Source organism: Vulpes lagopus, chromosome 1 (assembly GCF_018345385.1).
Source record: "Vulpes lagopus strain Blue_001 chromosome 1, ASM1834538v1, whole genome shotgun sequence".
Taxonomy (NCBI): Eukaryota; Metazoa; Chordata; class Mammalia; order Carnivora; family Canidae; genus Vulpes; species Vulpes lagopus.
The window spans coordinates 134,067,348-134,139,436 of record NC_054824.1 but is presented as its reverse complement, the minus strand read 5'-3'; the positions used below and the strand labels follow the sequence as shown (position 1 = coordinate 134,139,436).

At 36.1% G+C, this 72,089-nt stretch overlaps 1 protein-coding gene across 1 annotated transcript; it reads right to left on the bottom strand.

Annotated features, from left to right (window-relative positions):
• Positions 1-59,223: 59,223 nt before the first annotated feature.
• Positions 59,224-60,385, bottom strand: LOC121490096 (non-histone chromosomal protein HMG-17). Its single transcript, XM_041753750.1, has one exon. The coding sequence runs from the start codon at positions 60,293-60,295 to the stop codon at positions 60,023-60,025; it is 273 nt and encodes a 90-aa protein (XP_041609684.1). The 5' UTR covers positions 60,296-60,385; the 3' UTR covers positions 59,224-60,022.
• Positions 60,386-72,089: the final 11,704 nt, after the last annotated feature.

Sequence of the window (72,089 nt, the reverse complement as noted above, 5' to 3'; positions counted from 1 at the left end):
TAATTGACAGTCAGTGGGAGATTGGCCAGACTGGGCAGAGAACTATGTGCTAATGCAGGCTGTGTTCCTAACCACCATACAGTGCTAAAACCTTTGTTCTGAGGTGACACATTTTCATTAATTCTGTATTTACCAGGGTCCAACCTATAATACTAGATTGTAGACATTAGGTTGTGTAAGACTCCTTGTCACCATCTCTTGGCATACTTCTGCAGTATTGCACAGTTCTCTGTGCCTACTGATGGATGCATACTAGCCAACCTAGGACCTAGAAATATGATCCTTCCAGGGATTTGGAAGAGGTACACTAGCTGGGTGTCACACTAGGAAATAGCTACTGAAGTCTTTGGTACTTTCACATTTTCTTCTCTCAATTGTAGTATCTCTCTATTAGAGTTTTCCACCTCCAGAGATCTTAAGCTGCCATGCTTTCTAATATAATAGACTATATAGACAACGTATCTGACAACTTTTCCTGAAAACTAACAGTTTCTCGCTGAAAAGAAACTGATGATAATCAACTTTTAAGAGCAGAGAGCAAAGGGACTCCCGAGTAACTCAGTCAGTTGAGCATCCAGCTCTTGGTTTCAGCTCAGGTTTCTATCTCAGGGTCCTGAGATGGAGTTCTGCATCAGGCTCTGCACTCAATAGGGAGCTGCTCAAGATTCTTTCTCTCCCTCTTCCTCTGCCCCTTCCCCTGCTCACACACACTCTCTCTCCCTCCCTCCCTCTCTCTCTCTCTCTCTGATAGATAGATAGATAGATAGATAGATGATAGATAGATAGATAGATAGATAGATAGATAGATAGATGATAGATAGATAGATAGATCTTTCAGAAAAGAAGAAAGAGGAGGGATCAAAAGAATCCATTTATCTTGTAGTGGATGCTGTGGTACTGTGGTACATGGCTCAGATACTCTCATTTCCTTTAGGGAGTAAAGCACTCCTCCTTTCTGGTCATGGGAATGTTGGTAACTGACAGCTCTCAGATTAACTCCTCAGGGGGGACTGCCTTGACCTGAAGAGGGTCACCTTGACCAAGGTCCTATTCCTTCCCCAAAGCATTCCATATCCAATGACCTGTCCATGGGAATGTATATAGCCCTGGTTCCCTTGTTCACATATGGGAGAATTCTGAAAAACTATTCCAGGTCAAGAGCTCTCATAGAATTATCTTAATGCCTTTCTTGCATATGCATCAAAGTTAAATTTACCCTTTACCCAATTCTTCATGTTTTAATCTCTCATAACAGTGGTCCCTCAAAGACTAGAATTAAAATGCCTTCAAGTATGGCTCTGCCTTTCTTTCCTGGCAGACTTGATTCATCACATATATTTCAGAACTTGCTCCCCACATTGTTTTTATACAAAAACAAGGGACTGTATCCTGCATAATACTATATTTTACCAGGACAGCCTCTCTACAACAAAGAAGGTATGGCTGTAAACACACGATCATGGGTGGGATCTGCTGGTTCTATCATATTCCATACCACCTAAAAGATGCTACACCAATAGAGCAAGTTGCGACAGAGGCACTAGTTTAACGATGATATCTTGTGAGGAACAAGTGCCATCTTCCAGGGCATATCAAGGATCCCAACAGGTAATATCATGTGCCTGAGATCCAAAAATAGGAGGGGCCCACTTACTATCAGTTTCAATGACTCACTTGGGAACTGTGTGAGAGCCCAGATTTGGGGCTCTGCAAGATAACAGATTATCAGAAAGAGAGAAAATGAATGAATACCATTGAACTTTAAGCTATAGCTTCCTCCTCATCCCTTCAACTTCATTGTTCTAAAAGACCAGCAGAAAGGTAAGGCCAGGGTTCTGGACTGTGACTATCAGGAAGATAGAATATTGTTATACTATGTAAACAGAGAAGAATGTATTGGATCCCCAGATCATTCTCTTGGACACTTCTTAGTGTCACTTGGTTCAAACTTGATGAGTATTAGTTGCAATCTTAAGACTACGGTACTAGGAACTCGAATTAATCCTACTAAACTTTTTCTTATAATTTCACAACTATCTCCTGAGAGCACTTCCCAATAAATTTGATGCATGCCAATCTTTGCCCCAGCATTTGTTTCTAGAAGATACCAACCTCTACATAGCTATATATCTACCTATCCAAGGAGACTTTAATTAAAACAAAACAAAACAAATAGAAAGAAATACCTTTGCCCTCCAAATAGAAGTTGCAATGCAGGAGTTTCCAGGTGTCTTTTCTGTCCCAGAAGGAAAAATATTTGGGGAAGAGGATACTTTCAGGAGGACATTAAATCATACTTATGCTTTACCATTCTAAGTGTAATGCAAGGACTAGCAGCATCAGCATTACCTGAGAGTTTGTTAGAAATGGAAACTTTCTAACCATATCCCAGACCTACTGAATCTCTATATGCATTTTACAAAATCTTCATATGGCTTATGTGCATATTAACATTAAGACTTTCTCTAGAAAAAAAAAAAAAAAAAGACTTTCTCTAGAACAGTGTTCTCAATTTTTTTAACTGTACAGTTCTAGCACTTAAAAAAATGAGCATAGCATGAGCATGCTATTTATATTACATATAGTAATAAAACTTAACATTTATTGTTTATTATATATTTACCACTTATTGTATGTGATAATATATAATATAAAAGTGATATATCTATCATTTATAATGACATCATATATGATGACACTAATATGTCATAAACATTTTTAAAAATTGCAAATGTACCTAAAAAGAATAAAGCAAAAATAGCAAGGGTAGTTTTCAGAGTTTACTCTCTCACTTCCTCAGGAGATCATCACTTTAACTCCACCTTGGATGTGCATATTCTGTGTTGGAGATTGCTGCTCTATATGTGGACACACCTCAATCCTGTGCATTAGTTAAGAACTTAAGAGAGATATTAATGGAAATCTTAGGATAAGGAAAAGTCAGGAATTGCTTTCTCCGTGAACTGGGAATGGAACAAAAATTAAATTGGTAACAGCCAATTTTGGTAACCCAAATGCCACCATTTTCAGTAGCCCTGCAGATTCAGGGGATAGGGAGAACTTCTTCTTTATCCTTCATTTTGTTTGATTCCAGTCCAAGATGTTCACCAAATTTGTCCATTTTTCACATGGAATGCTTGCTATTTGCAGGTATCTCATTGAATTTTCAGCAGCTGCTTAGCAGGTCATTTCATTTGTCAGATAGATGAAGGTAATGAGAATTTATCAGCCCCCAGTTCAGATTCACAGCTGATCTGTCACCATGCATTTCTATAAATACTGCTCTTATTTACTCAGGATGCATTTCAAATTAGCAGGAGATTATACACACACATATTTTATGCACATATATATACATATATATATTATATATACACACATACATTATATATCCAGAGAAGGGCTTGTAACTCCATTCCTAATTTTTCTGGCATGCCAAAATGAACCAATATAGTGAAGCTGTGAATGCCTGAATTGACAACTTCAATGATAATTGTATTAATGCTGAGGCTCAGGAGGTTGGTATGGAATCGGTTCAGGACCCCTGGTGTGGGAGCTGAGCTCCATTGTTCTACAAAGAAGAAAGCACCCTATAATTTCACTGAAAGCGGAAGGGCAGCAAAATGATATTGTTTAGAAACTGCTAAAGTAATAGCCACTGTGTCAGCTGCCTTGTCAGCCTTTCTGTCAGCAATGGAATGTTGCATGAGAATGTTGTTCTCTCCAAATGTGAGACAATTAAAATATTTGAGTGATTCAGAAACAGGAGGTCTAAGGAAGGAAAGCAAGAAGCTTTGTTTTCTAACAAAGGAAGTGATGTAAGAACCTATACTAGCAATATTCAAGATGGTTCAATATTCTGTGTGGTGGTCAGAAGACCTTGTTCTGGGATGTCTGGATTTGATGGCCCAGTGAACAGTCATGGGTAAAACATTTCCTCAAAGAGGTTTTCATTCTGAACTCTATGAGGGAAGTGTGGAGGGAAAAAAGTATTTCCATTCACATCGGTTCCTTAAGTTAACTCTTTATTAGTCCTCCTCAACTCCATGCACAGGCAATAATAATGAACATACAAAAAAAAGAGAATCCATTGGGGGGAGGGGTGAAGAAAAGCTATTAGTAAAATGTCCCCTCGGGCCTATTGGTTCTGATGACAGAAACAAACTATGGTATCAAGGAGCTCAGCTATCATCGGGTAAAAGGGACCAGAGCACTCCACTCAGGATTGGGTCTGGGTCCATTCTTAGTGGTCCTAGGAAGCTAGGGTTATGTTGATATTTCTTTCCTTATAGAGAGACAGAAAATATCAATTCCCAAATTGCTTCATGGAATTATTCTTTCATTAAAAGGTATTGGACTAGAAAGTTGGGAGAAAGCAATAGCCTCATGATGCTGAACTAAATTAAACTGACTTTTGGCTCTCTGAGTGGATTTGGAATATAGCCAACACCCCTGCAGAGCACTGAAATATCTGTGAAATACCTACTTTAGAGTAAGGTGCTAAGGTATAAATTCACCCAAATAACCACAAACTTCTTGTCAGGGAAAGATTGTACAATACAAAATAGGTCTTTTTTTTTTTAAAGATTGTATTTATCAATGAAAGACAGACAGAGAGAGGGGGGGGGGGGGTAGAGACATAGGCAGAGGGAGAAGCAGGCTCCCCACAGGACCCTGGGATCATGCCCTGAGCCCCAGGCAGATGCTCAACCACTGAGCCACTCAGATGTCCCTACAAAATAGATCTTAAACAGACCAAAACTTCCACTCAAAATGAATATATAAATCAAAGTTTCAAAAGCATTGAAAAATGCAAGACAGCTAGCACAATGAATATTATAAAAATATCCATTCCATATTAAATTTTACTATATGACAAAAACTTACATTTTTTAGTCTATTTGTCTGCCCTTAGTATGATGATAATCAAAAGATAATGACAATATAACATTTATTTGAAAACATTATGGAAGTGCACAGATAGGAAGATAATATCAGAGACATCAGAAAAAGAACCAATTGATAAGCCTGGAAATGAAAAATATCATCATTTAAATAAAAAAATGTAACTGATGTGATAACTATAGCCTAGACATAGTAGAAGAGAAAATCAGTGGTTTAGAAAACAGCACCAAGGACAACATACAGCATGCAGGATAAGAAAAAATGTTATGATAAATTATATGAAAGAAGAGTTAGGAGAAGGTCTTTGTGGGGAACAAGCAAGATTCTTAAGCATGACACCAAATGCACATTCTATAAAAGAAAAAAGTAAAGTGGGTTTCATTACATTTCAAACTTTTCCTTTGATAAAAAACACAGATAAGAGAATGACAGAACAAAGACTAAGAGAGAATATTTGCAAATTTCATGTACAAAGAGGACTTCTATTCAGAATATATAAAGAGCTTTCAAAATTTGACAGCAAGAAAGCAAACAACCACAATAAAAACTGGTTTTGAGCAGACCCTTCACCAAGGAGTATGTAGGCATGATTTTTCAATTGTTAGAGAAATGTAAATTAATGAGATACCATTTCACATCTATAAGAATAGTTTCAATAAAAAATAATAGCAATATCAGGAAAGAATGTAAAGAAACTAGCAATGGTTATATACTGCTACCGGGGATGCAAAATAGTACAGGACTCTGGAAAGCTATTTGGCAGCTTATTTAAAATTAAGCATGTATGTATATTTTTTTTCACAGTGCTTGAAACTGTAATGTACTATAGAAATTATAGTCACAGTATATAGTAAGATTGCAATTTACTAGTAACCTTTTTTTTTTCAGAGATAAAGAATTTTATTATTCTAGACACAAGTACCATGAACATCGGCATTTTGGTATCAGTTTCCATTTTGCCCAAGTGCCATTTGGCAATGTGGATGGACCCAGATCATTGCACACAGAGTGTTACATTACAGAATAGGAACCCTGAACTTAGGAACTTAAATCTTTTTATTTTTTTTAATGACAGATGTTAAAAATAGTGAAAGGGATTATAGGGGAAAGGAGAGAAAATGAGTGGGAAAAATCAGAGAGGGTGACAAAACATGAGAGACTCCTAACTCTGGGAAACAATCAAGGGGTAGTGGAAGAGGAGGTGGATAGGGGGATAGGAGGACTGGATGATGGGCACCGAAGGGGGCACTTGATGGGATGAGCACTGGGTGTTATATGTTAGCAGGTGGAATTCCAATTAAAAAATATACCAAAAAACGGCAAATGTTAGAGTGTATCTATGCTATAAATGCTTGTATTAAGGGCAGCCCCGGTGGCACAGTGGTTTAGTGCTGCCTGCAACCTGGGGTGTGATCCTGGAGACCGGGGATCGAGTCCCACATCGGGCTTCCTGCATGGAGCCTGCTTCTCTCTCTGCCTGTGTCTCTGCCTCTCTCTTGCTCTCTCTGAATGAATAAATAAATAAATCTTTTAAAAAAATGCTTGTATTAAGAAAAAAAGTTCAAATAAACATCTTAACATTATACCACAAGGAGGCAGAAAAAGAAGAAGCTTAACTGAAATTTATTGGAGGAAAGAAATAACAAAGAAAAATCAGATATAAAAAAAGAGACCAGAATAAACAATAATATAACATAATAATAATAATAATATAACAAAGTAATGAGCAGTTTTTCCAAAAAAAAAAATGACAATGTTTTAACTATATTAACTAAGAAAAAAAGAGAAGACTCAAAAACACAAAACAAGAAATGGAAGAGAAAACTATACAACAGATACCCCCAGAAATACATAGTGTGATAAGATTACTATAAATAATTATATACTAACAAATCAGGTAACTGAGAAAAAAAAAACCAGATAATTCCTTAAAATACACAAATTAACAAAAATTGAATCATAAATCTTGAATCAAAAAAAAAATAGGAAATCTCATACACCATTAGCGAGAGTGAAAATTGAATTAGAAATCAAACATCTCCCAGCACAAAAAAGTCCCAGATTACATGATTTCACTGGTTATTTCCACCAGACATTAAAAAATTAATAATAATTGATGACAGTCTTTATCAAAATCTTATAAATAATGGAATAAAGGGAATTTATTCAAAATCATTCTATGAGGCCAGTATTATCCTGATACCGAAGCAGGATAAAAAAAAAAAATTAAACATATACTTACCTTAGAATCCAACTATCCACTCCCAGAGTATTTAACCTAGAGAAATAAAAACAGTGCATGAACATTTATAGCAACATTATTCATAATAACCAAACCACTCAAATGTCCTTCAGTAAGTTAATGGATAAGCCAAATGTGGTATCATCATTAAAAAAGAACAAACTATTAATATATTTAATAGCTTGGACACATCTCAAAGGCATCATGTTGAATAAAATAAGCCAATCTCAAAAGGTTACATACTATATAATTCCATTTATATGACATTCTCAAGTAGAAAAGACTATAGTAATAGAGAACAGAGCAATGACTACAAGGAGTTACAGATTTGGAAAATACATGATAACAAAGGGATAGCAGAAGGGAGTTTTTTGCAGTGAAATAACTACTCTGTATCCTGATCATGGCAGTGGCTACATAAATCTACATTTTGCTTAAAATCATACAAATGAACACCAAAAAATAGATCTATGGTATGTCGATTTGAAAAAATGAAGTTAAAATATCAGGAAAGTTAATAAGATAGATATGCATTGTGTATATGAATCTGCAATGATGGATAAAATGCATGCACAGAACATTTGAAATTGACCAAACGTTCAGTCACAAAAAAATAAAAAATGGCTCATATAGGGTAGGGGATTCAAAGATACAAACTTCCAATTATAAACAAATAAGACTCGGGAATATAATGTACAGCATGGGGATTATAGTTAATAATATGTAACAACTTCATTTGGTGACATATAGTAGCTAAACTTTTTCATGCTGATCACTTTATAACGTATATAAATATTGTATCACTGTTTTACACCCGAAACTAATATAATATTATACATCAGCTACACTTCAATTAAAAAAAAAAGCCTCAAAATGTTTCAAAGATTCAGTAATATGCATGTTACATCCTTTGTCCAAGAGACAACTTAATTATAAATAAGTAGAAAGTGCACTTTGAACAAAGCATGTATTTTGATACATAGAAATGAATTCCTAAATAATTTATGGGATAAAAAAGGAAATGAAAATTACAAAATATTTAAAAATGAATGACAATGTAAGTTTAACAGATCTCTAAAATGAGCGAGTGTAAATAAATCACTTAAGCATTTAATTCATTTAACAGAATACTAAGAGGGCAAACCTAAGTGAGCTAGAGAGAAGAAATAATTAAATAGGAGTCTAAGAAACAATAGAGCATGTCAATAAACTCTAAAGCTCTTCCTTTGGAAAAAATTTTTTAAATATGCAAGCCTTTAACAAGAATGAAATGGAAGAAAAAAACAAATGTACAAATATACAACAATGATATAAATAAATGGAGCATAATTACATAGAATGTAGAAATTTTTTTGTTTTTTGTGGGATTTTTGTATTTTTAAAATTTTATTTAAATTCAATTTATTAACATCTAATGTACTCTTGGTTTCAGAGGTAGAAGTCTGATTCATCAATCTTATATAATACCCTGTTGCTCATTTTATTACCTGCCTTCCTTAATGTCCATCACTCACCTACCCCTCCCCCTCCAGTGGTCCTCAGTTTGTTTCCTATGATTTAGACTCTTATGGTTTGAACATAGAAAAATTTTAAATACTAAGAGAATAGTATGAAAAACATTATGCACCTGAATTAAAAAATATAAATAAAATGAATAATTTTCTGGAAATACATGAATTAGCCAGAATGACTCAAAAAGAAACAGGAATTCTTTTTTTTTTTTTTTAATATTTTATTTATTTATTTATTCATGAGAGACACAGAGAGAGAGAGGCAGAGACACAGGCAGAGGGAGAAGCAGGCTCCATGCAGGGAGCCCGGCGCAGGACTTGATCCCGGGGCTCCAGGATCAGGCCCTAGGCTGCAGGCAGGCACTAAACCGTTGAGCCACCCAGGGATCCCCGAAATAGGAATTCTTGATAAATCATTAACAATTACTGAAATTAAGTGTAGCAATATGTTTTCTCCCGAAAGTTAATAGTCCCAGATATCTTACAGTTGAAGCAAATTTGGCAGAATATTAATAATCTGAAAAAAAAATTGGTGTTTTAGGGCACAAGTTTCTATTGTGGTATTCTCTGCAATTTTTTGTTTGAAATATTTCAAAATTAAAGTTAAAAATAAGAAAGGGTACTGTAATTAAAGCAGAAGGTGTGCATTCAGGTTGTAGATTTGTCTCTTGCTCATTAGAGATATAAGACATTTCACATGTCTGCAGCTGTTTTTCATTTTTATTGTGAAGAAAACATAAGATAATATATGTAAATGTGCCTAGCACATGCATGATGCATGTTCAGTGATGTTTCTAAATCTGAGCTGATCCCTTTGACTCAAGAGGCTTAGCATCTAGTAATGGAGACAATTAGTACCTAATACTAAGATTGTACCCAATGATTTTTTTTTAGTTCATAAGACTATCAGTTGAGAGCTATATGTGGAGTATGAATGAGGCAAGATGAAAAATAGTTGATTGTTCCTAGAGTATGAGAAAATAATAAATTCTGAAGCTGTGAAAAATGTCAAAACATTTTAGTATGCATGCTTTAATAAAAATGACATATTTAGAAAGGAGGATAATACTCATGCCCTGGTCAGAATGCACTTGGATGTGTGGAAGGTACTTCTCATGCCACACTCTAAAAGACAAACTACAGCATGTTCAGATTGGAGAATCCAAGGTGTCAGGAGAACCTAAACAGTGTGAGGATCCAAAGAAAGAACCAGGAAGTTACAATCTGAAGAAAAGGAAGCCCCAGGAGAGACATAAATGGATGGTTTTGAATGTGTGAAGACAAGAAAGGCAGTAGACCAGCATCTGTGTGGTGGTCTTGTGAGTAGATGGCTTTTGTATCTCTTCAAGTTTTCTATAAGAACCATCCAAAGCAGAAACAGGCTCCCGTATCCTTCCATGCAGTTCACCATCTTGAGGTTTTCATGAGCAAGCCTGGTAACTTCCTGAGAAGAAACTGCGCAGAAGTCAGAACCAGAGGAACTTCAAGGTCCCACTCAAGCCTGACAAGAAAGGTATACTTCTGGGATGCCTGGGTGGCTCAGTCAGTTGAGTGTCAGAGTCTTGATTTAGGGATATGTCATGATCTCAGGGTTGTGAGGTTGAGTCTTGCATGTTGTGTCAGGGTTGATTGAGCTCAGCATGGAGTCTGCTTGTCCCTCTTCCTACCCCTGCTTGCCCTCCCCCTCTATTCAAATCAATCAATCAATCAATCAATCAATCTTAAAAACAAAACAACAACAACAAAAGCCCCCTGGTCAGGTATGCTTCTGATAGGTGCTGCCCATTCCCTTTGTGGGTCAGAGACCTTTGAAAATGACATAGAAGCAGGACTTTCACCCCCAGACTATTATAACTCATGGCCACAGATTATTCTTCCCAAGTCTCATGAGCCACTCTGTGAATCAAGCTGTTGACCACAGAAAGGGAAGTTTATAAAAGCCATCATACCCTCCTTCTTCATCAGCAATCTGAAAATAATTTGATATTTTTGACCCTCTAAGGACAGATCTAAAATTTAATCCTTTGTGAAAATGAATACAAAATGGTGTTTGAATGTTTCAATGATACAGACTTTTAAAAACAATTGGGGATTGGTGGTTTGTGATAATGGCCTGAAGTGATGGGGTCATACACTAGTCTTTGAGACCTTTACAATAGTAGTGGAATAGACAGGCTTCACAGAAGTGACAAATGTGGTAAAATAACTATCTACTACCACCATCAGTGGTGTAGCCGCCCTCTGGTTTGACTATATAGTATCTCAATCTTTCCAACACTTCTATTAGATCAATGATTTTCTTAAAATTTACATTTAGCAGATGAGAAATTTTAGAAACAGAAAAATTAAATAACTTAGCTAATGGAAGTGAGAGAGACAAGATTGAATCCTGATGATCTCATCTCACTGTCCATACCAGTCCTTCTTTGAGCCACCAAAGCACTGATTAGGGGAATTTATTCATTTGGCAAATATCTGCCACTTATTGCATAGTCACATAGACTGTAATTTCCATTTAGTGGGATGAGTCTAGAACATACACTTCCATTGCCTGGCTCCCATGCCTAAAAGTGAAAAGACAATCATGAACCAATATTTTATTGGCATGAGTTCTGTGCCTTTTCTTTCTAGCATCAGTAGCTTTTCCCATTGCTGGTTGTGTTTCATTCTGAGACGATCTTCAAAACACTTTGCATGGTAATCAGTGGCATGGCAGATGCTGGCCTACCAGCATCCTAGGACAAAAAAGACACATGATGAGGACTATAATCCTCAAAAGCTATATAAGTGCAAATCAATTAGTTCAAGAGTCTCACTGTGTGTTGGAGACTGTAGTGTACCTGGGAACTGAAGGCCCTGAACTCAGTGATACCCTAAGATTGTCTCTGCCTCTGCCTCTCTGCATTCAGAAATCCGTCAGCTGAGTTCTTTTTTCATTTTCCACACCTGGGTGCTCCTGTGCCTACAGCCACGGCCTCTGGTGCAGAGCTTGCTCTTTCCTCCTTTTAGCGGCATCTTGGTCTGAATGAAAGTATACAAATTTATATTGCCCACTGTGGCATTTCTATTCTCTCTCACCACTGTTTTGTCATTTGAAGTGAAGTTTCTGAGAAGAGTGTACAGCCTTTGCAAACGGCAGGGATATGGGTGAATCTTTTGCTGACTTTCACTACCTGGGTGACCTTCAGCAGAATTGCATATCTTATGGAATCAGACAGATCTGAGATCTTTTACTTATTTACTGTGGAAACCTGGGAAAAGGATTGATCTCTTTAAAACTTATATTCTGCAACTGTGAATGGGTATGATGCTAACTGCATTCATTATACAATAGGACCAAATAAAATACCATCCACATAGTTTGTAGAAGAGTACATAGCATGTATCTTAAGTGTTAGGTAAGTAGCTTTTACTGTTAAAAAATTTATGTAAAGTACCTAACCCAGGATCCAACACTTAATGAATACCCTGCCTACTTCATTTTATATCTTCTTTCTTAAAACATATTTGAGTATTTTGGGGGGGAGGGGTCTCCTGGGGGCCCAGCTGGTTGGGCATATGACTCTTGGTTTTGGCTGAGGTCACAATCTCAGAATTGTAGAATCAGGCCCCACATCAGGCTCTATGCTCAGCACAGAGTATGCTTTGCACTCTCCTTCCCCCTCTGCCACTCTGCACTCTTTCTCTCTCTAAAATAAATAAAACTTAGAAAAACCATATTTGAGTATTTTCTTAAACATAGAACTTCAGCCCTAATTCTTGGCCCTCTGGTCACTGCTACAGTGGGCTTTCATGGCCAGTCCCTGACTATGTCAGTATCTTAGACCTCTGCCTGCCCTCACCATTTTTATGCTCTATCTTCCATAGAGCATTGGTAACTTAAAGACATACCTCACCTAATCCCAATATTTCAACCACAAGTAGCATATAAGACTCTTTTCCTTATATTAATTTGGTGGCTAATGTTGAGAAATTCTGAAAATTCTATATTTAAAAAAAATTAGTCATCATACTGGTTCTTAGTTTCCTAGGGCTTCACTAACAAATTGTCATGAGCTTGGTGGCTTAAAACAACATAAATTTATTTTCCTACTGTTCTGGAAACCAAAAATTTGAAGTCAAGGTGTTGATAGCCTGTGAAGATTCCAGAAGGAATCCTTTCTGGTCTCTTCCAGCTCCCTTTTGCTCTAGACAACCCTTAGCATCCTTGGCTCCATCATTCTAATCTATTTCCATGGTCATATTGCTTCCTTCTCTTCATCTGTCTTTAGTGCCTTCTTTTCTGTATCTTCAAAGAGCCCTTGTTATTGGATTTAGTACACATCCAAATGATACAGAATGATCTCCTCATCTTAAGATCCTTAACTCAATTACCTTAGCAAAGACCCTTTTTCCAAGTAAGGTCACATTCATTGGTTCTGAAGACATTATTTTGGGGGTCACCAATCTAGAATAAGGAAAAAAATGGAGAAGAAATGAATATAGATCATCACCACTGGAGATTTGTACATTCCATTAAGCCTTAGTGCCACTGCCTCCCCAAAGCAACAACAGCAACCACCACAAAAACCATAGGCAGCCAGGACACACCTTCCTCTCTCATCCATCAGGTTTGACTCTTTGGAAGAACCAGCGTGTGCACCTGCCATCTAAAGAGGTGCATAGAATCACCTTTAAAATGAAATAATCAGGGGATCCCTGGGTGGCGCAGTGGTTTAGCGCTTGCCTTTGGCCCAGGGCACGATCCTGGAGACCCGGGATCGAATCCCACATCAGGCTCCCAGTGCATGGAGCCTGCTTCTCCCTCTGCCTATGTCTCTGCCTCTCTCTCTCTCTCTCTCTCTCTGTGACTATCATAAATAAATAAAAATTAAAAAAAAATAAAAATAAAAAATAAAAATAAAATGAAATAATCAAGGTCTTAATTCATTGACCTCTCTGTTGAAATTTTTCTTCTAAGAATACTTCACATAAGTGCTTGCTTTTCTGGTTCAAGGCCATCAATCCTCATTTGCCCATGGTCTAATCACCTGAAATAATTCATTTCCTTACTTCTTATCTATTCTTAGTATTTATGTTCAGTTATCATATCCCCACCCACTGCCAACACAGCTCCAGGCTGGATGTATGAAGATTGTTTCATAATCTTTCTCGGTAGGTCACATCCTCTAATCCTTTTATCATTTTTGGATCCTCTCCAATTTATCAATGTCTCCTTCTAAAACAAGCAGCCAAAATGCTGCAAGAGGTGTTGTGCACCTTGGTTTGTTTTTTTGTGGTGTTTTGCTTTTTGTTTTGTTTTGTTTTTAGCAGAGAGATAATGGGTATTCACAGAGAAGTCAGGGGATTTTCAGAAACACATTCTGGAATTAAATCACATGTATTAAGTCAGCCTTTCCCAGTGCTTTATGCACTCCTCCACTGCTTCAGCAACTGCATTAATTTCTTCCGACCATCAAGGTAAAACAGACAGTTCTGGGTGGATTAGTTATGTCTGAAAATAATAGTAGCTACCATTTATCCCATGCTCACCATGTGCCAGCACCTGTGCTTTGCATGTGTTTGTCACCTTGTTTATACTCTCTCAGTCACACAGATGAGAAGACATAGGTTCTGAGAAAGTTGAAACTGTGCCTACACCTACATCTATACAATTGTTCAGTTGTGATGCTGGGATTCAATCCCAGGTTTGGTTACAGTCTGTGCTCCGTGATACCACACCTCAGTAAAACACTGAGTCACATTTTAAACTCTAGTGAATCCTGAAGAGTACTACTTCATTTAAAGAGTAGTTAACTAAATATTCAGTTCACTGGCTGGATTCAGCTATTTTATTTTCTCCAAAATTATTTGCTTGTCTAGATTTGGCCTTTGAATCAAGACTAACCTTTCTAAAGGGTCATTACCTTAAAAGGTTACTTAATCTATACCCATGCCTTGGGGGTGCCATTCAGGAAGGTAATTCTTCATTGTCAATTAAGAGCTCTCTATGGGGCTTTCACACTATTTCTTTTAAAAATTGTTTTCCATATATAAAGTAGGCAGGACATCCACTTACAACAGGCTTCAATAAAGCCAATAAATTAACTCAATCAACAATTCTACCCAGTCCTGATCTAAGTTCCACAAGTTTTACAAGAAAAAAATAAGAATATATAACTTTTGTTTAGGAACTCGGTCTTAGGGAAGATAAATATCAGGCTCAAGAAAACATAGATAGGAAATACTCAAGATAGTCTATCATCCATGGTGACACTATATGGTATAGACCAAAGGTTTGTAAACCTGTTTAATCAGAAATACCTGAGAGATTTAAAAACTACATTGCATAAGCCCATGCCCAACCAACTGATCAGATCCTTAAAGGTTGGGATCTGGAGCTTGGTAGTTTAAAACACAAAAACAAAACACCTCTAGATACTTATTACCAATAAGATTTGTGACTTTAGATAATCATTATCAATCAGGTCTGTGACTTTTTGGCAGAATATATATTCAAAGATAGTATATTAATATTAGTAATAATAACGATAATATCTTGGTGCTATTTAGTATTCTCAAATTTTCAAAAGTAATTACCACTAACCATTTATAACTTCGCAATAACTCAAAATGCAGTTGTATAGACAAGTTGCCACAGTGAAGTAGCACATGATAACACTAAAGCTCAAAGTACTAAATCCCTATTCAGCCCTACCCTAAGTCACATATGTAGTTAAACGGCAGCACCAGTCTGGAACCCAGACCTCTGAATAATTAGTCTAATCCTTCTTCCAGCCCTATTTAGGCAGGTTTCATGGAGGAAAGGTATAAGCTAGTAAGGAAAGAATCCTATTTGGGAACAAATAAAGAACTCTGGATTGGACTCCAGGCCTGCTTCTCATTTGCTTCATCTTCCTAGGCATTATAGGGTTAAAAGTATAGACTCTGGAATCACACCATCCTTGATACAACACTGGTTTTACCATAATAGCTGATGGATTATGGACAAGTTACTTAATTTCTCTGTGCCTTGGCATCCTCACCTGGAGAGTGGGCTCCTGTAAAAATTAAACATGGGAATATATATTAATATATGTGTGTGTGTATATATCCATGTAAAGACCTGGGGAAGTTTTTATTAAAATACTTTTGTTCCATTAAGTGGTAGCATAGGGAACTTAATCATATGAGTGCAAATGTTTAATTTAATAGTGACTCTTAAAAGAAAACCTTAGTAAGATCACATATGATGGGCAGTTTATAAATCACAAGTTCTGATAATAATCATAATTTCTCTACTTTTAAGAAAAATATATTTAATGAAATTTAGTATTTATTAAGTGTATTTAGTATTTATTAAGTATTTATAATGTGTGCCAAACACTGTGTCAAGTGTCTAATGTGCATTATCTTTAATCGTCAACACAGTCCCATGACCTGTGAACACGTTTTCATCTCCATTTTACAGATACGGAAATAGAAGCTTAGAGAAGCTCAGTAAATTGGCCAAAGTCACAGAGCTTGTAAGTAGGGCGGCTAGGATTAGTTCATAGGTCATTTGTCTCCAGACCCTGTGTCTTCACTACTCTTACTGCTGCTGTATGTGCAGTACCAGCAAAATTTCCAAATGGAAGAAGTTTATCTTTCTTACTTTCCATTTCTTCCTCTGATTTGTTGTCATCTTTCGTGCTTTTTATTCTCTCCTGAATGCCTTCCTTCACCCATACTTACCAACAGTCTTTAGTACTATCTTTTAGTTACACAAATTCTACCATATCGACCCTCTTCTAAGACCAGCTCTTACTAGAATTGATCCACACGCCAAAAATCACTTCCCCCTTCACAATGAAATTGTCATTTTCTGTTCTCAGCCAGGTAATGGATGCAGAGAAATCTGACTATGTAATTCACAGTGAAGAATATTCTCAGCAAGAAAGATAATCTTTACATTTCTGTGGGAATTTATTTTCCAAAAAGCGTTGGTTAACTGAACTACATCTTTACTTGGTGGAGTGTCAGACTATGAAAAGGTGAAATAGAGGATCTGGCCTGGACTGGGGAGATACTGCAAGGTAAAAGGGCCCAAGGAGCCCTTGACAGAGCTGTGGGTTCCGGCTTAAAAGGTAGACCACAGCTACATTCCAAAGATTCACATATTTGAACGTGAAAAAAGTCAATGTACCCAAGTAAGACTGGCGTTTGGAGGACAAAGATGCTCTTTCATCATTCTATTAAAGGAACTACAATGTGGTGATGGCAGGAGGGGTATTGCATTCTTTTCTCCAGAGTAGCCTGCCCAAACCCCTTCCCGTTTTATTAAATCCAAGAAAGAAGCATTGTCCTTTGGTTGACAGTAAACTGCCATACAGCATTGACTTCGGCTCCTCTTGAAGCCAGTGCTAAGATATTCTCTATAGCATGATATTTACAGACTAAAGAAGGATGGTATTTCCAGGATAAGACAGCAGCCCTCTGGTAGGATCAGCTGTCAAGAAACTCACTTCCGTTAGAAACGACTGTTTTTCCAGTTGTCCCATCACCTGTTTTTCTGCATAAAAGGTTTTTCCTTTTTGGATAAATCTACAGATTCATTTTAAAGTACCCCATGCCACACATACATAGCAAGCCTGGCAGGGAGCCTGAAAAGAAGGGAAAGGTTCTCCTATTTAATACAACATCCCAGGGGGTTGGGGAGGATAAAGAACACTGGGTGTCTCAATGTCTCTACACGCTTGCTGGCTATCTTCCAGAAATATCTTTGAGAATCTCCTCTGTGAAGCCAACTGCTATGGGAGAGTCAAAGTTGGCTCTGACCTCAAGAAGATGATGTCTATAAGTAAATACAAAGAAAGGAAACTGTCCAAGAGTCAGGTAGTGAAACATAACAATAAGTTCCATATCAAAAGGCAGAATATAATATTGAATACAGATGGTAATAACAGCAGAAATAATACTACCTTGATTGTTCTCTGCTAAACATTTTTTAAAAAGATTTATTTATTTATTCATGAGAGATACACAGAGAGAGGCAGAGACATAGGCAGAGGGAGAAGCAGGCTCCCTGTGGGAAGAAGCCTGATGTGGGACTCGATCCTAGAACCCCAACATCATGAACTGATACAAAGGCAGATGCCCAACCATTGACCCATCCAGGTGCCCTCTGCTAAACAATTTAAGCATGTATGTGAGTGTGTAATATGTATATGCATGTCACATGTGAGTATGCATATGATTTACATACATATACAGATGTGTTATATATACACATATATAATACATATATATTTAATTAATATCCTTAGCTACAATACAAATTGTTACTATTAGCACCTAAGGATATGAGGACTAGGGAGGACTTTCCTAAGGGCATTTAGCTAGTCAGTAAGTCATGGAGAAAATCCCAAACCCAGCTTTGTCAGACTCCAGAGCACATGCTTTTGATCCCTGTAATACTCCCTTCTAATAGTACAGTAAATGCAACAAGGGTTTAAAGAAAAAAAAATCACTAGAGGCTGCAGTGATGTGTGGAAATTAAGAGGTCCTTGCAAAATGGGTAGGGTCAAGATGGAAAGGCAGCAGGAGGCCTAGCATTATGATGGATTAAATAGTGTGAACAAATGTGCCCAGACGATGGGAGGGACAATGGGAAGATTTTGATTAGAGCATGATCTTAAGGTTGAGATTTCATCCTGAGGGCACTGGGGAGTCACAGAATATTCTTGAGTAAGATACATGGCACAATATTCTTTCCTAATAGGAAACTGTCTCCTGAAGGCTTCTTTTAAATGTGGTCATCTATTGTGGTTGTGTTAAAAATAAACACAGAAAAAGAGTCCTTATATTTTGGAGATATATATTGAAATATTTAAGGATGAAATGGCACAAGGTTTAGTGTTTGCTTTAGAAAAATCCACTGTGCGTGTTAAAGGAAAAGGGGTGGGAGTGAAAATGCTAAAAATCTTGTTCATGGGTACATGGAGGTTCATGATACTGTTTTCCCTACTTTTACATATTTAAAATATTTTTCATGATAATAAGTTAAAGAAGAATCATTAGCAATTCAAGTATTGCTTTAAATGGTGATTATAAAATAAAATAGGAAATAATAAAGCTACCTGTGAATTTTTAATCGTTACTATAAAATAAAATATCAATGAATTTTTCTTTTAAAAAGTGAGTTTGGTATTAGGATCAGCTGTCAAGTCATTTCCCATTAAATTATCTACTTTGAAAAGTAAAATTGATAACAATACCTTGCATACATATAATCCTTTGCTATAAAGTATTTCACATGCGTAATTTCATGTGATCTTCATAGGAATCCTGAGTAGCTGGGCTCCAGCATAAATTTGTCCTCTTTGGCATCTAGCAAGACAATTCTGGTAGAGACTTAAATATCTTACTCTGACTTCTGAATTTTTCATAGCAGTTGAAAATTTAGCAGAGATAGATAATAATGATAAAATAATGGTGATTGTCATTGGTGCCAAAGGACGTGCAAAGATACAAGCACATCAGCAAAAGTCTGAAGATAATGATCCCACCCTCTGTTTTGCATACAGAAGACCCTCAATAAATATTTTTTGATGAGTGAATGATCTATTTCCATGTCCACATATGATTAAAACAGCCATCCACAGGATCTAAAATTCGTTCACATTTGGATATTTTTGCATATGAGTTTTATATATTTTCTAAATGCCTACTGTAGGGTAGATTTTAATCTTTGATAATTTCAAAAAGGTTATGGGGTGGGGTTTTTTTGTTTGTTTTTATCTTACCTTGCCCATACCAGACTTGTATGAGGAAGAAGCTGAGAAGTGGGTCAGGCAATAAACCCATCTGGCTTTTGGTAGGTCTAGGAAGAAAGTCTTTGAGAACTGTGAATCCGGAAACTTATTTTGCCTTATACATTTTGTACCAATTTACCCTTCTTCCTCCTTTCACTTTCCAGAACCATTTTCCTAAAGATATTTACAAATAGGAGGTAGTATAAAATGCTGAAAAGAACAAGAATTTTAATTCATTGAACTTAATATTGATGCCAACAATTTTGTCTTTGGGAGAGTGTTTCTGGGTTTTACTTTCCTAATATGCCTTGCCTACTTTCACGTTACTGCTGCTACGTATCTGCTAGAGATACTGCTACAATTACTCTAAAATGATATGAGTTAACATTCATATGCATGATGCTGGTATAGATCTAAAAAGTTGCTTTTAAGAATAAAACAAATGAAGCTCACACAGTAGAATTGGAAGACCATGTTTGATATTCTAGGCCAGGGTAACCTATCATGTGCTCTTCTATTTGAATTCCCATATGTTGCAACCTGTTCTGCCAGTTATAAGGCTGATAGGCTACGAAGGCATCAGTGGAATGAGAAGTCACAATTAAAACATAGCTTAGTCATTAAGCTGTCCTATTGGCAAAACTGCAGGCCTCTTTTCATGCATTACCTACCATTACTTTGGTGTTTTAGAGGTTTGGCCATTAGGTCATTAAATGCTTTGAGCTCCATTTTCCTTCTCTATAAAAACAGTATGACACTGATGACTAGTGGGCTGTTATATTTATGTCAGCATGAATAATGTAGTAAAAGTAATAACAATCATATAATGGTCATATTTTATATGATAGTTACTTACCATGGTATAATTAATGTATTCTATCTTCATTATTTAATATGGTCCTCCTGCTTTGTTTCACGTAGACAGCTGTTTATGTGGGGACACAGCTGCTGACAGTATCTTGCTTGCCATAGCTGAAGAGAGAGGTGAGAAAGGGAGCCATCCAGCTAATAAATTCATAAGGCTTTCTCTTTTTCCTGCAGTTGATTTCTAAGACTCTATGCTTTGGAATAGGGTTGGCCACAGATTTTGCAAAATATGATTGACAGCCCATGACAAATGTGTTATGTGCCAGGTACATTTCCACATCATTCGTGGAGTGTGTACCAATCTTTTACAAGAAGGTGTTCAGGCTTGGGAATGACTTGCTTCAAGACCCAGAGTCAGAAAGTGACAGAACCAATACTGGATCAGATTCACTCCCTGCCTGGGCCCTTTTCACATTCTACCATTTTCCTTGGTCATGAAAGTGCCTTGGTAGAAGACCAAGCAAGAGAAATTAGTTTTATAACTAAACTAGCCTAACTAGCATGGCCCATCATTACACTTGGAGCCTTGAATTAATTTATGTTTTATTGTGCAAAATTCAAAGGCAGGTGATAAAAAAAAAAAAAAAGGAGCAAAAAAAAATCATGGAAACATTGAGAATGTTGTTTAATACAGCAGTGTGGCTGTCTAGGGAGCTGCATCCTGGCACTCTGAGGGATGCTCAGTGCATCCTCCTGATCTTCACAGAGCTCCACTTCCAATGGACACTGTCATCTCTGCTGATGAGGGACTCACGTCTCCTTTGAAAATGGTGAATTTCACCTCAGCAGACTCCACCCCATCCTGATTCTGTCCTGCTTGCTGCCTCCTGTTCCTGGTGTGCATAATTGCATGAATAAGCTGACCTGTCAATATAATGGGCCTGCTGAAATTATGGTACAGGAAAAAATTGGGCAGTATGTTTTAGAACTTCCTTTCTGTTTCCATTTTTGATTAAGTTCTGACTTTGAGTATCAAAAAAGATGTAGTTTCCTTGGCAGCAGATCTGTATAGCAGTTGCTAATGAGGCTACCACAGTGAGTTTTCTTTCTGAGGAGATGTGTGGGAATGAACAAGTCTTATACATTGCTCCTCAAGTGAAACTGTTGCCCATATCTGTCCCCTTAGCTCACCATTTTAGAAATGTGTAGAATAATACTGCTCTCTAGTAAGCATTTTGGGGGAGGATCATAGTTGGTAGAGAAAAGGTATTAGGAGTAATTGGGTTGGGGGTTCAGAGACACCAGCTAAGGAATAGATAAGACCAGGGGAACATTTCAAACCCAAATCCCAAAAGGGGGTTTGTTAAACACTAGTACTCTGTACCTTCACCCATGCTCAGGCTTCTACTCTCTGTATATGTATGTATGCATGACAGGGAATAGGGTTAATGGCCAGGTGGATAATGGAATGGTAGGAAAGACCAAGCACACAATTTGGAATGCTCTTTGAGGTGAGTGCCAAGTTGTGGAGAGTGGGGGTAATTAGATATGTAACAAGCAAGGTTCTTAGTTATAACAAACATAAACTAGTTTCAATAGCTTAAGGCCTATATTAAAGAATATTGGATAGCTCACCAGCTATGCAGCCCAGAACAATATCCAAAGCCATACCACAAAACTGGCCCCAGTAGAGACAGTCTGGTACCTCTGCCAGGTACAAATGTTATGGAAGCCAGACCTGGATGCTTCTGCAAGAACCTTACTTAGCTACCACTGCCCATGGAAACTGGAATGTAGCTACCACTACTATCTCCCAAAACAATTCCATGTGGCGCCTACTTCTTTAAATTATTATCTTACAATTCACCATCTGATTAAGAGGCTATGGGTCACATAAGTATGCTTCAGTTGCAAAGAAGGCTGGGAAATTGAGGACATGGCTCCCATCCAGAGTCAAAAAGTGAGAAATAAATTACCTCAACTTAAAAAGGGTGGTCAAAGTTGCTGGGAGGCCTCAAAATTGACAAATATCTGTTATAATAGGAATCTGTGCAAGGGAAATGGCAAGGAGAGAATGGGATTAAAAGGAACTAGATGACAAGTAAACCCCAGAGGACTGAAATGAACTAATAGGGAACTAGAAGGGCATCGGGCACTATGATTAGAAGTCAAGTAAGACAGGTTGATGACTCATTTTTGGGATCAAGGAGACTGCTGGTTTATGTTAAAACAAGTGTCCAAGGATGCTGGGAAATATGCTAGGAGCAGTTAGCTGATTAAGAGCCTACTCTATTGGATATTAAATCCCTAGGGCAGGCCCTTCTTGATTTAGGGACAGAATGGATCTATGGTTTTTCATTTTGCTTTGGTTTTATAATGTTTTGCTCTGGCTTTATAATATTTTGCTCTGGCTTTCATAGGGGCCAACAGGAATGGGTAGATCTTATATTAATTTATTCAACAAAATTACTGTGCATATGGACATGGTCTAGGTACTAGGGATATAGAGATGAGTAAAATATCATCCCTATCTTCCATATACTTATAATCTATGGAGAGCAGATGCAAAATCGTGGTACAAGTTGAGATTGACAGGGAAAGCTTTATTGAGAAGCCATTGGTATTCTCCTGTCCAAGCTTTCAGTCCATCACAGGTTTTATCCCATGTGTTTGATTATTTATTTATTTTGAAGATCTCTCTCTTCCATTGGAATGTAATTTGTAATGGAAATGTAAACAGGAATTTCTGTTTATCCTTCTATATCCTTTGGTAAAAAATAGATGCTCAATAAATATGTGTTGAAAGAGTAAATTAGTAGATGAAGATGAACTGTGAAGTTAGTCTTCTCAAATGAAAGTTTCTAGGTACAAATTAGATAATGGAGAGATGGAGGAAATTCTAGGAGGAGCCAGTATCACCAGAAGTGTGGGAATGAAGGACAGCTAGGTAAAGGCCAGAATCTACAAATCACATGGAACTATTGAAATATAAAGATTGAAGCCAGTTAAGATGACTGATAAGGTTGGAAATCAATACAGTCAGGCATGAAAGGCCTCTGTGTAAGTTTGCTCTGGGTGCTATAACATGTCGCCATAAACTTAAAGCTTAGAACAACACACATTTATTCTCTCATAGTTTCTGTGGGTCAAGAATCTAAGTGTGGCAAAGTTGAACCCATACCCAGGGTCTCACAAGGCTTGAGTCAAGTTGTGACTGGGGGTAGAGTCCCATTTGGGTCTTGGAATGCTCTTCCACGTATATGTGGTTGTTAGCAACATTCACTTCCTGCCATCTGTAAAACTTATGATGCCTTGCTTCTTCAAGGCCAGAAGAAGAATCTCTCATCAGGAAGGGTCAGTCTCTTTTTTCAAGGCTCTTATCTGATTAAGATGGGCCCAGCCAGTACATCTCGCACCCAGGAGAACTTAATCACAAGAGTGAAATATATCATATTCACAGGTCCCAGGCACATTCAAGGGGAGGGGATTAGCAGGCTAACTACACCAGGGCATAGAAGTATAGGATCCATCTTCGAATTCTGCCTACCATATCATGGAACATTAGATAAAGGAGCTTATCTCTCCTAAGTAATGGAGAGTCATTGAAACGTTATGAGAAATGTAATAATGAAATATTGTTTTCTCTATGAATTACACTGGCAGCAATGTGGATGACAGGTTTTAGAGGGCCTGCAGTTTGTTGGACAAGATATTGGACTATGGCAGAGGCCTAAGTAAAATATGATGATGGGGGAGTGAGAGTGAATGGTATCACTACCCACCTGTCATTCAGATCAGAAACCTAGGCCTCACCCCTGATTTCTCTCACATCCCATATCCAATCCATGAGCAAATTATATCAACTGTTAACTACCAAATATCTAGAGAATATGTAACTTTTCTCCACAGCTATCATCTAGCCCAAGCCACCATCATCTCTATTGTCCATTCTTCATATCTTTTAAAATATAATCTAGGTCTATATTACTATCCTTCCCAAACCCTTCAATGACCTCTCATAGCATTTAAAATGAATCAAAACTCTCTAATACAGCTCAGTAGGCCCTTTCCTCTGCTTATCTTTCAACCATAATGTTAGCCTACGAAACCACAATCCCACTATGCTCCAGCCAAAGGCATTTTGTTCTCTGTTAAATTAGTAGACTATTCATTACTCAGGGCCTTTGCCCCTGTTCTTCCAGTTTGGATTGCTCTTCCTACAGATGTTTGTGTAGCTGGATCTTCACAACATCTAGGTCTCAGCTTAAATGTCACTAAGAGCAAGCAAGTCACTCTCAATCATAATACCTCATTTTATTATCTTCATGATGCATCTATATATAGAAGTCTCTTGTTTATTTATCATTTGTCTCTCCTACTAAAAGGGAGTTCCAAGAGAGCATCACCCTTTTCTTTCAGTATCCCCTTTAATGTACAGACATGTGGCTGAAACATATCAAATTGTTTAACACGTATTTATTGAATACGTATATGCATTTGAGGAAAATTTAAAATTATTTGGGCTTGATGATTAAATGTGATTGGTAATGAAAATGAAACATGAAAGGCTTGTGGCTTTTTAATTTGAGTCACTGAGATAAAAAGTAGAGGGAACAGTGGGCTGTGGACAGAAAATGAAAGGCACGTAATGGAAACAGATAGAAAAGATGAGACATGTAAGAAAACCTTATAAAGAGCTTTATCAAATTTAAGAAGCAAACTGATCAGCACTATTCTATGATTCAGCAATCAGACTATAACATAGCCATTCCATTTAATATAAGAATCTTCTGGTGTCTTTAGGAAGAGGGCTTCTATGTCATCTTTGGGATCAAATTGAAGCTGGGAAGACTTCCAGCATCCCAAATACTAGTGATCTAATTAATCATCAACTATGATCTAATTAATCATGCTCTGTGAGACCAAAGGAGTGCAGAATTTGGTGTTGGAGAGACACACTTCTACCTGTAAGAACAAACACCTTTAAACTATTCTCATTGCTTTAACAAAGGAATGATTCTCACTCCTCAGGGACTGTGGTGTGATTCTTGTTCTTGCTCAGGGTAGGTAGATATTTCATCTGAAATTCTCATGCCCAGCATGTTTTGCTCTAAACGTTTTTCTTGCCTTTCTGAAAGGCCATGTTTATTTAAAGGAAAATCTAATCTGTCTGTGCCTGATGCTTTTCCTTTTAGCTCAGCCAAATGTTTCTTTTCTAAGAATTACGTGCTGATCAAGTGATGTCGTTGCTTGTCAGAAGTGAAAGTCACACTTACCTAGTGAAAATCTCCTGACCTGACTGGAAAGCATGAATTCAGTTTGAGATGCCCCAGCCCTGGGAGTCTGCCTTGGGTTACAAGCTTAAAAGAAGTGAAATAGCCTCACATGTCCTTTTGCTGGAGGCCAACCCTGAAAACGAGACAGAGCTAGTCAACCCTATGGCATGTTTCTGTTTTATTCCCTAGTTCACCTTGTCTTTGGTAGTGAGTCCCTGCAAGTTTGTGTGCTTCAACTTTTCTTCCTCAGCAAATGACCTCTGATCTACTGACTTCCTGGGGTGTTGAAAGACAAAGTGAAAATGAGGAAGAGGAAACATTAGTGGAGTGTTTGGATCAGGTTACAGGTATTCTCTGTCCCCCATCTTGAATCCGTTCCAGCACATTAAGGAGAATCCTATGCCGAAGATGAGGAGGCAGCATGGAGCCTGGTTTAAATGGAAACTAGGAATGTGGATTTGAATGATATTCTTTGCTGTTGTTTGATTGTTTTTGTTTTCTATCTTGACTTCTCACCAAGAATATTTCATTCCAGGGAAATGCAACTAACCCCTTTTATGACTTCCCCTGAACTTTGGCAGAGGTTGGAAGATACTTAAGACCTGCTTTCCCTGTTACAGGGGATTTCCAAGGTGTGCCAGTGGTGGCTTGAGCAAAAGAGATGCTGCTTTTCCTCTGGTGGATTCTTCCTGTGACATTCATCTCTGTGCAGTGGCTACCCAGCACAACTTTTCAATCTGTACATGTTTCATTCTCCACCTCTCAATGTCAAAATTAACTCACACCATCATGCCCAATTTCTGCTCACTATTCCTCCCGTCTTACTGCCTCTCCCTGTAGAAGACTGTCCATATCAAACAATCTGAAGGTAATGTAAGCATAGATTAATAGGCCAGGGAGATGTTTACCGATCATTTTTCTCAGTGGCATTGTGAGTGCTTCACATTTATTTATAGTTTGCAAATTTTCTATTTTACATATAAATTAGAAATAATTAAGGTTATCCTTTTAATAGCCTCACACTTTCCTTGGACTCCTATATGCTTTGTTGAGTGGGAAAGGGTTGAGCTTTAGCCAGTGCTAGGAATGAAAAGTAAATGTAAGACTTGTTGGCTTCCAGGGGTCACGTGTCATACATACGAACATCATTACTCTTGGCTTCAAAGAAAGTGATGGCTACCCAGTGAACTAATCCAAACACTCTTTGAGATGATCTTGGGTCACCTGGCTACCAAGGTTCTATTCTGTTCACTAAACCATGGGTGCTCACTTAGCAGCTATTACAGGCATGGGATTGTATTTGCCCAATATACATCAGCAAGTGCCCACAAAAGTAAACAACATTTGTATGAAATTAACTCCTCTCAACCCTCCCATGCCCTAATTCTTTACTCCTGATTACATGTCTGCCAGTTAAATATGAGTCCTCGCAAGTGCTTTTCACATGTGTTTAAAAACAATTCCCTATCTTCCTCTGCTTTTAAGCATCCATACTATTGTAATGACACTGCCCTCTTCTGTGCTGTCCCCAGGAGTTCTCCACCTTGCTGAGAACTAAGGAAACATTGCAACCTTTGCTTTGCCTAGAAGGCACTTCCCATGTTTCCCTGAGCCTCACTGTAAATTGCCCTATTTCCAACATAGCTAAGGCTAGGTTTTTATCTTTTTTTTTTTCTTTTTTAATTTATTATAGTCACAGAGAGAGAGAGAGAGGCAGAGACATAGGCAGAGGGAGAAGCAGGCTCCATGCACCGGGAGCCCGACGTGGGATTCGATCCCGGGGCTCCAGGATCGTGCCCTGGGCCAAAGGCAGGCGCCAAACTGCTGCGCCACCCAGGGATCCCGGTTTTTATCTTTAATAAGAGTTTACTGAATGTTGAAATCTAGACCTAAAGATAGGTTATGCATAACAATTAAATGCCAGTGATCATGGAGCCCACTGGTTTAGGCCAACCTGCAGGATCCATTTCTATGTGTCAAGAACAACTGAATACAATGCTTAGAGTAGTGCTCTGAGCACCTCTGTTGCTGAGTTCAGACCTAACTGTCAAGAGACTAAAAGAAAAGGAAGATTTTTGCTTTCCCTCTGATTTAATGCCAGCTTCACCATCTCTCATTCCCTAATTTAAATGGGCCTTAAGACAGGGTGATATATAGGAAGAACAATCTGAGGCCTTTCAATCTGAGGGAGAACTCCTCACCTACAAGGGAGTGATCTTACACTGTGGCCCCAGATAACAATAGTTTAATCAAAATCCTTCAAACTAATGTGTTCTGAGCTATGTGTTCACAAATATAAAAGCATATTCATTCATTCGTTCATTCATTCATTCATCCAATCAATCAAAATCAGTATTTATTGAGCACCTAATTCCTACACCTATCACCATGGCTAGCACATCGTTGCTGCTCTATAGATATTGGTTTACTGAATCAGGGGGTGTGTCTGGAACTTTCACTTAGATAAGCTAGTTTTGTTAAGAGAACTCTCTCTGGAGTCAGATAACCTGAGTTCAAACCCTGATTCTATCGTCTTATAAGTGACTTTGGGCAACAATTTTTAAAAGTTACAATTGCCTTATTGTTAAAGATGATGGTGGTGAAGGTGATGATCATGATGATGATTATAAAATTACGATGCCTTTCTTATAGGTTTGTTGTGAAGCATTTAAGTTAGGGTGAGATAATATTAGGGTATTAGAGGGCTCAGTATAATCGTGGATGAGATTGGAAATTAGTCTTGTGATTTTCTGAGTTTCATGTGCCTGGGGAGTTGCCAGTAGCTCATAACCTTTGTCATGATGAGGTTTTCCTCTGCTAAGTCTCCTGTCTCAGTTTTCCATGTACTATTTGGATGTCTGTGTAGATATCCCTCTTGAATAAGGGCTCACTTGGTTGGGACACTGGCAACCTGCCTGACACTTTGCTCATGTAGGGAACAGAATCCTTACATTTCAGTTTCTGCCTAAAGAAAGATCTGTCTTGAACCCACTCATGGCCTGGAATTCCAATAGGGGGCATCCAGTGTTGCCTGCCTCCATGTCTACCAAACAGAATAAACCACATTGATTTTTGACACTGAACAAGCCTAGCCTCAGCTGGTAGTTGTTGCTTTTTAGGAAGAAAACTAAAATCTACATCAGGGATTTATCTCAATGATTACATGAGAAAAGGCACGTGAAAACTTGTAGCACAGTAATTGTACTGAAAGGATTTAGTGAATTATAATTTTACAATTATCATGTGTTGTCATCATTCACTTCTATTTTCCATTCATCCCCTTCCTTACCTCTTTCTACTTTCTACTCAGTGACACAGAGTAGCTGCATCTGCATGTATTAATTGGTAGATATAGTCCTCATTTCGTGTAATTCCAAAAGAACAAAAGGGCATCCATAACCACAGTCATGGTGATAGTGGGCATAAAACCCATGCCTATAATATCCTCTGGGCTAATTTATCTTACCTTGTCTTATTGCTAATGTAAGACTCATTGAACCATAAGGGTCTCCCACTGCTCCAGGAAATGTTTGCCTATAAATTTAAATTTCTTCCTAGAATCTATCAGGTGTCAACATTTTAATATTTTATGTACTCCAACCATACCTTCAGGACACACAATTTGTTTACATAGCAAATGAGCTATTGGGAATTCCTTTCAGGAGAAGTTTTCATTCTTTGAATAATTCTAATGATGGCTGAGTTTCTGGAAAATCTTCTTGAGGTTTTGTATTATTCATGGAAGGAACCATGCCTCCCAACTTATTGAACACCTAGATTTATTCCATGTAAACTCACAGTGAGATGTTGGTGTAAAAAATATGGCCACAATATGGCCTTTTGCAATCAAGCTAGATATTTTTTTTATAATAAGTAGGTTTATCTATATTTTAATAGTATAAAGATGGAGATCTAGCAAATAAACTTAAGGTAAGAAAAATAAAATTCCTCGTCTGTTGTGTCTTCTGAAAAATAAGTAATTTGTGGATTGTGTTCTGCATATATCTGGACCATGGGGGAAATGGAGAGACGAACCTATATTCCTAAGGCCCTCACCACCCTGCATTCTACATTTCTGGAGCAACAGACTTCTGAATAGTCTTGTGTCCTTCAAAGTACCTATCCCAGTGCTGGCACCAAGAATTTGTTAATACATTAATCAATCAATAACTAATGATATAAGGATCTTTCTTTCTTTCTTTCTTTCTTTCTTTTTAAGGTTGAAAGAAATAATAGGAAGCAAATGGAGAGAAGAAAAGTGAAGGCATGTGAAGAAAATATCAGAAGGTATAGGAGTGCCTATACTTCCTCTCAGACCTCTAGAAAGGAGTAAAGTCAATAAAATCTTCATCATCATCTTTCTGTTTGATAAATATTTAAATATTTAGTCTGTCAGCTGATTTGGGAGTTTCTGTTTCTAATTTTAACCTGTGTCCTGCCTATTTGCCTTCTACCCTCATGCTTAAGTTTCACAGAAACAAAGTAAGATGCTCTAATTATTTCAGTTTAGACTCCCTGCCAAAGATCTCCATCAGACTTCCCTCTACAGTGAGCTGAAGTGGGCAAAAAAACAAGTTCAAAGACTTCAGTTATACCGTTGTTTGAAAGTGGAACTTGCCTTACCTAAGAAAGCCTCCACTTTTTTTCTGAGGCTATTTTGCCACTCCTAGAATATCAAAGGAAAGGCATCTTCCAAAACGAAAGCATGTTCAGACCCACATTTCTACCCAAAACACTGCATGGATCCCCTCTCATTCTTTCCCTCTGTTATTTGCTCTTGTTGCTGAGACTGTTGATGAGTGGGTCTATGTCATAACCATCACCTCAAGAAGATACGATGTTTGTATTGACTCTCAAACTTGTCAGTAATGGTTGCTCCTGAAAAATGACTCCATTACTGGTACTAGGTCTCAAAGGTCCCTCCCCTGATGAAGTTAAAGTTCAGAGGAAGAGATTTTACATGGAGAAAACATTCTTATCCCTCAGTTACCTGCAAAGAAATCAAGAGTTATAAGGAATAAGCCGGGGGAATAAAAGATATGTGTCAAAAATCCAATGCCTTAAAGCTTATTCAATTATTTCTTGCTAAGAGTTACATTCAAATAATAACTCATATTTACATTTTCTACCATTATACAAATACTAGATTTCACAAAATATTTACACTTGCCACATGTGATGAACAAAATATTTTCAATTATATTTTCTATTCTATTGTATTTTTTAAATGACAAAAATGAAAAAAAAAAACAAAAAGAAAAAAAAATAAATGACAAAAATGAATCCCAACCACTAAATTGATTTCCCAACTCATTAATGGATCATGACCCACAGCTGAAAAGCCTTGTCTCAAAAACTCACACTCTGTGAATTTGTATTTCAAAATAATTAGTAACTTTAATGATTAATCTCAACATACAGAAACCAAAAACAGCCAATTGCAGATTTAAGCAAGATTAATAGAAATAAGAATGAAAGCAAAGAAGTGAATACTTCCAGTAAGTCATGGAAAAGAGCAAAAACAACTCTCAACGTGTTCAAATGGGGACGACTTAGTGTTAGAACAAATAGCTCCTCACACTTCACTAGAGAGCCTGAGGAGACAGCTGCATTATAGCTCCAGTCAACAAGGATGTTCAAAATGATAACCCCAAGTAACCAAGAAAACTTTAATTGATGTTCCTCATAACATATTTAAAACAATTCAGCAAATTATTGAGCAACTCCTTTACTAAAAGCATTGCATTTAAAGTACAGACTATTTTAGAATTATTTTCAAGAAAAATATTTATTGCCAACATAAAAAAATAACTTGGTGGTTTTAAAACAACATGGCTGGTGTGGAAGGCTTCCAACTTGCAGGGATTACCCACTCTATAAACCATTTCAATAACAGAATCTCCCAGCACACTAATGGTTTAACAGTCTAAAAACTGGACCAGTTAGGATCTACTATCTTTATTATTTTTCATCTCATTCTCAACTGACAGAAACAAGTTTGCACTTCTACTAGAGAGGCTAATGCCAAATCCATACCTCCTATTTCTCCAAGTGACTCTCCCCTGACATAGTTGGGCACCTCACAACTCAGCCTCACCATCTCTCTGGACCACTCTCTCCCTCATCTCAGCTCAGACAATGGGATCTCTGTTCAACTATTTTAGCATTTTGTAAAATGATATGGATTTTTTCTCTCTGACAATTCTGTCTTTTCTTCAACTTATTGTATTCATTTACAGGACATTTTCTACTTTCTCTTCTACCCAAGGTTAGATGTTCTCTTTTCTCTCAGCAACATACATTCCATCTTTATTTTCCTACTCGATTAGAGAGTCTTATTAATTCTGTACAAAGAAACTAGGGAGGGAGAGGAGTGAAAAGAGGGATGGAGACAGCTAAGATTTCCTTTTTGATATAGGACTCTGGAGTTCCTTGAAATCTGTGGACTTCTTAAAAGTAATCTTCAGCTATTTGAAATATTGATTTCTGAAGAACAGTCCCCCCCCCCAAATGATGCTATAAAATACTTCACCTATTTTATGTGAACAAAGTTCTGATACTGCTTTATTGGTAGAATTTTAGGACATCTGGTGGAACATGTGATTGTTCCGACACCTTGATAGAAAGCATCAGCCTAGGTATGACTGGAGAAAAAGGATTTTTTAAAAGACTCTGAGCTCCAGACTGCTTGGGGTCTTAGTGCTTAAAGGGAATTCATGACTTTGAAAATGTGTATTTGCCCAACCCAAATCTCAGTAAGTTATTTTGTGGATATTGACAACTGATTCTAAAGTTCATACATAAAGGCAAAAGACCCAAAAGAGCCACTGTAATATTAAAGAAGAACAAAGACAGGAGGACTGACATTGCCCAAAGTTAAAACTTGCTGAAAGGTATAATAATCATGGCAGTGTGATACTGGTGAAAGAATACACAGATAAATCAGTGAAACAGATTAGAAAACCCAGGAATACATACATTCCAATATAGTCAACTGATCTTTGACAAAGGAAAAAGGGTCATTTGATGGGAAAGGAAAGGTGATTTGATGGAAAAGAACAATCTTTTCAAATACATGATGCTGGAACAAGTGAACATCCACATACAAAAAAAAAATCTAGATACAGGCCTTTCACAAAAATTAATTCAAAATGGATCCTAAACCTTTGGAGCCTCTGGGTATCTCAGTTGGTTAAGCATCTGGCCCTTGATTTCAGCTCAGGTCATGATCTCGGGGTCATGAGACCAAACCCCAGGTGAGGCTCCAGAAGTTTCTCTCTCCCTCTCCCTTTCCCCTATATTCATATGCATGTTCTCTCCCTCAAAAACAAAAAACAAAAAACAAAATACAAAAACAAAGCAAAACAAAATAAAAAACACAAAATGGATACCACACCTAAATATAATATGTAATACTGTAAATCTTCTAGAAGATAACATAGGAGTAAATAAATCTAGATGACCTTGGCATCTTATGTTTTTAAATACACCAAAAACATTACTTTAGTTGTATGTCACAAGTTTGGCATAAAATTATTATCTATCAATTTTTGACATATTTTATGTATTCTATTATAATTTCTTCTATGAAACTATAGGTTATTTAGAGCTGTATTCTTGTATTTATTTTTAAAAAGAGAGTTTGGGTGTTTTTTGGATATTACAGATTAATTTTAATTATGGTCAATAGACATGCTCTGACTTTGAAATCTGTTAAGAATTGATTAATGACTCACTGTATGGTAAATTTTAGTAACAGTTTCATGAAAACCTGAAAATAATGTGTGTTCTATTGTTGTTAGGTTGAAGGATCCATTGGGTCATGTTTGCTCATTAAGTCAAATTTGTAAAGAATATTGTCAAAGCTTTCCCTATTATTAAAGGTTTTTTGGCCCACAAGTTCTAACAATTATTGAGAGAAATTTTAAAATCTGCCATACATTTTTAGATATATCTATGTCTTTTTGTATACCTCTCAAGTTGCTTTATGTATTTTCAGTCAGTGTTGTTAGGTACATACACTTTTAACATTGTCACATAGTTCTGGTCAATTAAATCTTATTATGAAATAATTCTTTCATGTTTTGTCATTTTCTTAAAGCCTCTTTGATGTTAATATTATAATAGTTTACATAAGATATATTTAATCTTTTATTATATGTTACATTGCATAATTTAATATTTATTATTATATTTATGTTATATGTACTGTTTAATACATAATTCTCACTTTCCATATCCTGTTAAATCTGTTTCTAATCAAAAACATATTGCTGGTTTCCCATTAGTTTATTTAAGTCAACATATTTTTCTTTTAATTGGCTTATTTAATTTTAATGTACATTTTTATTTAATGTAATTTTGACCTAATATGTTTATAATCATCTTATTCCACAATTTGTCTTCTTATATTTTGTTTCTTTACATCTTCTCATTCTCTCTTCTCCTGTATTAACTGATATTCTTTCCCATTCCATTTTTCTACCAGTATGGAAATTGTTTTGTTCTATTTTTTATAGTGATTCCTCTAAAAATTAAACCAAGTATTTTCACACCAATGACTAAAGTTATTAATACATTGTATTAATTTAGTCACTGTTAAGTGACTAAATTTATTTAGTCACTATTTATTTAGTCACTATTAAGAAATCAGTTGAACTTTTAATGGATGATTTTATGAAAAAAAACTTTTTAAGATCTTCTTTATGTCTTTTGTATTCTGCAGATTCACTGTAATTTGAATGAATATAGATTTCTTTTTATTTAGCTTCATTCATATTAGAGGTCTTCTCAAATTGGTGTCTTTTATCGTATCTGAAAAATTATTATCTCAAGGAAATTTCAAAATTGATCTGCTACACTTTCTCTCTTCTCCCTTTTTATTCTATATTCTGAGTTTTCCAACTTCCTTCATCTTTTTAGTTCTATCTCTATGTTGCTTCTGTATAATTTCTCCTGACTGTATCTTTTAGTTTACTAAAATATTTATAGTATTTTCTACAAAATCTTTTACTGAAAATATTTTATATTTTACCAACTTTGTAGTCAACTGTGTATAATCTCCTATTAAATGTTAACTTTTTTCTTTCAATTATTTTATTTTTAGTATCTATGAGTTTTTTTTCAAACCTTCTATTTGAAAGGCTTGAAAAAAAACATTGAATACCAATATGTGGCTTCTTTTTCCTTTTATTTTCAAAATGTGCTTTCATTATTTATATACAGTAAGTATAGTCTTAAATTTTAGTCTTATAAGTAAAATGCTAAGAGTGGGTTTTTGTTTGTTTCTTTGTTTTGTTTTCTCTGTTACTACTGGATTTTCTTCCTGGTGCAAAGTTTCTTGTCTTCCTTTGTGTGTTTTTTTCTGTTGTTGTTGTTGTTAATTTAAAACAGTTTATTAGATGGAAAATCCTTGAGTAATTTTGTCATCACTAATTTGTTTGCTTAATAAATATAAGGCCTTTCAACCACCACATAAATTAAGAGACAATGATGTAAACCAGACCCAGATGACTTTCATGTTTCCCATATCATTATACACTCTATCACTCTTCCAAAATGTAACCACTAACTGGACTTTTACAGTAATTGCTTCCTTTTGTTTCTTTATGATTTTATCATCTAATTTGCATTGCTAGGCATTATAGTTTAATCTTGACCATTTTTAAATCCTCACCATTTTTTAAACATGATATGTTTTGTAGATATATTTTAAATTTACACATTCCTCCTCTCTCTCCTTCTTCTTAAGATAACTTATCTGTTGAATATTTCAAGATATTTGACCCGTAGAATTCCCAACATTCTTGATCTGGCTGATTGCTTATTCTTGGTATAGGTCCATATACCAAGAACAAAGACAAACATGTATTTGTCCTCTATATCCCTCATTATTGGCAACTGAATCCAGAGGCTTGGCATATAATATTTGAGTTCCACTTTGTGTTTTAGCAGGTGTTGGTGCTCACTGCCTAGGTGTATAAGTAAATTGGCTATGCAAAATACTCATATATATGAGTATATATGAATATATTAATTTGAATAAATTTACAGATACTCTCCTCATATACTATTTAGTTACCCAGTTGTACAGTTCATAATAGAAAGTACAGGTTAATGTTTAATTTATCCCTCTCATTTATCTAGATTTTATAGTGTAATGATCCCTTTTCATCCTCAAAAGATGACAAATTGTATTTTACAGAATATATATCATTAATAACACATGGATTTCAACATATTTTACTAGTATTTATTGAAGTTGTTTCTCCTTTGAAGTTCAAATTTTCCTCTTTTAGACCTGTGGAAATACATAAAATTTGTTTCCTGAGTCTTTTGGGCATAATTCTAGAAGCTTTCACTGGCTTTCTTGTTATCTGGAATGACAAAATATTCCAGACTAGACATCTCAGATTCAGATGTTTCTCCATGAAGTTCTGATTTCTTTAAAGGGAAGATAGTATTTCAAGACCACAGTCTGAATTCCAGAAGTGCTAGGTACTGGACTATAAATACCTTTTAAAATAATATTGGTATTTGTGCTTATATTACTTTTTGTATTTTTTCTATACCAATGACTTTTTAATCATTTAGGTTATCTGAAGCTTGATGTCTAGTAAATTCCTTAAGAAAGGATCAAGGTAACAATATTATCTGAGTTTTGCATGGTGATAATATATTATATGTAACTTTTAGATGTATATCACTTTTACTGAATATAAAATCTTTGACTCACATTTTCTTCCTTTAAATATTATAAATATGTTGCTACCTTTTTATTTGGCTCAAAACATTGCTATAAAATATGTAATAGTAATCTAATTTTCTTTCCCTTATAATTTATATTCTCTTTTTGCCTAGATGTTCAAAGTATTTTTCTTTTTCTTTAAAGACTGTTGTAGTGACTAGAACACATCTTGCTGCTAGTAATTCTGGGTTAGTATTATCAACTGCATGTTATTGTCTTTCAATATGAATTTAAATTTTTTAGCTTAGACATTTCTCTTGAACAATAGGTTTTGATACTCTTTTCTTTTCTTGCTTTCATTGCTTTTCAGGGTCTCCCATTATACACTTTGGATCTCCTTTACCTGTCTTTAATCTCTCACTTTCTTGAAAAATAATTTTTATCTCACTTTTAATTTCTTTACTTTTTTTCCTAAAGATACTACTTGTTGTTTTTATTTACTTTTGTATTTCTTCTAGCTTAGCTTTGATTTCTAAACTAATATTTGTTTCCATTTTTAATTCTTTAGTTCTGCCACTAAGCTTTGATTTTTTTCATTCTGACTCATGTTCTTTCATGTCTTATTTAATTTTGTCAGTGTATTTTAGATAATTGTAAAACAGCACATAATAGCTTTCATCTATATATTGAACATGTCTTTCTGGTGTTGTTTCACTCACTGTGGAGATGCTCTACTCCTTCATCTTTTTTTCTTCATAGTAACTTTGTATGGGATTTTGCCTCAATGTTTTCCTTTTGCACATCATACGTAAAATTAAATTTCCTGAATTTGCAAATGGAGACTTGATTCAGATAGCTTTCCTGACTTTAAAAAGGTAAATTCTCTGTTGTTTTGGTGTATTGCTAGCAGAAATATGGTGTCTTGCTTTCTAAGTTATCCTGACTCTGTTTCCCTGCCCCTTACATCCCCTCTTTATCTCTGCTCCTATCATGCTCAATTTTTTAAAGATTTTATTTATTTATTTTGGAGAGAGCACGTGCAAGCAAGGGAAGCAGCAAAAAGAGAGTGAGAAAGACAATCTTCAAGCAGACTCCGCACTGAGTTCAATCCCAGTACCATGAAATCATAACCTAAGCCAACATCAAGATTCAGCTGCTCAACTGACTAAGATACCCAGACACCCTAATGCTTAACTTTTAATTTACTCTAGTAGTTCTTCTCCTCAGTCTTGTATCCCATCTAGAAGAAAGCCCTGGCTTCTTATATTAAAAAGCTAATCAGGACCAGACTTCTCTCAGCCAGTTAGGCCTTATCTCAGAAATCTTGCACTTAGTTGCTACTGGACATACAAAACTCTTTTCATTTTTAGCTACTGTTCTTAAACTGGCATGCCAATCTTCTTTTTTTTTAAAGTTTATTTATTTTAGGGAGATAGAGTCGGGGTGGGGGGGAAGAAGGAGAGGGAGAGAAATCCTTAAGAAGACTCCCTGCTGAGCATGGAACCCAGTGTGGGGCTTGATCCCAGGCTCTGAGATCATGACATGAGCTGAAACCAGGAGTCAGATGCTCAACTGAGCCACCCATGTGCCCCTGGCTGCCAATCTTTCAAGTGAGTGTCTTTTACCTCTGTGAATTCATTTGATCTCAGGCTGATTAGATACTCCATCAATTCCTTTTACTTCTTTCATTGCAAACTCTGATACTGTGCAGATCTTGTGGCTGTCATTTGTTTGTCTCTACAGGCTAGTAATTTGGAGTATGTAAAAACTCTGTTGCATAGCTTTCATATAGATTTCATCCATGATGTTTTCTTTTACTGGTTTGTTTCTCTGTTCTTAGGTGAGATAAAGAAAAATTTAGATACTATACTGGCATGCCTCTAGTTCCTTAAGCTTTACTATTAGCTAGTCATTTTCTTGATAAACTATTTATAGAAATTCTTTGAAGCCTAGCATAACTGTGCATGACTGATGTCATCAGTATAAACCATTAAAAATAAACCCATGGGCTTCATGGGATGCCTGGGTGGCTCAGCAGTTGAGTGTCTGCCTTCCGCTCAGGTCATGATCCTGGAGTCCCGGAATCAAGTCCCACATTGGGCTCCCTGCATGGAGCCTGCTTCAATCTCTGCCTATGTCTCTGCCTCTCTCTCTCTCTCTCTCTCTCTCTCTCTCTCTTGCTCTGTGTGTGTGTGTGTGTCTCATGAATAAATAAATAAAATCTTAAAAAAAAGAAAAACATGGACTTACAATCCAGACAAAATGGACTAAGCATATTCCATTCTATTTCTTCTACTAATTAAAAATATAACCCCAGAAAAAATATAAACCATTGATCAAAAGACTTTGAAAGGTGGAGAAAATAATGCAGTCTTCCACGAGAAATCAAGACTCAAGGACAGCACAGTGATGAGCCCCACCAAATTTCATTTTCCTTTTTCATTCTTTCTTTCTATTTTTTTTTCATAGACTTTCAATATTTAGCTATTTGTGTTTTAAAATGAGAAAATAGAAAGAAGCAAGGGAAAAATTTAAGAAAGAAACAATTTTAAATAATTTCCCTAAATTGAAAGATGATACAGGAAAACTAAAAAAGTAAATAAATAAAAAACTATACTTAACATCATACTTAAAGGTGAGAGATTGAACTCTTGTCATCTATGATCAGAAAACAGAATGTTCAGTTTTACTACACTCATTACTCTTATTCAACATTTATTGGGATTATAGCCAGTGTAATAAGGCAGAAAAGGAGATTAATAGTCATATAGATTAGAGAGAGTAAAATAAAACATTTCTATTTAGATATCTAGACAACCCAAAAGATATACAAGAAACCTAATAGAACTAAGCAATGAATTTAATGAGATTACAGGATATAAAGTCAACATATGAAAGTTAATTTTATTTGTATAGACTAACAATGACCAACTGAAAATTAAAATTAATTCAATGATGCTATTTATTATAGCTCTAAAAACTGTGAGTTATAAAATATTAAGTATAGATATTGTGAAATATATGAAAGATCTGTTTACTGGAAACTAAAACATTGATGGTAAACCTAAGAGCTAAATAATTATGGAGATATATACCATGGTTAGAAATTAGAAGACCTGACATTATCAAGATATCCATTTTTTCCCAATTAATCTATATATTTAATTTAATCCTAATCAAAACCCTTATAGAAGTTTTTTGTAGAAATTTTAGGATGACCCGAAAGTACATACGGAAACAAAGGAAAATGTTTCTGTAAATGGTGTCAGTTATCAAAGAAAGGAATAACTGGGATCTTAGCAACAAAAAGAAATATGGAGGACATTCATAGGGTAATACTATTAAAGACTCTAGGAAGATAGCTGTGAAGCTGGTCCATAAAACAATCATTTTAGATAGTAGCAGTTAAACACAGGGTTCCAGAAGGGAAATCTCCAAGGAAATTTGCACTGTTATTTTATTTTAGATGACAAGTTAATCTTGGTGAGACTGAATTAAAGATATTTTATATCTCTGATAGAGAGCACAGGGACAGATTAATAATTAAGAGAAAACAAAAGGAAAAAAGAGGGGAAGCCACAATTGTATATCTAAGGAAGAAAATATGATACAAAAGAAATATAATTTATATGTATGTGTGCATCCATGTGTGATGGTGGTAGCATAAGTACTAACCCTACTAGTGACAGAGTAGGAAGTCAAAAGATTGGAATTTTAAAAATCAGGATATAAGGGTATAGATTTGTTATTTTAAAACATAGAGTTAAATAGCTGAAGAAACACTTAAAATCAATAAAAGCAAATTCTTGGTAGGATAGTATGGAGTAGGAAACTGTGTTTATTGTAAGAGATAAACTGTAGTGTGTATATCTTACAATTTTTTAACCATATACTTGCAATATTTATCATTTATTAAAATATTGCCTATTTGTAAAAGAATATATAATACAGTATATACCTTAATAATTTTCACATAGTGAAAGAATACCTTCTCAATTTTCAAAGCCCAGATAATGTCTTATACCTTCCATGAATCTTCTTACCTCTAGAACCCTCATGGTCTCACCATTTATATTAGGCACCTTTATTGTTACTGCTCATCCTAAGTCCACAGACTGACTTGCATGACCTTTCAACCACTACATATATGTGCATTACTTCCAGAAAGAAATATAAGTCCTCTGAAGTTATACTATCAAGAAGAACCAGTTATTGAAGTGGGCCAGCCAACCACCTGCCTGGATGACTTGTGCAATATGTCCAGTAATGACTGAGAGAAATGTTTTGATCCGTAATGATGACACAGGAAGATGCTAAACTCACCTCTTCTCATATACATACCAAATCTAGAGCTATATATGGATCAATTTCCTTTGGAAGAAAAAAAATCCAAAAATTGGGCAGAATGACCCCTTCACATCAAACAAATGAAAGGGAAACCTCCTTAAAGCAGAAAGGAAAGGCCAGGATACAATCTCACCATAAATGCCACACCCAGCAGGATGACCAATAATCAGGAGGAAGGGATCTCAAAACCTGAAGCTTCTTCCTGAGTAGTGAAAGGTTCATACACCCCATTGGGCATCACAACTTTTAAGACCAACACCTGGAAGAAGTGCCCCCAAAACATCTGGCTTTGAAGATCAACAGAGCTCATGCTCACAGGACCCACATGGTTGTGGTAAACTAAGAAGTATCTCCTATAAGGACTGCACACAGGCTCGCCTGCCCAGCACAAAAAGAAGTCCTTTGAAAACTCCCTAGACTTTATGTGTAAGAGACTTATTTCCTAATTTTAAAGTATAAGTCTAAGGTACAGGGCCTGGAAAGGATATCTGTCAGGAATAGAGGCTATGAGCACCATCTTTCTGCTTTCCTTATGCCTTGCTAAAGCTGAAAAACACCACCTTTTTTTTTTTTCTTTTCTTTTCCCTGGGTTCCAACTTTATGCTCCAGCTGGTCAGGGCCATCTTTGTGTTCTACCTCTGCCACACTCCAAATCGTCATTACTTACCAGCAGGGAGCTTCTACACATGTCAGTTGCCCTGGTTTTATATCTGGCAACCCAAATTTTGCAGCTGCCATCCTGGAGATGTCCCTTTATCACTCGACTCTAGAAGCCAAGAGGGCCTTACATCCCGAGGTCCTCTGGGACTATAAAAGTCAGAGAGACTTCTAGGCAAAATATCACTCCCAAGGCATTGCACAGAAAACAGACTGAAAAATACTTTCCATCTTTCTGAGAAAGAGACCTATTTGCTTGTCCAGTAGCTTGTGGGGCAGGCTGCTGACTTGGCACATTTTATAGGATCCTATGGAAGGGCTCTCAGGGAGTAGAGGCTGATGAGTGTTCCTTTTGTGATCATCCTCTGTCTCACTCCAGCTCACATGTATCTTACAGAAAGGAGCCAATACCCTTCTTTGGTGCCCTCGTATTTGTAGCTACTGGCAGGAGCATGTCTATGTGCCCTGTCTCTTGTTGCCATCAGGATTTACTCTCGTAGGTCCCACAGGACTGTAACAAAAGGAGATAGAGTTCTTAATCAGCTGCCACCCCCAAGGCACAGGAAGAAACAACAGACCCAGGAACTCAATCTTAGTTTATCATCATAGATGCAGCCTGAGGACAGACTTCTAATTAGACACACTTCTAAAGGCTAACTGTAAAACCTTTACTGAAACCTCAGAGAGTGGACACTATCTGCATGCTCTCCCTCTATTGTGCTTCAGAGCTCCTGCATGTCTCAGAGGGGAGCTCTAATATGCATTTAGTACCTCAGGTTTTATGTCTGGTGCCCTGGTTTTTGCAGCTGCTGCTCAGGGGATATTTCTTCATCACCTGGCTCTGGTGTCCAGGGAGGCTTTTGTTCCTGGGTCACAGAAAATTGTAACAATTAGAGAGACAGTTCATGGCTGGCTACCACCCCCAGGACACCACAGAGACTGAAACACAGCTTGGATAATCGCAAAGATTTAAGAGACAATGAAAAGCTAGGATAGGGTTGAATGATAAGGTTTATCTCCTATGCAAGGCCAACTCTTCAAAACTGGGTAATAAGACTGTTTTGTCTAGCACATAGGAACTAACACAGAGTCAAGCAAATGAAGAAACAGAATATGTTCAAGAAAAAAAAAAGAACAAGATAAAACCTCAAGAAAAAAGCCTTAATTAAATAGAGATATGTAATTTACTTGATAAAGAGTTCAAAGTTACAGTTATAGAGATGCTCATAGAACTTGGGAGAAGAATGGATGAACACAGTACTTCAACAAAGAGATAGAAAATATAAGAACGTTCCAAATGGAAGTCATAGTGTCCAAAATAATAAGCAAAATAAAAAGTAGGCTAGAGTGTTTCAAGAGCAGACTAGATGAAGCAGAAGAAAGAACTAGTGAAATAGAACACAGGACAGAGGAATGCATCTAATCAGAGCACCAAAAAGAAAAAAAAAGTAATTTTTATTATTTTTTAATTTTTTAAAAAGACTTTATTTGAGAGACAGAGGGAGAGATAGAGGGAGTACAAACAGAGGGAGGCATAAAGGGAGAAACAGACTTCTCCCTGAGCAGGGACCCCAATTCTAGACTCGACTCGAGGTTAATATCCAAAATATATAAACTCATAACTCAATGGCAGAAAAACAAAAAAATCCAACTAAAAACTGGGCAGAGGTTCTGAATAACAAAGAAGACATGCAGAGAGCCATCAGACTTAATGAAAAATTGATTAACATCACTAACAATCAGGCGAATTCAAATCAAAACCACAATAAGGTATCACCTTATGCCTGTTAGAATGACTAGTATCAAAAAAAGAGAAGATATAACAGGTGTTGGCTAGGATGTGGAGAAAAGGGAATCCTTTCACACTGTTAAGGGGAATATAAGTTGGTGCAGCCATTGTGGAAAACAATATGGAGATTCCTCAAAAAATATTATATATACATATATATACATAAATATATATATATATACTATATTATTCAACAGTTCAACTTCTAGGTATTTATTTGAGGAAAATAAAAATACTAACTGGAAAAGATATATGTACCCCCATGTTCATTGCAGAATTATTTACAATAGCAAAGATATGAAAATAACCTAAATGTCCCTAGATAGGTAATGGATACAGAAAATATGGTGTATATATGAAATGTTAAACCTTAAAAAGAATAAAATCTTGTCATTTGCAACGACATGGATGGACCTTGAGGGTTTTATACTAAATTAACTGGTAAGACAAAGATGAATACTGTATAACCTCACTTTTATGTGGAATCTTAAAAAAAAAGACAATAAACAAACCAAACTCACAAACAGAGGATGGAGGGTGGACATAATGAGTGATAGGTATCAAAAGGTACAAACTTCTAGTTAAAAAATAAATAAATTATAGGGATAATATACAGCATGGCAACTATAGTTAATATTACTGTATTGCATATTTGAAATGTGCTAAAAGAATAAATCTTAAGAGTTCTCATCACAAGAAAAAACTCTGTAACTCTGTGGTGACAGATGTAATCTTGACTTACTGTGGTGAATTATTTGCAATATATAAAAGTGTTGAATTGTACATCAAGTAATATAATGTTCATTGTAAATTATACCTTAACAAAAATATTTTAAAATAATAGGATAATGACTGGGACAAATCTGAATTATGTTGTTAGTTAACTCAGGTTTCATTACCCAGATCTCTGTGTTTGTGTTAAACTATTTGAGTGTAGGAATACAAATTGTTCTTACTAGTACTTAAGCAAAATAATTTTAAAAACTTTTCTTAAAATCCTGGCTTTTTTCTAAAAGGGTTGAGTCCTAGCTACTGTCAGATCCCGTTTGCTAATGACAAACCAAATCTACATCCTAGAAACAATGCTTTCCACATTACATAATGTACTTAGTGGTTAGGGTTACATAAATTTGGAGAAAGAAGTAATGAAAAACTGATTGTTTCACACAAATAAGGAAGAATTAGAGTGATAATCTTATGCTGGTTTGGTGCTTAAAAACTATGGAAAGAGGAGTACACAAGACCTAATTGCTACATGAGCAAGAAAAGAAACTTAGACAAAATAATGTGTAATTTTATTTTTCAATGAGATGCAATGTAAACCCCTTCCACTCTTCCCCCCAATGAAATGTTCAGTAAATTCCTCAACATTTATTAATTTTCCTTTGAAAATGAAAATTTGCATTATGGAGCAAACAAAAAGATAAGATAGTAAGTATAAGAGCTACAAACTTTTGAAAAGAGGTATATATATATATATATATATATATATATATATATATATATATATATAATTGAATAAAATATCAGATTGTTTCCATCTCCACTGAACCATTATTGAACATATATTTAAAATCATGAGTTTTGAGAGGAACCAAAGTATTAGCTTCAAAAAACATTACATGTATCTGTTTGACACCAAATTTCTCTATTCAACAAAGTTTATTCTAATGTCTTTAACCCCCTTCCCCCAATATTTATTATATGCTTTGCTTTGGGTGACTGATTAAACTGGTTGGCCTGGAACTTCCCTGGTTTTAGAATTGGAAATGCTGCTTCTGAAAAACCCATCAGTCCAGAGCAAACTGGGAACGTTGGTCACCCTAGAACTCTAGGATCATGTAGCTCCCTCTCAGCCCTGGAGATTTTTAACATGATTTTTAACAAATCATGGACTGAATTGAAGAGATGAAGGGATGAAGAAGTGTCAAGGATTCTGTGCTACTTCAAGTTTGAGGTCAGCTTAGATTGAGGGAGGAAATGGATCACTTGAAACTCTCTCTCAGGAAGCTACACAAAACCACAACACTGGATTATAGGCAAAAAGTTTGCTGTCATACTTGCTGTTTTATCCGGCTTGTCTGGCTTTGCTCTGAATCCTGTCTTAAAAGCAACATCCTTGCATTCTCAAGAAAACCTGAACTTAAGTGACAGGACATAAATAGCTGGAGAGAAAAATCTAGTTCAATATAGGCCAGAGAAAATCCAAACCCCCACAAATCCCCACCCTTAAATCCTCAAGCTGGAGGAGTTAAGAGCATTACATCACCAGTGACTGCTCCCATTGGTTGATGGTACCTGAAGGATGAGAATACCTGCTCCTTGGACTAACTCTTTCCTTCCCTTGCAAAGCACCAGAACGTGGGTATCATAGACTAGAACAAAAGCCCTGAAAAAGGACAGCCTTCCAGAGGGGCCCATCCTGCTGTTTGTCAGTGTGTGCTTATCTGCGAGCAGGACACAGTGAGCCCAGGCGAGTACTGTCCTCCTTAGGAAGGAAGCCTTAGGAAGATGCTAGCCTGACTGGGAGTTGAAAGAGATCTCCAGTGAACTAAATGTGTTTGCTTTCTTCTCCCACTAGTGCTATCGGAAAAGATTCTCATTCTAATAAGTTTTGACAAGAGCTGGCAAAGGGAGCAGGTGCCAATGAATCCAACTAGTCGGAGGCATTAGAGACTTCGTGGGCACCAGAGGATAGAGGTGTTGCCATGGGAACCAAGTGAAAGGTGTTTGGTGGTGGCTGGTTAGGAGGTTTGTTTTCTTGTTTAAGACAGAGCTGAACAGCTGCAAGTCATGCTCTCGGTTTTCTACTTTAGCATCAGTGGGTAAATCCCCCTGCTCTCCTTCCCCCCACCCCCTCCATCCCAGCCTTAAATAGGATTTGAGGAATTTAATTTCTCTGCTAACATGAATAATGCTTAAATATGAGGCACACCAAAATCCTTTGAAAAAGGTATTTGCTGCAAATCAGGACAGTTCTAATCACAGAACTCTTTATGTTGGAGAGAAAATTGTTGCTTCAGGGTCAGAGTAGTGTTTTTTTTTTTTTCCCAGCAGGATTTGAAGACATCATTTTGAGCTGCAAAGCCCTCACCCTAGATTGCATAAACATCTTTCCATCATGCATTCTTTTGCATTCATACTTTTAGTTTTTAGGATTCATATACTCTGGAAATGACTCTGAAATACAAGACTGCTTAAAGAAGGGGATGTGATCTCTGAATTTTGCAGGCCTTTTTGAAGTGTTTTAAAGACATAAGAGAAAGAAAAGAATGTCAAGAGTTTAAAAATAGTAATTACCCAACAGCTAGTTGTATATTCAGGACCACCTTACATCTAGCCTTCTAAGAGTTGTGGAAGAAACAAAAGGAAGGTCAAAATTAAGACTTCTGTCACCTGCCAGACTGAGAAAGCAATGGAATTCTCTAGACCAGAAAGACAGAGGAACAGTGTAGAGGGCATGGAAGTTCCGAGCTACAGAAAACAGGAGGAGCAAGTCACATGAATAAGGTGCTCATTTCCTGATAGTGGGTGGAAAGCCTCATTCAAGCAAAGCTCAAAGAGGATAACTAGCAGACGCTATAAATTCAGTCACAGCAGTGCCTACAAGTATAACCATCATACCAACCGTGGAGGATTGTGCCACTGAGCAGTTAAAACAGGAACCTGGGTACTGAAATTAGAGTCCAAAGTGCAAGCTTAGTTATAGGAATCAGGACCAAGACTGGTTGCCAATGTCCAAACATAAGATTTTAAAAAGTTCAAGCAATCCATGGTTGCACAACTCGGGAAGTTTATTAAAATTATTAAATTGTAAACTTAAAATTGATGAATTTTATGTTTTGTAAATGATACCTCAATAAACATATTTTAAAAAAGACTTGCTACCAACTGTGAGAAAATATTTGCTAATCACATATCTGACAGAGGATTTGTATCCGGAGCATATAAATAACCCCAAACTCACCAAATAAGAAAACCAATAACACAATTAATAAGTGGGCTAAAGTTGTGAGAAGACAATTCACCAAAAAGATATGTGAATGGAAAATAAAGACATTAAAAGGTGGTCAATATTATTAGGCATTGGAGAAATACAATGTGTAAACTGCCACACATGTACTAGAATGGTTGAAACAAAATTTGCTGGGGCTGATGCTTGAACTTGGAACTTGGACACTTAGTTTACTCCCTTTCCCCACATAAGAATTCCTGGGCCAAGGATATATGTTTAGACACCATGCTTCATGGTCTTGGGGGAAGGGTAATATGGTAAATTGAAATTGTCCTTTCAGTGTGTCTTCTCTTGTATGTCTTATGACATACAGAGTGCTCCAACCAGATGGTATAATTTCTCACGTGGATTCCAGAGCTCTTGTGAAGTTATGTTTGTCCACAGATCATTGTCAAATTGGTGTTTCTGCGAGGGACTAGGGATGGAATCTCCTCTTCTACTATATTGCTGATACCACTCTCACATGGGTTTCTGTTAGACATCTTTCCCCAGAAGAGTTAAGATTGTCATAGTTCACCATAAGCCAAGTACTTTTGGATTGTGTCCTGGACATCTTGCATACTACATTAGCAGACTCTCAGTCTCATTTAAATCCTTTGGGGGAAATGTTGATGTTTTCGTTTTGGAGGGTAATTTAATACCACCTCTCAAGAGCCAGGGAAGGCTCCTAAATTGGGATGGAGTTAATTTGCCAGCATTTCTGGGCTTCAGGCAGAGAAATCATGACCTTTCTGGGTTCCAGGGAAGCCTTCAGGCAGAGACACAAATATCAGATGAGCAACTGGAAATTGACCAACATACTTTGAAATTGTGGAGACCACAGGGTATGATGGACTCTAACAAGGTCTGCTATGCCTTGACTGCATTTTGAGCTATTAATCTGTATCCACCCTTGTTTAGCCCCTGCCCTATGCCATTCAACTGATTCAATCCATCTGTCAGTCCTGCCATTTTCATTCATGAAGGAAATATGCACAAAGAGAAAATGAGAAGTCTTTCCAGATTGTGTATCTCCAATGCCTAAGCCTTTTGTGCTTTAAAGATAAATTATCTCAGCAAGAAGTAAGGGAAAGACTGTAGGGTGAGAGACAGAGAAAGGCAGAGATGATAAAGATGTCTGTAGAACTCAAGAACAGGGGGAGTCAAGTACACATATTGCACATGTCCTACAGACACACAGAGGTACCCAGAGAGCAGGGACTTCTATGAAGTTTCTCAACAAGGTTCAAGGCAGAAGGCAGCCAGATCTGAGGAGCCTTTCAGATGAATGACCAAGTGTAGTAATGATATATGAAACATTTTTAGAAACTTTACATTGTTTTAAAAGAGGTTGATTTTTGGTCAGAGCCTTTTTGAGTATTTCTTTGTTTGATTCAAAATTTCAATCTTCTGAATAACTGAGTATTTTTAAATATGTAAAGAATTCATACTCTGAACTTCATGAAATATTTAACAACATTATACCAAAACTACCTGTTGCCTAATACCTAAAAATAGCATAGCATAGCAGAAAACTAGAATACCAAAGAATGATAACTGCATTCTTTATATATGATCTATGATAATATATTTCTTCCTTATGAGTTGTTCTATTTCTTACTTAATTACATCTTGTAGAAACTTCAGAATAATGTAGGGGGAAAAGCACTATATTTTGATGTTCCAAATTTTTTTTTAATTTTTTTTTATTATTATTTATTTATGATAGTTACAGAGAGAGAGAGAGAGAGAGAGGCAGAGACACAGGCAGAGGGAGAAGCAGGCTCCATGCACCGGGAGCCCGATGTGGGATTCCATACCGGGTCTCCAGGATCGCGCCCTGGGCCAAAGGCAGGCGCCGAACCGCTGCACCACCCAGGGATCCCGATGTTCCAAATTTTTAAGAGAATTTCTTTGGTATCACTAATAAAGGTGATAGTTGTTGTGGTTTCTTAGAGTGACCAATGTCTTGCAAAAGAAGTGTTATAGTCCTAGTTTTCATAGATATATTGCTATGAGTGAGTGTTGAATTTTATTGATGCTGTTTCTCCATCTTTTAAGATGAATTAATATAAGCATATTATTTTCACTTTAATTTGTTAACACTGTGGGTTATTTTAATAGAACTTCTAATGTTCAACCATCGTATTATCTTTAGAATAAATTCCACATGGTCATAAATTGTTTTTATATTTATGGACATAGTTTGTGATTAAGAATTTGAGACTTATTTTAAAATTTTATTTTGTGTTGTCATTTAGTCTGGATGTGTGACCAGTTTTACCAGATCAGAAACGGAGGTGGAGGGACACCTGGGTGGCTCACTAGTTGAGCGTCGCCTTTGGCTCAGGGTATATGATCCGTTAGTTCCCGGTTCGAGTCCTACATTGGGCTTCCTGCATGGAGCCTGCTTCTCCCTCTGCCTGTGTCTCTGCCTCCCTCTCTGTGTCTTTCACGAATAAATAAATAAAATCTTTTTAAAAAAAGAATTGGAGGTGGCAACGATCCATATCTTTCCATCACCGGGGGGAAAAAAACGTATGGAAAATTGAGTATTCTTTGGAGGATTGTAAAAATGCACCAGGAAAATCATCTGGGACTGGTGGTTTGGGCTTAATATGAAGTCCTAGTATAATGCCTTTGACAATTTCAGGTTTTCTGTTTTTAAGAGTCAGCTTCAGTAACGTATACCCTTTGGGAAAGCTGACCATTTCATCCAAGTTTTCAATTTATTGGTACAAAATTATTTATAACATTGACTTTATGAAGGGGTCTATAGCAGATCTACATTCATGTTCTCTTTTTATTTCTAAAATTGCTTATTTGTGCTCTTTTTTTAAAATGAACATTGCAGGTTTTTTTTCTAATGTATTAAGTTGTATAAGGCTAACTTCTTTGTTCCTAAATCTGTTGGTTTTTGTTGACCTTTTATATTTTATTTTTGTTTTATAATTTATTACTTTCCATTTTTACCTCCATTATTCATTCTTCTTTCTTTGAATTTACTATTTTTTTTCTATTTCTGTAGTCAAAAGTATCCACCGTTAATTTTCCATTTATATTTTTAAGGCTATAAATATTTGTTCTTGCACCTTTTTAAATGAATACCAAAATTTTAGTATGTATTATAATTTTTTGTCATTCCATTGAGGTTATTTTCTAATTATGAGTATGATTTTTTGATTTATGGTTCATTTAGGGTGAGCCTTAACTTTCTAAATGGAATTTTTAGCTCTTCATTTTATTGACTCAAAATTTGAATTCAACATGTCCCAGAAAATATAGCTTGTATATTAGTGATTATTATGCATTTGTTAAGAATTTTATTTCTATTTTTGTAAATGGCCTATACATGCTTAAAATATAAATACATATACATGTATAAAACCAAAAATTGGGATCCCTGGGTGGCGCAGCGGTTTGGCGCCTGCCTTTGGCCCAGGGCGCGATCCTGGAGACCCGGGATCGAATCCCACATCGGGCTCCCGGTGCATGGAGCCTGCTTCTCCCTCTGCCTGTATCTCTGCCTCTCTCTCTCTCTGTGTGACTATCATAAATAAATAAAAATTTTAAAAAAACAAATAATTAAGTATAAAGATATATAGGTCTATAGTTGTTAATGTATAGGTATGTATGTGTAGGTAGATACATGGGTAGATAAATACCTAAGTTACTTAAATAGATATAGAGATAGAGAAATCTTTGGGGTTTTTTGTTGTTGTTGTTGTTGTTGTAGTATCCATAAAATCATACTTTATTTAATAATTTCATATTCTAAATATATTTTTATTTTTTCTAATTGTTCTCATTTCTGGGAAGTATATGTTAAACTCAGTGTGGTTATGGTTTGAGAGCATTTAAAATTTCATCAATCTTAGCTCTTTTGCATTATATAATTTGAAGATTATTTTTAGGTTTCCTGATAAATTATTTCTTTTACTCTTATGGAATGAAATTCATTATGCTTTTTTGCCTTAGTTTCTGCATTGCTCTTTATGTCTTTATCTCTCTATGCTGTATTCTAATTCCCTTGGTTTCTATTTTTAGTTTACAAATTCTCTGTTTTAACACATTAATTAGTTAATTAATTAATCTGCATTTAACCTATATACTGAGGTTTTAATTTCATCCTTAGATGATAATTCACTGTGTTCCATGTCTCAGTGTTGCAGATGAGAAGTCCAATGGTAGTCTGATTTATTTTTCCTTTGTAAATAACATGTTATTTTACCTACGAGTTTATAAATTTTTTCTTGTTATCATTAGAATGGTTGAAGAATTTTATAAGATATACGTAAGTGTTTTATTATTTTATCCTTTCTTTTTTCTCATTACATTAGAACGAAACTTTGGGAGCCTGTTCAAATGCTTAATACATTCTTCAGCTCAGGAAAATTTTCTTCTATTATTTCTTTAATTATTAATACTTTCCCTAAACTCACTGCTTCTCTCTTTAAGAGTACCATTTCAACTATATACCTTATATCTCTTTATCTCTTTTTTCATAATAGTTCTCTCCTTTTTCTCTGAATTTTGATATATTTCTTATAGTCATATAGGTTGTTAACTGGGTCTTAATAACCATCCTTTTTTTCAATTAACATAATGAATTATTTAGTTGAAAAATAATATTTTAGTTCTGGAAACATATTTTGTGCTGCACTTAGGACCTTTATGAATTCTATTTTTATTCGCATTTTATTTGACTCATATAAGTTTATTTTCATTGGTATTATTCTGAATTTCTGCCTTATCTTCCTCTTTCTGAATCCTGTATTGCTGCTGAGATGATTTATTTGGTTTGTATACTGAGGCTTAGATTTGCGATTTTTATATCTCTAACCCTTGAATCCTGAAAACTCTGGAAGGCACATGCATTGTTATCACCTTAGGTTTGCTGTATAGTCAGAAATCTACCCATCTTCTGTTGAGACACTGGAGGAGCACTTCTGCTGTCAGATCTCTTTGTGTTAATCTTACCTCAAAGGCTCAGTCCCCTTATGCTGAGAGTTTCCTATTGTAAACTCATCCACCAGGGCTCACAGATCTCTGGAGACCTATTTCTTCTCAGGATTTATTGCTTTTAGATCTCTGTTTCAGATGTTTTCCATATAGAGATAGCCTTGCATCAATTCCCTCAGCTGGACCCTAACAAAGTCCAAGGTCTTACTAATCCCAGGTTGCAAAAGTTTCCAGCGATGGTGTCTCAAGAGAAATAGTTTGGAGTTGGGAGAGAGGAGATTTCAAATCCTTGAGAATACCCTCTCTCAATTTCTCCCACTATCCCCCAACTCCACTTCTCTGTCCTCTCAAAAAGATGGTAACAACTGTAATCATGGACATAGAAAATTTCAAACTCTCATATACTGCAGGTTAAAATGCGAAATGGTACAGTCACTTTGGAAAACAGTCCAACAATTCCTTTAAAAGATAAATACAGAACTATCAAATGACTATGCCCCAACAGTTATACTCCTAGAGGTGTATAAGAAATGGAATAGAAATGAAAACAGGTCCACATAAAAATTTGTACACAAATATTTATAGAAGCATTATTTATAGCAATCTAAAGGTGTATGTAACTCAAATGTTCACCAAGTTAAGCACTGATAAATAAAATATTGTGTATCAATACAACTGAGTATTATTTGAAAAACTGATACATGCCATAATATGGATAAATCTTGGAAACTTTATGATAAGTGAAAGAAGTCAGCCACAAAAGACTACCTATTGTATTATTCCCTTCTTAAGTAATGTCCAACATAAGCAAACGTATATAAGTAGGAAGTAGATTAGTGGTTACCTAGGACTGTTGAAAGGTTGGGGGAAAAGGGAAGGGGGCAGGATACTAAAGGGTACAGCATATCTTTTTAGGATGATAAAAATAACCTAAAATTAATTGTTCACACAATTCTTTGGACATACTAAAAATCACTGAATTGCATACTTTAAATAACAAATTATATGAATTATATCTCAATAAACCTTTTAGTAAAGAAGAAACTACAGATAAAACCAATTGGTTAAAAAAATAGCTAGATTAATTGCTGATTGTAGTAGTAATATTTTCATTTTTTCTACTTCCATGTTGTGTATTCTATTTTGTGTATATAATTGATATATCCATTTTACTGTTGATAGACATTAGTGCCCTTAAATCAAGGCTACTCTGAGCATTGTTATGCATACCCCTGGCTGCATATGTATAGCATTTCTCTAGGGTAGAAAGGTAGGAATGAAATTACTGCATAATATGTTACACACATCCTTAATTTTACCAAGCACTATCAAAATTTGCTATGAAGTTAATATTTTCATTGAAGATATATTCAAATAATTATATTGAAATCATTTTTAATTATATTGTAAGAACTTTATTTGTCCCTCAGTTTGAAACTATAACCTGAGGCAAAACCTGAAAAACTGGTAGAACTGTGAAAGCTGAGGTCTATTGTACGCATTAAGGATATTGAGAAATGTATTGTTATTGACCATAAGTGTATGTTTAGCTAGTTATTTCTATAAAATAAGAAGAGCAAGCATTAGATTTCAAGGGAACCAGTGAGTAGTTTATGATGAGAGAGTGGATGCTGAAAAAGAAGATTTTTAGAATTTAGATTATAAAGAGAAATAGAGATCAAATGGTATTTTGAGGGGCAAAAAGGGGTGAGCGTTTTTTATTGTGTAAAGATCTGCATAATCTAGAGAAGGAAGAGAAGAAAGGTGTTAGGTATGAAAAAGGAATAATTAATGAAGTGAAGCTCCTGTGAAGCACCAAGTTAATAGAAACAAGACTATAGGTAAAAAGAGAAGTCGGCAAAAATGATGAGTGGGGCATGTCTTCTTGTAAAACGAGAGAGGAATAGCAAAGTAAGAGTGGAAAAGTGGATAGTTGTTGAAGGAGGAGTTCATATTTTATAGCACTGTAACTTAGTGAAAGAAAGAGTATGTGTGCATTTGTTGATGTCAATATGTAAATGAGCATCTTCACAGGAAAGCTCTTGCGAACAAACTTGAAAATATTAGAATTAAGAATTCGTTAAAGATTTTACTCAATTGGTTTTATTTATTTAAATAGTCTATCATTTGGTCCAACTCAGGAACCACTCCCTACTATAGTGCTTTTGTTCTAATAGCTCAGCGTATTTATAGTAAGGTTTTGGAGATTTTAAAATTCTGATATATCTTTAAGGGTACCTGGGTGGCTCAGTAGTTGAGTGTCTGCCTTTGGCTCAGGTCGTGATCCCAGGGTCCTGGGATTGAGTTCCACATCAGGCTGTCTGCAAGGAGCTTCCCCTCTGTCTCTGTCTCTGCCTCTCTTTCTGTGTCCCTCATGAATAAATAAATAAAAATCTTTAAATGTTAAATAATAAAAATAGGGATCCCTGGGTGGCGCAGCGGTTTGGCGCCTGCCTTTGGCCCAGGACGCGATCCTGGAGACCCGGTATGGAATCCCACATCGGGCTCCCGGTGCATGGAGCCTGCTTCTCCCTCTGCCTATGTCTCTGCCTCTCTCTCTCTCTCTCTCTGTGACCATCATAAATAAATATTAAATTTTAAAAAATAAATATTAAATAATAAAAATAAAATTATGACTTATGTTTAGATCATCACTTACTATTGTATGGCCTTGGACAAGAGTCTTCACCTCTCTGATAAGTAATTTTAACTTTACATGGGGATAATAATATCTCACTGAAATGGTTGTGGAGTTATTAATGAGGTAACACAAAAGCATTTTGCAAATGCTATAGCATTTGTATGATTTACTGTACGATTTACTTCTTTGTTCTTTTTTGTAAGTTATGGCCTAACCCTCTTTTCCACTTTTCATAAATGAGATCTTGCATTGCTATCCAGTTGTTTCATTCACGTAAATACAATTTTTCTGATAAGAGGTATATCTAACAGGTTCAGTAATTAAAGTGAGACTATTTGACTTGCTAACCAACTGATTGACTTCATAACAAAAGCAAGGATGGAGCAGAAAGTATGAAAGCACAGATTTCTTGTATGGTACCAACAGTCTATATGCTATAGACGTCCAAACTGTTGCATTGAGTGTGGGCAGGTCTTTAAATCCATTGTAATGTGCCCTTATCAAATAACACAAGTGGCATTCAGAAAAAAAAAAAAAAACCCGCATTTTAATTGGAGAGAAAACATATGCAAATACAAGCATATAAATAAAAATACAAGAGCCACATAATTGTAGAAAGTGGTATAAGAACCTCAGGGAGGAAAGTGCCATTGTGGGCTGGATTTGAGATGAGTTTTAAAGCAGTGGTTCTTCAAATTTTATTTAGACTTATATTCCTATTTTCCAACCTAAACAGATCATCTCTTGTTGGAGTAAAGGATAAGGCCTCAGAGCCCAGGGCTTCATTTCCTCCTCACAAATCCTTCTTCCTGTTCCCAGCAATCCTATGTAAGACCCTATGTAAGGCACCTCTGAAGAAGCCCAGGTTACACTGAGAAATGGAGAAGGGTTGGTTTGAGGGGGAAAGAAGATAAGTGAGAGACTTTGAGTATATGAAAAAAAACAAATAATAGGGAGAAAACTAGTGCAGGTGACACTGGAGGGAGGGCTCTTGCTCCACTGGAGTTATGGGGTGATAGTGTATGTATTGGGAGCAGTGGAGGTAAATAGCATGGAGCTCCGCGGAAGAGTTAAATCATGGAGGGCTGTAAATGTTATGCTTTAAAATCCTGCACATTAGGAATTTGATATATAGACTAAGACCTCAAGGCATGATCTTGGTTCATCCCTATACAATGTCTACTACTACATCTTCTTTCCCTTAATTGTGTTTCTATGTTTTGTCACATATTTCTGAGGAGGTGGGCTCTGTATGGATAACGGGGGCATGTGTAATTTATAGATATCATTTTCAGAAATCCTATGCAGTCATGGAGATATTTCAGTGGTTCAGAGCTATAAAAATTAGCTCTTTATTGCAAAGACTTTGAAATCCCTTCTATATAAGCATTGAAGAGTTATTTGGTTTTCTTGAGCAGTGGAAAAATAATGAAAAAGTTGTAAGAGAACTTCCCTCATAGGAGGCAGGGAGGAACTCTGTAGTCTTTGTATGCAAATTTGTGTGTGTGGCTATAGGTGTTTGCATGTTTGCATATATTTGTGCTCTATATTTTAAAAGAGCTGTAAATTGGGTACTCTGCATGGAGTTTCATCCTCCCAGGTTAACAAGATAATTCACTGGAAGTAAATAGGATAATTTGGAAAGTTTTATTGCCTCTCAAATGAGATAATATTGAGTTAATTATGATGTCATATCATCACAAGATTTCATAGATTATGGAAGAGCTGACATAATGTCTCAAAGCACCTATTCTACTCATGAATTTTAGCTGGTGCCTTGTGAAAATTTAGCTGGGAGTGAACATAGTCACATACATACAAAGTCACATACATACTATACATACATACATACCCAAACATACAGTCTCATTAAGATTCCTACACATAAGGCTGGTGAGTCGAAGTTTTCTGAGAAGTAGCATTGCAGTGGTGGAAGAATAAAACTATACCAGCCCACACTGAAAAGTAAGTGAACTTTGCCTAAAAGGATATAAAATGTTAGCAGAATAAACATTATACACCTACACACAAAGATAAGGAAAATTAATCTAAGAGCTCATTATTTCTCAGCCCTGTGATTTTAAAAGAAAATTCTGAAATTCTCAGTATAAGCTCCCCCATGGGTTCCCTATTGGAATAAAACAAATGGCAATAGCAGGCATTATTTTAGTCCTTGGAAGATGGAAGTGAGGAAAATCTTAATGAGTCTTAATTGTGGGTGATGATGGTGAGAGGTAGGTAGCAGAGACATTGCTTGTGAAGTCGCTCCTCTGGCTAGAAAACCTATGTGTGAGAGCAAAAATCGAAGAGACTACTTTTGTTTATTCTTGACAGTTAATTAGAAAAGGAAGTAAATCTTCTTTTAAAAGACATAATCAAAATTTTCTCTAGTTAGTGGGGGAATAAAATCATACTATCTAAGGTGAAGAGAGACTCATCAGTACCTTTCTCTTTCAAATTCCAGAAGAGGTCAAAATCTTCCAATGATTCTTTGTAATGTCAAAACTCAACCTTAATAATAGTGGCCTCATGCAGGCAGCTCTGCATACAAAAAGAGGCTAGAAAGCTGCCAGTCAGGTTTACTTCTCTCTGACTGAATGAAAGCACACAAGGGCAGGCAAAGTTTCTTTGTTGGAGTGGAGGATGGAATTTGAAATATCTTCACTCATTTAAACTAACAGAAGGGGGACAGTCCTGTGAATTAGTGATTACTGTAAATTATTGAACAATCTTTTGAAAATTTCATTCCAGAATGTCTATACACACTAAGGGTTAGATGGGCACTAAAAGACATGCTCTTATAAAGCAGGTTCATGGATTTACTATGGATATGTTTTAAAGAATATGTTTTATTACATTAAAATAAATATTGGAGCATGAGCTCACTAATCAAATGACTGTCCTTTGAAGACATAGTTTATAAATGAATAGATAATAGCCATTTGGGGGAATGTATCAATTGAGTATTTTTTGATTGGCATGAATCATAAGCTCCTCTAGACAAAAAAGAAAGCACTTTTTGGGGAACCTGATGGCAGAGTTGGTTAAGTATCCAACTCTTGGTTTCCACTCAGGTTGTGACCTCAGTCAGGTCACAAGATCTAGCCCTGCATTGGGTTCTGCACTCATCAAGGAGTCTGCTTAAGACTCTCTCTCCCTCTCCCTGTCATGCTTTGTGTCACTCCCTCTACTCTCTCTCTCTCTTAAATAAATAAGTAAATATTTTTAAAAAGTCACTTTCTAAATCTTAAGTGTTTTGTACATGATATGGCCTTAATTGTACCCCACCCTCATTCACATGTTGAAGTCCTAACTCCCAGAACCTCAGAATGTACTGTATTTGGAAATACAGTCTTTAAAGAGGTAATTAAGTTAAAATGAGGTCAATACTATTGTCCCTAATGCTATAACTAATCAAATATAAATGGTGTCTTTATAAGAAAAGAAAATTAAACATAGACACATCCAAAAGGAAGACCCCATGTGAAGACACTGGGAGAAGACAGCCATCTATATGCCAAGGAGAGAGAAGACTCCGAAGAAGCCAGTCCTACTAACACCTTGATCTCATACTTCTAGCCTATTTATGTTGTTTAAGCTACCTAGTCCCTGGTACTTTGCAATAGCAGCCTGTTATGGACTGAATGATTATGTCCTCCCCAAAATTCATGTATTTCAGTCCTAATCCTCATGGCTATATTTGGTGATGGGTCCTCTAAGGAAACAATTAGAGTTAAATGAGATAATAACAATGGAGCCCTGATCTAATAGTATTCATTCCCTTATAAGAGACATCAAAGAGCTCTCTTTTGTTTTATCTCTCTGAGCACACACAAAAGAAGCGGTCATGTTAGCACATAACATGATAGTTGCTACCTACAAGCCAAGAGAAGAGTCCTTGATCTTGGATTTCCCAGCCTACAGGAATGTGAGAAATAAATCTCTGTTGTTTAAGCCACCTAGTCCATTGTGTTTTGTAATGGCAGCCTGAGCAGACTAATACGCAGCCCTAGTAAACTAATGCAAACTATATATGAAAATTTCTGTTTTTGTCTTGGGTCCAGTCCCAGTCTTCTCCCAAAACTCAGGAACTGGATATTATATAAATGTATTAATAAGTTTTTTGTAGAAAGTAAATTAAAAAGATAATTTAAAATGAAATTAAAAAGCCACCTGGGTAGTTCAGTTGGTTAAACATCTGACTCTAGATTTTGGCTCAGGTCATGATCTCAGGGTTGTGAGATTGAACCCATGTTGGGCTCCATGCTGGACATGCAGCCTGCTTAAGATTCTCTCTCTACTTCTCCCTTTTCCCCTCCCCCTCCAAAAAGAGAAAAAAGATAATTAATCACTTAGTACCTATATTTTGAATAGTAATATATTTTCTGTGACATTACATTCCAAAAATTCTTACTATAATGTCCCTATTCTCAAAGCTTTTAAATTAGTATTGAATTTATTTTATGAATTTTCATTAATTTAATAATTATTTTAATCATTGTACATATGTTTAACTTTATTTCATATTTATAATTGTTATTATTAATATTAACTAATATTACAATATATTTACATTTTTATAAACTTTTCAAAGGACTTATTTTTTTTTTTTTTTTTTTTTTTTTATCCAAGCCAAACTGTATCCAGCTTTATTAAAGATACTTTTCATAAACAATCATGGTATTTCAGGCAGGACATGGGCGGACGATCGTTAACAGTATACAACAACTTTCAAACTCCCTTCTTCAATGGACTACCAAAATCAGAAAGCCACTATAAAACCCAATGAAGTCTTCATGTGATGCTCTGAACAGGGAAAGTTTAGAGTGAGGGTTGACAGTTCACATTTAGCATGTTGTTTAACAACTTTTCACAAGCCGACCCTGACTTTCAGGAAATGAAATGAAAATGGCAGAATTATCAATCTGAGGATCCACAAGCTAAAAAAAGGAACTCTTTTGAGGGACGCCATCTCAGTGGTGACACCGTAAAGTCCAGATTGCCTGACAGACTGGGAACCATTTCATGGGATCAGGTTCCAACAGGTCTCTGGGTTTAAGGGAGTCAAGTCTATGTTGAAGGCAGAGAGGGAGAAGAGGACATAAAAAAATGAATTTTAGTTTTTCCACACCACCAAGGTGGCTCATGTGTGTCAACATCAAGGAATCCCTCCTCCTGGGAGCCAAGAGGAAGTTTCTCAAAACTAGAAGGGGAAGGTGTTTTTCCCTCTTGTTATCAATGTAGCTTCGGAGATATTCTATTAGTGACATATGCCCTTCCCCCAAAACAACAATGAAGTGTTCCGTGTGCTAACAACATAGCTTAAAAAAAAAAGTAAAACAAAATTCTGCATTTTTATAAAACTTGATAAAAAATAGTATTTCAAACTGTACAGTCACCAGAAGTACACAGTTATCAAAAATGCACACACTTCACTTGGCATCTCCAGCACCTTCAGCTTTCTGTGCCTGGTCTGTTTTGGCATCTCCATTTTCTGCAGGGTTATTTCCATCCTTGCCAGCATCAGCTTTCCCCTTTTTCCCTTTGGGTACCTTCTCTCCCTTCTTTGCAGGGGCCTTTTTAGGCTTGGGCTCTGGCTTTGGAGGAGCAGGTTTAGCAGATAACCTTGCAGATCTTCTCTGTGGCTCATCCTTCACCTTGGCTTTATCTCCTTTAGCATCCCCTTCAGCCTTTCTCTTGGGCATGGTGGCGACGGCGGCGGGACGTAAGCGCTGGACGCGGGGATGCGGCGGCACGCGGGCTTTGGCCGGTCCGGGGGTCGTTCTCGCCTCTTCTTCTTCCTCAAAGGACTTATATATGTTAGTTATCTCATTTACATCTGTCAGAGGCCTGGAACACAGATGCAGAACAGTGTCTACATTTTACCTGTGGGAACTTAAATTTGGAGCAGCTAAGTAACCTGCCCAAAGTCTTAAGGGTAGGAAGGAAGTACACTCACTGATCACAGCAGTTATATTGAAGGGAGATGGCAACCTTGATGGAAATTAGGACTTAAGTCATCCCCATAAGGTTTAGAATCGTTTCAGGATGATCTTCTCTAGTTATTGCTTATATAATTATAACATCAAAAGTAGTTATTTAAAAACAACATAATCAGAAAAGTGACTGTTAAAAGATAAAAGTATAAAATAAAAAGAGTGAATCTAGCTTTTTGAACTCCAGACATCATTGATATCACACATTCAGTAGCCAATCCAAGTCCCCTCTGCTCTCTCCAAGGTGGTACTGGCAACATTTTTAAACAGTCTGAACATGGAAAGACCTTCCTTCCAACATCTCCCTAGGTGTGATCGTTGAACAGGTATATGGTCATCATGAAGAAAATAGGGACTCCTCATTCCCATTGGCACAAATACTGCTTTGGAGAACAGAATAAGAAGGAGACTAGAATAACTGGAGTACTCCAACTGACCACTTTCTGGATAACAGATATCTCTTTGTTCTATAGCAAGGAGGATTTTCTCAACACACTTCCACACAAATTTTCTGAATTCTAAGGAATTCGCACCCTTAATAAGTTACAGTACTAGCCACAGTGGGAGGGCACAATCCCTGTTCTCAAGAATTTCACCATATAGTTATAGTAACAGTATTAACACATTGTCAGAGATAATTTGCAATCCAAGCAATATTCAGCACATGCCCAAGAAAGGTATAGATGTTCACTGGACTTCAATTCTCAGCCTTTAATGGACTACCAATAGCAGCCTACATGAAAAGGAAAGAGAGAGTAGAGTAGGTAATTATTCTTAGGTAGGATGTTAGCACCTGAGATTTGTAACTGTGGTATGGGTCAGAGGATTTACAACTGGCTCTCAAATGTAGCTGCAAATTAAAATCAATAGGGGGGCTTTGAAGAAATTCAGATTCCAGAATTCTGGACAAAATAAAGGCATTTTGGACTCAGATACAATACCATCCATAGTGGTATCATGAATGAGGAAAATGATTTTAAAAAAGAAAATCTGTGGGACACCTGGGTGGCAGCAGTTGATCATCTGCCTTTGGCTCTGGGTGTGATCCCAGAGTACCAGGATCAAGTCCCATATCAGGCTTCCTGCATGGAGCTCACTTCTCCCTCTGCCTGTGTCTCTGTCTTCTCTCTCTCTCTCTCTCTCATAAATAAATAAAATCTTACAAAAAAAAAAAACTGTGACCAAACAAAAATAAATCAGAATAAAAGTCTCAGGATGAGAGAGAACAGAAGTTTCAACATAAGAAAAAACACTGAGTAATGCACAATAAATCTAAGTGAATATGGAGGATATGAAAGACAATTGTACTAGAAGGTTTAAGTAAGGATTACTGAAGTGACTCAAGAATAGTGTGAAACTAAAAGTTCTACACTGTCAAAACAATAATATTGAAAGAGAAGTATGAAAAAGCAAAATGTATTTTGAACATCTCTTTCACAGTGATGGTGAAAAAAGGTGCAAAAAAGGTGAAAATAGTTTAACTGCACACATAAAGAAGACAGACTTCTTGCAAAAAGATCCAGGAATCTGAAGTTTTGTAAAGTTTGCCTGGTGATTCTCATGAGAGTAATCAGCAGGCAGGCTTTTGGAAATCAATGATTTAAACGGCAGTTCCTGGAGCTAGAAATAAGCAGCAAGCTGTATGTCAGTACCCTCACTCCTATTTGCCCGCATTTTCTAGAGCAACTCGAGACAACTGGATGAAAAGACTCTTCTGCCTTCATGCCAATTCCATTAGGTTGAACTTCATGGAACGCAATAAAAGAGAGTTCTGATAGATTGACTCTGAAGATTTTATATACTTGGACTTTGATTTTTTTATGAAAAGTATGAATTGTATTAGATGAGTTGTAATATCATTTACAGCTTCAAATTTAAATGAATTTATACAGCATTATAAGTTATATTGAGGAATGGTATTTAGAGGAATTACAGAATACCGTTCAGGAAATAATCAGAAGCCCATCATCTAGATAATGAGACATGAGCAGCCTGGATTGAGGGCAGAAGGCATGATATTATTTCTCCAAGTCCCTCCTATTCCTATAATGCTTTGTTCACCTTAGACGCATAATAAATACATGTATTTTTAAATAAGTTAGTGAGTCCATGAAAACAAAGTTCCTTGGGTATACCTTGGGAAATATAAGAAGAAATCAAATCAGAAATGAAATAATTTAGTGCTACTATAAGCTGGTAACCACTGACTGAGAGGTCAAATCTTAAATTTGAATGTCTAGAATAAATGAATCAAAACGGATTTCTCTGAAGGCTTGCTGAAAACAAAATAGAAAGGAAACAGTGACAAGGGGAACAGAGGGCAGAATGAATAAAAAATGGAGGTGAAGTTTTATGATAATTTTGTAGTCATAAAGTCATCAAATCTCAGGTTTGGCAAGAACCCCAAAGGTCATTCCTGCCAATCACACATATAATGCTTGAAAACCCTAATTTTGCTCCCCTCCAGTGAGATGACTCAGAAGATAATTCTTTTTAACAGAAAAAGCAAAAGCAAATAGAATTGAGGAAGTTCTACTTTGCTTCCAATTTCCATCCATATTTCATGATGAAAACTAAGCTGCATATACATATATACATATACATATATATACACACACACACACACACACACACACACACACATATATCCATCTATCTGTATATATATTCCTGAAAAGCACTGCTAGTACTTGAATTTCTTGATCCAAACAGAGTTTTTGGAGTTTGGTTTGTCTTAGTCTTTATGAAAAAATTGTCTTAGGAACTGGTAAAATAACCACAGAATTGCTTTTCTGACTGTGTCTACTGTGAGGTGAATTCAGGGCAACATCTAATTCATCACTCAATCACATCTGACAGAAGGATTTCAGTGGTTTACTAGGTCCCCGGGGACTTCAGTTAGTTCAGAACAAGTGCCTCCAAACACCCAAAGGGTCTAGGGGTTTCCTTTTTCCCAATCAATGTCTATTTGTTAAAGGTTATCTTGGGGAAAGTTAGGAAGAAGATTAAAGTGTGACACTTCCTCAAAGGAACTTAGTCTTATTTTAATTCAAGAAGCTCTGGATCTGTGAACTGACTCAGGACTGAATACTGGATAAGAGGCCATTATTCTCTATTATGTAAGCTCAATGAAGGATTCTGTTCACTAGACATAAAAGTTTTTGTTTACGCAGATTTTCTTAATTCTGGCTGCTATAAAAAAATATCATAAACTGGGTGGCTAAAAAATTTATTTCTCACAATTGTAGAGGACAGAAGTCCCCAGTCAAGGTGCCAGCAGATGTGGTGTCTGGTAAGACCTGCTTCTTGATTCATTGATTATGATCTCATTGTATCCTCATGTGGCAGAGAGCAGAGAGTGGAAGCAGGCTCTCTTATGACTCTAATGGGGCATTAATCCCATTTATGAGAGCTCTATCTTCATGACCCAATTGAATCCTAATTACCTTCCAAAGACTCCACTTCCTAATACCATCCCACTGGGGGGGTAGGGTTTCAAGATAGGAATTTTTGGGAGGCACAAATCAAGTAGGCACTAAGTGGCATGCCCATTTATTTTGCTTTGGGAACTCCATCAAATTAGCCATTGTGAAAAGATCAATCTGCTTTGATACCTCTTCTCACCAGTGACCTTTTTTATTAACCATGAACACCTGGTACTGTCACTTGGTCTCAGCTGATCAAGGTTCCCTCAGATTCACTGAAGTAACCGAGCTGAAGTCATTGGCTGTATTTCTCACATTGACTATCAGTCTACAAGTAGTTACTTGTTGATTTGTAAGCTGAGGAATTTCCCAGGTAAAATCTGAAATTGACTCCCATTCACAAAGGGTGAGGAGAAACCAAAGAAAGAGGCAGACTACTCCAGATTGGCAGATGTCAGGTTTAATAAGCAAGTTATCTTACATACAGGGCTTGTCTTGGGTGGCTTCAAGATGAATAGATATCTGTACCTGCTCACTAGAATCTTAAAAGTTTATATAGATGGCTTAAGTGAGTCCAGCCACACATTCAGTCCAGATGGTCTAAACACACTGCTCTCTCAAGGTTGAGCTTTTGAAAATACTTCCTACTATGGGAGTGGGGGGCAGGACATACATTCTAAGGACAGAGATGAGGATGAGGAGCTTCTGATTGCTCAGGTCCAGCTCTTGGGTCAACCAGCAGTCACATCCTCTCAAAGACCCTTCCAACCCTTAGTCCAGTCATTTCACTGATACTGAGGCTTATTTTTGAGGTATTTCCTAATACCAAGGTGAAGAGAAGGTGGTCTGGGCTCTCTTGGAGAAGTAATCAGAGGGATGGTCACACATAATAAATTCTGTCTACCCAAATCTTCAGATTTCTTCCTCTGTATTAAATGAAGAAATAAATATGTGGCATATTAATTTAGTTAGGGCCACCAAATTTTAAACGAGCTAACTGAGAAAAAAAGTTGAAGGGGAACCTTTTGCAGATGTTTGTGCTCACATATTCCTCAGAATCTCTGCTAAGAATATTCAATATCTCTAAATTTATCCTGACCATGTCCTTCCTTCCTAGATGTATACTACCCTCAGCACGTTTTTTCCCCCAAACCTTTCTTAAGTAATATAAATTAGCAAAACTAGCATTTATTTTGTAACTAAGCTCTCTCTTCTCCAGTTTGACTTTGTAATAGGCAGCCTTGGCCTTGCAGGGATCTGTCCTTAGTAATATGTTTTCTTCATTGGGAGGGTGATGGGGGTTCTAATGGGAGTTAGCAACCCCATGTGAAGTAACTAAATGAGACAATGTAGGTAGTTATAGGACTTGTTATATCAGAAAGGACAGAAGGAACTGATTCTGATTCTGCTAGCAGTGGAAACTCAGTAGGGTCTGGGGGTTGATAATAAAGATCATATAAATCCTTTCAAACAGTCCTCTTCTAGTATTTAGATTTATACTTTTTTTCTACTCAATTTTTTAACTTTCATGTAGGAAATCTGACAAGAATATGAATTCAACTTGGATTGTAATTCAGCAACCCAAAATAATGTTTATGAAGGTTTTGTTTTTTGTTTTTTGTTGTTTGTTTTTTGGCATATCAGCCAAAATATGAGGCAACACTTCAGGAGAGAAAATTTTTAGTTTTGTTTTGTTTTAGAATAATAATAGGGGATCCCTGGGTGGCGCAGCGGTTTGGCGCCTGCCTTTGGCCCAGGGCACGATCCTGGAGACCTGAGATCGAATCCCACGTCAGGCTCCCGGTGCATGGAGCTTGCTTCTCCCTCTGCCTGTATCTCTGCCTCTCTCTCTCTCTGTGTGTGTGACTATCATAAAAAAAAAAAAAGAATAATAATAGCAACTCATTTTCGAATTTATTTCAGCCATTCTAGTTCCTTTGCTACTAATAAAAATTTTAATATAAATTTGTGAATTTCTCCCACAAAGCCTACTGAGACTACAATTGGGATTGCATTAAATACAGAAATCAATTTTGGAAGAATTGACATATTTGCCATTTGAACCTCCCAGACCATAAACACAGTTATTTCCATGTTTATTCAGGTCTTAGTTTTTCTTAGTGTTCTATAGTTTTCGTTATAGAAATGCTTTTTGCTATACATATTTTGCTAAATTCACCCTTAACTAGAGCATGTGTTTTGGTGCTATTAAAAATTATGCTTTCTAAAAAAAAAAAAAAAAAAAAAAAAAAAAAAAAAAAAATTATGCTTTCTATTTTTTCAAAAATTATTTATTGACAATATAAGAAGAAAAATTTCTATATATATGTATAATATATACATATATATTATAGATATGTATGCACACATCCCTTCTTGTCTGTAATCTTGCTAAACATGATTATTAGATCTAGTAGTTCTTTTGGTAGGTACTTGAGGATTATTTAGACAATCATGGGACACCCGGGTGACTCAGTGGTTGAGCATCTGCCTTTGGCTCAGGCTGTGATCCCGGGGTCCTGGGATGGAGTCCCACATCGGGCTCCCTGCAGAAAGCCTGCTTCTCCCTCGGCCTACATCTCTGCCTCTCTATGTCTCTCATGAATAAATAAATAAAATCTTTAAAAATTTTATTTAGACAATCATGTCTGCAAATAAAGATCATTTTACTGGGATCCCTGGGTGGCTCAGTGATTTAGCGACTGCCTTTGACCCAGGGCTTGATCCTGGAGTCCCGGGATCGAGTCCCACGTTGGGCTCGCGGCATGGAGCCTGCTTCTCCCTCTGCATGTGTCTCTGCCTCTCTCTCAATTTCTGTGTCTATCATAAATAAATAAATCTTTTTTTTTAAAAAAAAAAGAACATTTTACTTATTTTTGTCCATTCAATACATCTTTTTGCACAGACTAGAACCTCCACATTTTGAATTAGAATGATGTGAATAGACATTTTTGCTTTGTTCCTCATCTTAAGAAGAAAAAAATCACTTTTTCAACATGATTTGAACAATAGGGTTTTTGGAGATGCCTTGAGAAAATTCCCCATAATTCCTGATATTTGCTGATACTGTTTTATCTTAAATGTTATATTTGTGAAATGCATTTTTTCTGCCTCCAAGATGATTTTATATCTTCTTGTTATTATATTGATGATATGGAAAATTTCATTGATTAGTTTTGGTATAACATTGCATTTCCATGTTAAGAAAACCACTTATGATATATTATTTTTGCATGTTACTGGATTCTATCTGCTGATGTTTTGTTAGTGATTTGGGGGTTATGTTTATGAGTTTCCTTTTCTTGTAATATCATTGGCATGAGAAGAAGGCAGACCTCATAAAATGAGTTGAGAAATTCCCCCTTTTATATTTCTTTCTTTTTTTAATTTTTATTTATTTATGATAGTCACAGAGAGAGAGAGAGTGTGAGGCAGAGACACAGGCAGAGGGAGAAGCAGGCTCCATGCACTGGGAGCCCGACGTGGGACTTGATCCCAGGTCTCCAGGATCGCGCCCTGGGCCAAAGGCAGGCGCCAAACCGCTGCACCACCCAGGGATCCCCCCCTTTTATATTTCTGGAAGAATTTGTGTAGAATTTGTTTTATCTTTTCCTTAAATGTTTTGCAAAATTTCAAAGCAAATCTGCATGAGCTTGGCTTTTTCTTTGTGATTAGATGTTTTACTAGAAATTCAATTTAAAAAATAAGACATGTGAATGTAAAGTTTATTTCTTCTTGATTGCAACTTAATAATTTATTTCAATCAAGTTTAAATATATTGGCTTAAAGTTGATAATGTTTCCTTTTAAATCTTTAAGATCTCTAATGGACTCTTCATTTATTGTTGATATTGCTCATCTGGGCCTTCTCTTTTTTCCTGATCATTGTTTTATATAATCTTATCAATTTAAGTGATTTCCTTTGAAAATCAGATTTTGGTTTCATTTCTGGCTCTCCTCATTTTCTTTTCCTTTCTTTTTTTGGTGGTTATTAATTTTGAATCTTATAGTTATTTAGCTCTTCTGGTTACTTTTATTTAATTCGCTCTTTGTTAAATTCAATGCTTAAAATATCGATTTAATATAAACATTTGCTGGTGTAAATTACCCTGTAAGCACTATTTTAGCCACGCTTAACACATTTTTATACATTACGATTTGACTTATAACCAATAAAAATATTTTCTAGAGTTCCACTTTGGGGTCAGGAGGAATAAGAAAACTCCACTCTTTCTTTTCTCACTGAATATGACTATAAAATATATACGTAGCAGTTTTTTGAAAGTGATATTAACATTGTTTCTGCTCAAAATGTACTTCATATCCCTTATTACCTTTCTGTGTATATAGGCTGTGCACACACAGCATTTGACTTTTTCTTTCTCCGAAATTGAATGTTGCCTAAACTTATTTGCCAGTTAGCATTTACCACCTATACATGTGTGTTTTGCTTTTTCATGTGTGACTTTCACACTGATGTAGACTACATCTTCTTTGATAACAGAAACCATTTATATTTTTAATAGGCTTTCTCATGCCTACTTGTAATAAGAATAGACTCACAGTTAATACATAAAAACTACTTTGAATTGATGTAGATTTTTGGACAAAGCTCATCAGAGTAGGCATTGTGGCTAATATTTCATTTTCTCTCTCATCACTATCATCAGGCTTTCTCGCAGAGTTAGATTTTAAAGATAAATGAATATGATTTATGGTAATTATATTCTGTCCCATGTTCTGGGTGAGAGGGTTGGGCTATGGTTAGGAGCAGAGGGTCAATCTCTCTCCATGCTAGTGCCTTATGGTATAGATCAGGGCTCTATCGCTAACTTAGCCTGAAGTCCATTTTTGTCTGTTTATTGCCTTACTGTCTTTGTTGTAAGGATACCTGTGTTAGTACTGTGATCTGTGATCAGACTTGAGACCTGACTCATTCTTGCTATTTACTGAAAATAGCAAATTCAGATTATTAGCTAAGGAATTAACCCTATGGTAAGTGAAATTCACAAACCCAGAGCTTGAACCAAAAAAAAAACAAAAACAAAACAAAAAAAAACTTCCCAAATAGATCATCAGAATACCACCAGTATGTCAATCCAGAGAACACCACAGCACACTAACAACAATAGGAAGCCAAATGGGCTCTCCAAATAAGCTTTCCAGTTGAAGAATGCTTTTAGCTTTAAGCCATCAAATTCAGGTGATTAAAAATGAAAATATGTATGTATTTAGTTTAACTCTCCATAAGTTTTATGTGTGTGTGTGCATTAAAGAGAGAGACGAAAACAGGCCAGGGAAGAGAGAACTTGAAAAAAATAACACATCAAATAACCTTGTTTTTACTTGTTTCTCAAATTAGGGCCTCAATTAATATATCTCAAATTGCCTTAGGACAGTGCCAGAAAAGATTAATGCAAAAGTGCTGCATCCTACCTTTTATCTCAATTGTGTGACAGAAGTCTTGCAAAGTTGAAAAGCTGCTAATTTAGTAGTCAACAGTGTCAAATAAAATTTCTAAACTGTATGTCTATAAAAGAACATCTTAGCAATAAGGCATAGCAAATATGCTTCAAAACAGTGCAGTCAGCAAATCTGTTTCAGGTTTTGAAATATCTAGCAATGACATTTATTAGAAAGAAACTATAATATATCAGTGATATAAAAAGCTGTCTCTTCATCAGCATTGCTTTATTATAGGCACTAATTTTGTGCAAAATCCTTTAGATTCTTTGCAAAACACCTGCTGAACTTAAAGAAATATGGTGAGTGCTTGCACAGAGACAGATGCAGCTTAATCACATAATACTGAATTTGACTTTGTGGTGCTTAACAATAAATGAACTGAGAGCATACTAGTACAGAAGGCTTAAATCTTCCTCAAATTTGTATAAAGTTTTCAATGAATATACTGTTTGTGCTGATTCTTTCTTCATCAAGTTTGAGGATATAAACAAATAGCGATTATAAGAATCCCATTAAGACTGAGTTTTTAAAATTAAATTAAATCACATTGATGACTATGATCTGAAGCTGCACTCCCTTCTCCCACCTCCCATCCTCCCACCTATTTCAATCTTCCTAGCTGGCTGCTTTCTGACTACTTCTCCCTTTGTAGTTTCCATCCATTCATCCATTCCTCATACCCTGTTTATTCTATCAGATTACTTGAAAATTTCATGTTATAGATGAATCTGCTTCAAGGTCAGATATGATGGCATTATGGCTCAGTAAAAGATGGAAATAGCATAAGAAAGACCATTTTCTCATTCTCTCTTCTGCTGCACACGATTAGTTTTATATGTTGATTGATTTTTGGTAGTAGGTTAAGTCGATTTCAATGAATTTCTCTCACTCAGTGTTGACCAGATTAAGATCCAAAATTGTTTACCCATATCACTTTTTTCTCTTCTAACTTCCCAATCTTCTAATTCATATGTTCAAAAGACATTTTATTTATACATGTATGATATAGTCTCTATGTATGCCTACATGTATTCACATTCCCTAGTGAATTAACTATTCTTTCTTCATTTATTCTTATTTGCATTGTAATGTTAAATAATGGTACTTTAATTTTACTTCTTCAGATAAGCTGTGTGCTTGAGAAAACCATAAAACAATGAAACCTCATGAATATTTATATCAATGACTACACAGCATTATAGTCATAATCTCTGGAACTAGTTCTCACAAGTTCAGAATTAATTATCAAGTTCAGTTTTAATTGCATTCTTCTAAATTACAACCCCCCCCCTAAAAAAAAGACATAACGAATTATCTGGTAAGTACTTTACTGGGACTAATGCATCTAGAAGAGCTTCCTAAAATCCCATTCTTAACATCTAATAACCAAATGAAGGCATTGGATCCTAAACCAGTGTTCTAATTCCTTGTTATCCAATGTATTAGACGTTTGTGGCTGCTTCTAGGGGTTTAATACATTTCATTTTCCCTCAAATGAAATTTGCTATTTTCACTCAGTAAGAATTTAATTGAGTTTGGGGAACTTTTTTATTAAAAATTAAACCCTAAACACTCATTGTTTTGCTTTCTTTTATCCTTGTGAGTCTGAAATAGCATACAGAGAGGAATATTTGATGGGGCAACCTCTGGAGAACAGTTGTTCCTTTATTTAAAAAAATTAAAAGACATGTTTAGCACTAGGACATAAAGATGTGAATAAGTAAGAGTATTGATATATTTCATTTTGAAGTAAATGAGATCCACCCAAAAAACTTTCTAGTCAAAATGCTGACTTTTAAGAAAACTAGGGAAGAAGAACCATGACATTCTTGGAATAAAATGTGGAAAATTACTCAAAACAATATTAAATGTTAATTGTAAAGGCTTATGAAAACTTTAATGAGTAAAACTTTGAGAGACATGTTTATTTTTAAGTAATATATATTCTATTATATGAGAAAATATTTTGCCTATATTTTTAATGAAAACATCTAAAGATCAGCATTGCATTTATGTGTATTGGAAGAATAGGGATAAATTGAAATAGTTGATAATTTGACAGCATTAATCTCAGAACTTTCCTTCATATTCAGGAAATAAGGAAGATGAGAAATATAATTTCAGTTGGAAACCTAAGTTCCTAAGTAGATATCACTGCAGCAACCAAGCTCCATTGATTTACCCCAGTAGAGTTGCTTGATTTAACCAAAGGTTGAGTCAGGATTTACTGAAGATTTGGTCTTGACCATGTGCAAGATTTGAACCCAGGAATGTCAGGAAAAAGATGGGCAAATAGAAACTTTCATAGCATTAGTGGCAGAAATGGGTTAGCAGAAAGAATGTAATTATCTGTCCCCCCCCTTTAAAAAATGGGGACAAAGAGCATAAGTAATCACTTCAGGGTCAATGTCAAGGAATTGATATAGAGACTAGAAAACAATCTATAGGAAGCTCTTGAAGGGCTTTATTTAAAAAAAAAAAATTAGTTTCTGCTTTAAGCAGAGGCTTAGTAACCATAAGCTGAAAATAATGTTTGAATGTACTTATGAACACATGAAAGCACAAATGCATTCATATATTCATACAAAATAAATGCCACAGTCTTGATGGCCA

What these genes read in the sequence shown, in the direction of transcription:
- LOC121490096 (XM_041753750.1), bottom strand. Translation starts at nt 60,295, where the DNA reads ATGCCCAAGAGAAAGGCTGAAGGGGATGCTAAAGGAGATAAAGCCAAG.